This window comes from Diplotaxodon limnothrissa, linkage group LG22, assembly GCF_057381915.1.
Source record: "Diplotaxodon limnothrissa isolate DT_005_m linkage group LG22, D_limnothrissa_male_GT1.1, whole genome shotgun sequence".
In the NCBI taxonomy this organism is placed as follows: Eukaryota; Metazoa; Chordata; class Actinopteri; order Cichliformes; family Cichlidae; genus Diplotaxodon; species Diplotaxodon limnothrissa.
Window position 1 is genome coordinate 5,080,939 of NC_140616.1, and position 70,531 is coordinate 5,151,469.

At 40.8% G+C, this 70,531-nt stretch overlaps 2 protein-coding genes and 1 long non-coding RNA gene across 6 annotated transcripts; 2 read left to right on the top strand and 1 right to left on the bottom strand.

The window, feature by feature from the left end:
- Positions 1-13,139: 13,139 nt before the first annotated feature.
- LOC146609251 (uncharacterized) lies at positions 13,140-26,279 on the bottom strand. Of its 2 annotated transcripts, XR_014905061.1 has the most exons (4): positions 25,937-26,279; positions 16,458-16,784; positions 15,373-15,471; positions 13,140-15,238 (listed from the first exon to the last, which is right to left on the bottom strand). It is a non-coding gene; the product is annotated as an uncharacterized LOC146609251 (long non-coding RNA). The 2 variants fall into 2 exon arrangements; XR_014905060.1 differs by lacking the exon at positions 25,937-26,279 and having other exon boundaries at positions 16,458-19,601.
- Positions 15,753-21,944, top strand: LOC146609252 (uncharacterized). 3 transcript variants are annotated; one of them, XM_085346332.1, is made up of 10 exons: positions 15,753-17,222; positions 17,372-17,460; positions 17,817-17,935; positions 18,038-18,454; positions 18,538-18,763; positions 18,943-19,092; positions 19,788-20,005; positions 20,095-20,248; positions 20,330-20,439; positions 21,343-21,944. In XM_085346332.1, exons 1-10 carry the CDS (start codon positions 17,092-17,094, stop codon positions 21,652-21,654), a joined length of 1,926 nt encoding a protein of 641 aa, XP_085202458.1. In that variant the 5' UTR covers positions 15,753-17,091; the 3' UTR covers positions 21,655-21,944. The 3 variants fall into 3 exon arrangements, with proteins under 3 accessions (XP_085202458.1, XP_085202456.1, XP_085202457.1); XM_085346330.1 differs by lacking the exon at positions 15,753-17,222 and having other exon boundaries at positions 17,261-17,460; XM_085346331.1 differs by lacking the exon at positions 15,753-17,222 and having other exon boundaries at positions 17,261-17,460; positions 19,791-20,005.
- Positions 26,280-29,484: 3,205 nt separating the features above from the next.
- LOC146609253 (biotinidase-like) lies at positions 29,485-41,666 on the top strand. The gene is made up of 6 exons (XM_085345804.1): positions 29,485-29,786; positions 38,346-38,495; positions 38,602-38,753; positions 40,378-40,555; positions 40,651-41,175; positions 41,269-41,666. Exons 1-6 carry the CDS (start codon positions 29,499-29,501, stop codon positions 41,536-41,538), a joined length of 1,563 nt encoding a protein of 520 aa, XP_085201930.1. The 5' UTR covers positions 29,485-29,498; the 3' UTR covers positions 41,539-41,666.
- The last annotated feature ends 28,865 nt before the right edge of the window (positions 41,667-70,531 follow it).

The window sequence follows — 70,531 nt, forward strand, 5'->3', positions numbered from 1 at the left end:
GTGACCGCTACCCCGGGTTGAGCCCCCCAAGGAAGATGCCTCCGGGGAACCCCCCGACGCCCTAAGCCTGTCCCTACCCCCTCACCAATCACAACAGTGAAGGCGGGACCAAACTATGACCCCCCACCCCCACTAGGTGATGGAGCTGATAAAAGGGGCCCAGAGCAATTGATCTAATGTGGTGGCAGAGGCTGTGTCAAGACTAATGTAATCTAATAGATAATTTCTATATTGGTTAGAATTAAGATTATTTTTATTTTTCCAGTTCATGAGGACTGTTTTCTTGGCTATGCATAGGGCAGTGAAGATCATATGGGCTATATTCTTTTCTGAAGTGACATTATCTAAGCTGCCCAGTAGACACACTAAGGGGGAAGTTGGAATGTTACATTTCAGACACTTTGATAAGTCTTCACATATCTCGCGCCAAAACTTTTGCACTGGTGGACAGAACCAAAGAGCGTGGATGTAATTGTCTGGTGTGTTGCCTTGACAGTGTGAGCAGTTGTTGGAAGATATAAAGCCCATCTTGAACATCCGATGACCTGTATAGTGCACTCTATGAAGTATTTTGTATTGTATTAATTGCAGACTGGGATTTTTAATTAATTTAAAAGTTTTTAAGCAAATCTGAGACCAGAAGTTTTGGTCTAGGTTGACTGATAAATCTGCTTCCCACTTTGCAGTAGGAAGGGATATTGATTCATCTAATTTAGAAAGTGTTCTGTATATTTTAGATAATAATTTGGGGGATTTAAGAGTAAGAAAATGTGCCGCACTTAGTGGTGTTTGTAATTCAACTTGACTGAGGTTAAATTTCTTTTTTACTATGGATTTAATTTGTTGATATTCTAAAAACCTTGTCTTGTTGATCCCATATTGTTCAACTAGTCTGTCAAATGGAATAAATTCTGTTCCCTCTAGTATATGTTCTAAGTATTTAATTCCTTTACAACTCCATTCTGGGAAATTAATCATATTATTGTTTTGTAATATGTCAGGGTTATTCCAGATAGGTGTACGTTTGCATGGGATTAATGAAGACTCCGTTATTTTTAGAAACTCCCACCATGCTGTTAGAGAAAAGCTGATGTTGATACTTTTAAAGCATTCATGTCTTTTGATGTTTGAGCTAATAAATGGTAGGTCTGAAATCTCTAGATCCTTGCATAGTGCCTGTTCAACATCTAGCCAGGGCTCAACTAAGAAGGTATGTTTTAACCATTCTGAGATGAACTGAAGCCTGTTGGCTAAGAAGTATTGGTGAAAATTAGGCAGATCTAATCCTCCTCTATCCTTGGTTCTTTGTAGCGTTTTTAAGCTAATACGCGGGGGTTTATCTTTCCAAAGGAATTTGGAAATATATGAATCCAGAGATCTGAACCAATCTTGTGATGGTTTGTTAGGGATCATCAAAAATAAGTAATTTATTTTTGGCAAGATCATCATTTTTATAGTGGCGACCCTTCCCATGAGTGATATGGGTAAAGATTTCCATCTAGTCAGATCGCCTTCTACTTTCTTTAGAAGTGGGATGTGGTTTAGTTTAGTTAAGTCTGAAAGCTTAGGAGAGACATTAATACCTAAATATTTAATATTTCCGGATTGCAGTGGGGCAGAGGAAGAATTATGGAAGGAGCAGTTAATGGGGAGAACTGTAGATTTTGGCCAGTTAATTGAATAATCTGAAACTCTTGAAAACCAGTTTATTAAAGTAATTACCTCAGAGAGGTTGGTTTGTGTGTTTTGCAGAAAAAGCAACACATCATCCGCATAGAGACTGATTTTATGTTCTATGTTCTTACATTTTATGCCCTTAATTGTTGTAGCCTGTCTAAATGCTGCTGCTAGAGGTTCGATAAAAATTGCAAAAAGTGAAGGGGAGAGTGGGCATCCCTGTCTGGTGCCCCTCAGGAGACAGAAGCTGGAGGATGTCTGGTCATTTGTTCTGATACGAGCCGTTGGGGAATTGTATAATATTCTTATCCAGTTTATGAAAGAGTTTCCAAAACCAAATTTGTGTAAAGTTGCGAATAAAAATTTCCAATTAACTCTGTCAAATGCTTTTTCTGCATCTAGAGATAATATTATGGTTTCGATGTTTTTATCGTATGAGTAGTCTATTAAATTAAGTAATCTACGAGTGTTTGTTGAGGAGTGCCGACCTTTTATGAAACCAGTTTGGTCAGGATGAATTAAGAGGGGGGTCATTTTCTCTAATCTCTTTGAGAGAGCTTTGCAGATTATTTTAAGGTCTACATTTAAAAGAGAAATTGGACGATAGCTTGAGGGAAATAAAGGGTCTTTGCCTGGTTTTAGCAGGAGACTAATGTTGGCAGAATTCATATTTGGTGGTAGTCTGCCCTTTTCCTCGATTTCCTGCAACATGCTGTGGAATACTGGTGCCAAAATTGTCCAGAATTCTTTGTAGAATTCTGCAGGGAAGCCGTCTGGACCTGGAGCCTTATTATTGGGCATACTTATCAGGGCTTCCTGGAGTTCACTTGGCGTCAGTGGCGAATCCAGTTCCGTTGCTTGACTGTCTAGTAATTTTGGAAGAGTTACGTTGTCAAGAAACAGATCAATTTCATTTTTAGATGGGTTTATTTGTGGTGAGTATAAAGTTTCATAGAAATCCCTAAAAATGTTGTTTATTCTTCCAGGATCATATATTGTGTTCCCCGATAAATCTTTAGCAGCACATATAGTTATTTTTTCTTTATTTATTTTTAGCTGGTTAGCTAGAAATCGACCTGATTTGTTACTGTGTTCAAAATTCTGCAAGCGAAGTCTTTGTATAAGGAATTGTGTTTTTTTATTAATAGTTTCATTTAATTCTAGTTTTGTTTTGCATATTTTGTTCAATGTTTCCTGATCTTGGTGGGACGCGTAGGCTTCTTCTAGTGATTTGATGTTTTTTTCTAATTCCTGAATATTTTTGTTTTCTTCTTTCTTTTTGTGTGATGAGAAAGAAATTATTTTACCTCTCATCACAGCTTTCCCTGCTTCCCATAGAACAGAAGCAGATATTCCGGGAGTGTCATTAAAGTCTAAATATGAAGTCCATTCCTTTTTAAAGTATTTAATAAAGTCTTCATCTTTAAGTAGTGATATATTAAATCTCCAGTTTTTACTTGGCGTAGTATTATTCTTGTGTATTAGTGTTAAAGATACAGGAGCATGATTGCTGACAGCTATAGGATGAATCTCAGTGTCTGAAATGTCACACAGCAGTGAGCTGCTGACCAAAAAATAATCCAGACGAGAGTAAGAGTGATGAACATGCGAGAAAAAAGTATATTCCTTACTGGTGGGGTGAAGAGAGCGCCATGCATCGCAAAGACCAAAGTCATTCATATACTGTTTGATTATATTTGTGGACTGCCAATTACGCTGAGTTCCTGTTGTGTTGAGCCTATCCATTTCTTCATTTAGTCCAAGGTTGAGGTCACCGCCAAGAATGAGTGTGCAATCAAGGTGTTCAGAGAGTGCACTAAAAAAACCGTGGAAGAATGAGGGTTCATCAACATTTGGACCATATATACTAACAATACATAGTTTTTTGTTCAATATCCCACACTGTCCTGATGGCATCTAGCTTGTCTCACTGCCGTCGAGCTGGTCTGTCGTCTCGGTTATCATAACGGATAATCCTGGAAATGTTGTGGAAGTTTTCCAGAGACATTGATGCACGGAAAGGTTCTTGCCGGTTTCTGCATCCCACAGGGATTCTGTGGATTCCCCTTTGGACCTGAAAACTCCTGCAAGGATAAGAACCCCAAAGTAGGCCTTTGGGGTTCTTAGATGAATTTGGTCCATCTCCTTCCACCTCTCTCCAAAAACACACCTTCCTTCTGGATTACTGCAATCCAGAATAATTTTCTGGATGGAATCTGGGATGAAAAGCTCAAATGAAGACTTGATGTCCTGCACATGAGTAACTGTCAGCCGTGTTGGCCCTGGCTTATCACAGTAACAGCTCTGCAGGGTGGCTTATTTCTTGGGCAAGAAGACCATTCAATTTCACCAGTTATTGACATCCATATTTCTTCACTTGCTGTCTGGTGGGCTTGTTCTGGTCCTGGAGCTGGCTGCAGATGGGGTACTCGTCTTTGTTTTGTTACTAAATGGTGCTCAACCTCTTCCTCTTCTTCAAAGTCACTGTCAGACTCTGAATTTTCAGAAATGTGAAATATTCTGAAACCTCTTTGTCAACATCATCATCCGAAGCCCCTCTTCCAAAATCAATTGGATGGCCCTCGCAGCAGATAATCTTTTGCCATCTTGATCAGTTGTGATAAGGAACCACACTGGCAAAGTCTTATTTATAGTATTATGCCCCTAATTTGCAGGTGGGACAGGGTATGAGAAAATAAAATTTGGATCCCTCAAGAAAGAGGGTAAAATGTGTGGGAATGTAAGGGCAGACGGTGTTGATAGTTGAATTTTCAACAATGTTGCAACTTTGTGCGCGAGCAGGAGGGGAAGAAAACACTATCAGCAGCACCAGAAAGGAGGAAGACAGAGTGTGGGAACACAGGACCTGCACTTTCAACACTTTTATTAGACCTGGGTCCAGTGGACCCGAACACCTTGTATGTAATGTAAATGCGTGGGGGGAGGTACAGTATGAGGTCATTGAAAATTAGTTCGGATTTATGTTCTTCACAGAAAATAAGCCAAAGCCAATGAATTTCAGGTTGAAAAAATAATTAATTGTTTAATTTTTCTTTTGAGGAAAACTGAAAACGGGTCTCACAGACCCGAACACCATACAAGGGTTAAAATACAAAATATGAGTAACTGTATTCCGTTACAGTTACTGTTTAAAAGGGTTGCATTCAGAATACTGTTACTTTGTGAAATAAATGGATTACACAGCGGTCTTTACCTGTTTCATATTGTAACGACCTTGGGTTAGTGGAGCTAAACTGGCTAAACTGCTCACTAGCTAAAACGGCTAGCGGGGTGCTAGCAGCTATCGCTAAACTTCACAGCAAATGGAGAGCGCTCGTGCCTCATACACCGCACGACCCCCCAAATGATCCAGCAGGAGGCAGTAGTGGTTCACACCAGCCATTTATTTACCATCTTTTTCTACAACAATGTAACGCTGCTGACACCGAACCCCTATCACGCTACCACCACATAGAGTCGCGGTGTCAGCCAACCATGCCAATTCAACACACTCCACAGATCACACATCAACTTCACTGTGGCTTACATTAACATAACACTAACACAACATGCGAATCAAACACATAGAAACTAGCAGAACGATAGAAAACACAGACAACACAATACCCAGAATGCACCTGGCTAACAACCCCAGCCAGGTCATTACACAGCCCCCTCCCAAAAAGGTTTAGTGTCCCTACAACCTTAACTGTCCACTCTGTAGTCCAGCAAATGTCCGGGCCGGCGTCGAGTACGCTTCGGCCTTGACTGGGAATCCATGTCGCCCCCATTCGGGCCGGGTGTAGGGGGCAAGGAGTCCCCAGGCTGCACACCAGCCTGTGGGTTGGGGGCAAGCGGATGGTATGGCGCCAGCCGGTCCTTGTGTAGCACCACCCGCCTTCCCCGCCCCGGCATCCGGACTCTGAAGACCACCTCCGACAGCTGTTCCAGGATCTCGCCCGGGCCTTGCCAGTGGCTCATGAGCTTGGGGGTCAGCCCCCACTTCCTCTGGGGGCAGAACACCCAGACCCGATCTCCGGCCCCCAGCATAGGACCGTGCGCACGGGTATCATACGCCCGTTTCTGGCGGGCCCCGGCTCCCTCCAATGTCCGTCTTGCCAGTTGATGCACCGTGTGCAACCGCTCCCTGAGCCGCCGGAAGTAGTCCATCTCTGGTCCACCAGCAATCTCCGGCTCAGGGGGCGCTCCGAACACAAAGTCCACCGGGGTTCGGAGCTCCCTTCCGAACATCAATGCTGCAGGAGTACACTGACTTGACTCCTGCACTGCTGTTCGATACGCCCACAAAACAAGGGGCAGGTGTTGGTCCCAGTCCCTCTGATGTTGGCTGGTCAGGATGGCCAGCTGGGTGGCCAGCGTGCGGTTGAACCGCTCAACCACACCATCGCTCTGAGGATGGAGGGGGGTGGTCCTCGTTTTTCTCACCCCCAGCCTCCGACACACTTCTCCCAGCACCTGGCTCTCAAAGTTCCTCCCTTGGTCGCTATGGAGCTCCTCCGGTACACCAAACCGTGTGAACATCTCATCCACCAGAGTCCGCGCCGTCGTCACCGCACTCTGATCCGGCACCGTGTACGCCTCTGGCCACTTTGAGAAATAATCCATCGCGACCAGCCGTCGCAACGTCTTGCCATTCCCAAAATGGCCAGTACCTGCAGCCCCATGGACCCAGCGGAGGACCTCAGGCCGCAAGGCCCGGGGAACCAGGAGCTGGAGTATGTCGCCTCCCCCGTCTGGCGCTCGCCACCGCCGGTAGATTACACCGCCATGGAGCTCCAGGCTGTTCCACTGGGAGTACAGCGACTTTGTCTCGGGCCCTTGGGAAGACACGGCGGACCAGTCTGGCTGTGTCCCTGCCTCCATCCAGTCCCTCACCATCCCCAGCGCTGGATCGCTCACCTGGTGCTGCTGTAGCTCCGCCGCGGTGAAAGGTTCCTGCCCTTCATCCACACCCTCAGGTTCTGCTGCTGCCGATGTCGGACCCCGGTCCAGCTCCTCCAGGCGCCTGCCATGGACTATCCGAGGGTTCAATGACGCCATTAGCTGCCATCTCTTTTATCAGTCCCTCGGCAGCTTGGCGTTTGGCGAGGGGCAGGCGGTGGGGCCGCAGCCGGATTGGAGCAGCTGCTCCAGTGTCTATAGTGTGTTGCACCAGGCCCGTCCTTGTGCAGTCTTCTTCCCTGGCGGCAAGTGTCCATAAACTCTGCCAAGAGGCTCTGCAACTGCCGCTGCTGTGTCGCACTGAGGTGCACCCCACTTCGCCGCCCAAGCTCCTCTACTGCCGCGACAGTCTCAGGTGACGGGGAGACTGCCGAGCTAGGCGGCGACTCTGGCTGCGGGATGTTGTCCCTGCTTACGTCCACCCCCTGGGTCCTCTTCCGCACCCTTGCCGCCCTCGGCCCCTGGCTGTGGCATGGAGCTGCGGGGTGCGAGGGCTTTGGGGGTGCTGGTGGGGTGGGGGTCTGTCCCTGGCTACCGCGGCCCACTTGGAGCTGCACGGTCTCAGCACCAAGGTGGATGGCAACTCCCGGCACATCGACCCGTGCCCCCCAGTGGGCCAGCAAGTCCAGTCCAACAATGCACTCGTCTGTTATGTCGGCAAGCCAGAACTCATGGTTCACACTGTTCGTTCCCACCACCACCTGCAGAGTCTTTTTCCCCGGCATCACAGTCTTTTCTCCTGTGACAGTGTACAACGCTGTGTGAGTAGGGGTCCAGTCTTTCGGCAATGAGCCACCCGTCTCCGGGAGCACCCCCCTTCGCAGCAAGCAGATGGTGGACCCCGTGTCTACCAGGGCCCGGCAAGACCGTCCATCAACTATACAGTCCAGGTACAGTCCACGGGTGGACCCACAGCGGCCCACCACGGGATGAGTGTCATGGAGAGGGTTTAACGATTGGGGTGGGGGTTCCCTCACTGTCCCACCCCGTGGCCGTTTCCCGTCGGTGATGTCGCTCGGCTCCGAGGACTAGGTGCGGGACAGTTCCGGGCGAGGTGACCGGGTTCCCCGCACCGATAACAGCAGTCCGTCCGGCGCCTCCGACGGGGAACTGCCTCTGATTGGGCTCGTCTGGCCTCCTCCTCCTCATCCGACTGGGACGCGTTCATCTCTCGCTCGACCATCCTGGCCGATCGTCGGGTCACTGGCTCGCCCCACAGCACCTCCTCAGCCCGCTCAGCCTCCCTCAATGCCTCCTCCAGGTCTCGGGGGGATGACAGCCGGACATGCTGTCGCAACCTCTCCGGTGTGAGGCCCCTCAGGAAGGCGTGGAGACCCAGCTCCTCTCGCGCCGCTCCTGGGAATGTCGGATAGCCCCGTCGGGCATAGAGGCGGACGTCCGCAGCAAAGGACCCCAGGCTCTCTCCCTCGCGTCGGCAAGCCAGCTCCTCCCTGCTCTGTTCGGCTGGTGGTCTCTGTCCAAACCGTCTGCCGAGCGCCGTGGTCAAAGCCCGGAGGTCGCGCTGCTCCTCTGGGGGCAGGTCCAGCAGAACCTGGAGCGCTGGGCCCTCCAGTGCAAGCGCCAGGTGGGTGGCAGTCTCTTCTCGACCCCACCCGTTGTGAGTGGCAGCCAGCGTGACTTGGGCCAGGTACGGCTCCAGCTGCGTCGCCCCAGTGTAGTGCTGTAGCTTAGCAGCCGTCCTGCCAGGAAGCTGTGGTGTGGCCCCATGAATCCCCTCCCGTCACAGGGAGAGCAGGGGGTGGCTGTTCCAGGGCGCGCTGTGGCCCTCTGGCCGCCCCAGCTCGGATCTTCTCCGCTGGGTCTCGGCAGCCATGCTTTCCAGAAGCGAGCTGTTGTCTCGGATTATACGCTCTAATTCGCCTATGGTTGGCTCCATAGTGTCTGCTAGACACTCATGAATCCCACTTCTGACACCAATTGTAACGACCGTGGGTTAGTGGAGCTAAACTGGCTAAACTGCTCACTAGCTAAAACGGCTAGCGGGGTGCTAGCAGCTATCGCCAAACTTCACAGCGAATGGAGAGCGCTCGTGCCTCATACACCGCACGACCCCGAGCGACTCGGCAACAGACTGATAATCCCCAAATGATCCAGCAGGAGGCAGTAGTGGTTCACACCAGCCATTTATTTACCATCTTTTTCTACAACAACGTAACGCTGCTGACACCGAACCCCTATCACGCTACCACCACATAGAGTCGCGGTGTCAGCCAACCATGCCAATTCAACCCACTCCACAGAACACACATCAACTTCACTGTGGCTTACATTAACATAACACTAACACAACATGCGAATCAAACACATAGGAACTAGCAGAACGATAGAAAACACAGACAACACAATACCCAGAATGCACCTGGCTAACAACCCCAGCCAGGTCATTACAATATGTTAGGCTATGCCCTCTCTATTTTTGGTAATTCCACGCCGGTGGAAACCCAAACAAAACACGCATTAAGAGGCTCTAATGCCTGTGTCTAAATCTCGCGGCCCATGTCACCTCTACTTGCGGCCTGCATAATGACGTGAGGAAATATTTTTAAAAATTCAATATTCAAAAAATGATTTAATATGAAGGCAATAGGCAGAGTGTTACAGGCATAGCCATAAAGAATGTAGCCTCAGGGGCAGTGTAGTCCGTGCATCATGGACAGGGAGAAACGCTGGTTTGAGTGGGGAGTCAAGGAGGCCATTTACATGAAAAGGGAAAGACCATCTCTGAATCATGGAGGGGCCCTACGGGTACATCTTTCACCATCATCTGCATAATTTGCATATTAATGATCAATAAACTGACCACACAGCCCATTGTTCGCCAGTGGTGCTAGTTTCAGTCATTATGCAAATGTACTGTTTAAAAGGTTGGAGAAAACTGCAGTCAGCTGAGACCAAAAAAGTCACTTGAATGAGTGATGAAATGCTTCTCCCACAGAAAACGTCACATGCAGATGAACAGAATCAATATTTCTGGAGATTGATTCCTTACCTGGATGACTGAGCATCCATCAAGACAGTTTGTATAATTCTAATGAGCTTGATAGTCAGTGCTGGTGTAATGACCTTTATTCTTCACTGCAGCCTGAACTCTCTTATGTAAGCTTTATTATGATGGTGATGATGATGATGATGATTATTATTTTTATTATTATTGATTATTGTTGTTGCTTTTGTTGTTGTTGGTTTTTTTGGTTTTTTTTTTTTTTTTTTGCCTGTCCCATTTGGTTCCTTAGCTGTCAGAATTGTTATCTGAAGACCAACAAGGATACCCATTGGATTTACTTTGCCAAACGGATCATCACAGCCTTGCCGTATTGGTCCATTTGATCAACCTTTGTTGTTATTGTTTATTTTATTTTATTTTCAGTTGTTACAGACGGGACAGACATGACTGAGGGATAGGAAAGGGAGAAAGAAAGATGAAGGAAAAGAAAAACAGAAGGGAAGAGGGCCATTGAGAAAGGGCACTTAAAAAGAGAAAGAGAAAAAAAAATCTCCTGGATCACCTGTTGAGAGAAAAAGAAGAGAAAACAAGCCAAAAAAAAAAAAAAAAAAAACAGAGCAACATACTAAACACAACACTAGCCAAGTGTAAACAGCAGTAAATACTAAATATTGAATGTTGTTGTGTAGCAAGCAGGACCGACAGCGCATAATGTGCTTGGAAATAGCAGCCAATAAAGGTGTAGTTTATGTCTATGAACAGTGAACACCCGTGTGCACACCTGTGTGGATCAGCGCGCTTGTATTCAAATGGTTTCCACATGTAATGGTCTGCTAGAGGATGTAGAGAGCCATAGCCCCGTCCCCCAGGGCATGAAGCAGGCATGGAGGAGATCCAGCCTCCAGACATCCAGAGGCCCCAGAGTGCGAGAGCCCAAGGAGGACCACCGGAGGGGCATCCGTGCCACCCTCCTGGTAAGAGCTGAGGAGAGCCCCAGATGAGGGGTCACCCAGTAGTCACGGAGCAGAAGCCAGAGGGGGCTGCAGTGGTGTGCCCGCCGGCTCTGCCGGCAGCCAACTGTGCCAGAGAGAACCGAGCCATAGGCCCAGAGGCCCGAGGGCCCCCTTTGCCCCGGAAGAGGCCTGACCGAGCAACAGGCACCAGGCCCCGCCAAGTAGTCACCGGGAGTGAGCTGGTACATACCTGAGCACCCAGCCCCGGACACCAAGAACCACCAGCGCACCGACCCCTGAGGGCATCAGTTACCGGCAGGGAGTGTGGTGAGGCGAGATAGGCCTTTGGAGGGCCCGGGAGTTCCCAGAGAGGTGGAGTGTAAGACCCGACCTGACATATAAACACAGAAAAGCACACACAGGCACAAACATGCATTCCCACCCTCATGCACACATATACAAATACTCAGCACTCACCCAACGTATGGATAGACATACATGGACACTGTACACACAATCACACTCTCCAAACAAACTCTATACCCCAGGTCCAGGTACCCTCACCCCTGGAGGGGGAAACGGCACCTAGACCCAGGAGATGTTACCCTTTCCCCCGGGGTGGAGGCAAGCAGACCGCCCCAGGCTCCGCAGCAGCAGGGAGGCCCCGCATCCCAGATCCCAATCGGACGGCCAACACCTCCTCCCAGCACCCCCGCCCCGATGGCCAGCAGACAACAGGGGTGTGTGAAGACCCTAAACCTCCCTCCTCTCGCTCATGTGTAGTGTTGCTGCGTGTTGTTCTAAGGTGCCTTTAAAACACGGGAGAGCATGGTGCTGCTGCCAGAGAGCAGCAGGTGTTAGCACGGCCCCTCCCAAGAACTCTCAATGTCATGGATTTAAAATTGAGAGGTGGGCCCCGGCGCCAGAGATGGGGTTGATGTTGTTGTTATTAAAAAGTGGTTCTCCCATTAGCACTACCAAAAAAAAAACCCCGCAAAAGACTTCCAAATCAGACAGTCTCACATATCGCGTAGCCTTTTCAAAGTAATCTCACATGATATATCATGAAGTGATATCCTGTCCAGACTAGAGATGGCACGATACCACTTTTTTATGTCCGATACCGATATCATAAATTTGGATATCTGCCGATACCGATATGAATCCGATATAGTGTTTTTTAATCAACAAAACTGTTTTTTAAAATATCTTGCTGCATTTTGCAAGTCTGTAAGTTCATACCCAAGTTTAAAACAACAACTATACTAAAGCTATTCTGTTATACCTATACACAAAAAAAAATTTTCATAGTTCAGCAATACTGATCAATCTAATAAACTTAAACCTACACCATCCTCCCTATTCTGGTATTTTAAAGAGTACTTAGCATAAATATTAAGCAACCTAACTAATAGGGTTCCAACTCCCAGCAACAACAAAAATAAATAAATAAAAAATAGGGAACCACCCCTCACGCGCCACCTCATGATGCTTAATCGACGTAATCAACCTTATAGCCATCATAATGGCGCCGCGTATGGATGCCCTGGTGCTTCAGTGCGTTACTTCTGTCTTGTTTTTGTGCATAACTTCTGTGTCTGGGCACTCCTCTGGATATTCTTACACCAGAGAAGAGCTTCTTAACCACAGGACTACAACACCTGTGGATTTACTTCCAATATTTGTCGCATCTGCGGCAGATTTACTGCAGACTCTGATCAGGAAAGTGAGACGCCGAAAGAGAGGTAAGCGAGCTGGCGCACTCGTGCGTCTGAGGAGACGTGGACTGCGAACTGCTCTTCCTGGGATCTTCCTTTCCAATGTACGCTCACTCAGGAATAAGACAGACGAACTGGCCCTGATGAGAAGCATGAACAGAGACTTTGCCTCCTCCTGTGTCTTATGTTTTACGGAATCGTGGCTCTGTGAGGACATCCCGGACAGCGTGCTAAAGCTGGAGGGTTTTCATCTGCTGCGCGCGGACCGGCAGGCCTCTCTCTCTGGTAAGACCAAAGGTGGAGGTGTCTGCTTCTACATTAATACACTGCAAATTATCTGGTGCTTGCCATGATTTAAAATCCAATTTTTAGACAGGCCAGATTATTTGCCTTGTTTTAAAAAAGATTTACTTGTTTCTAAGTCTGGATTTTAGATAATAAACTTAAATTGAGAATAACCATATAATTGTGTCTATATTAGTACAGAAATCCAGAAATGGGAAGAATAACTCTTAAAATAGCCTACATTAGGTCTCTCACCAGATGTCTCTCAAAATATCACTTGTTTCAAGATAGAGTGACAAACTCAATTTGCTTGATTTAGGAAATTCACACAAGGCACCTGTTGAAAATATGATTTATTCAAAATCATGTCTGACTTCAAAGTTGTACATATAAAGGAAAAAAATTAACCACAATTTATGATACAAATCACATTTCAAAGACAGCTGTTTGTCACAGCATGCCAGCATTATGTGGTACAACATTGACATTGGTTTAGGGAACATTTAATGACTGTCAACTGATATCATCACAAACTACACTAAGCCAATACTTGGTGCAACCCTAATCTTAAGGGTGATTTCTATGGGAAATAATATCAGAAAGACTGTATTTGATTGGCACAAACACACTGTCCCTAAAACTAATAGAAAAGTATGAAGTATAATCTATGAGCTCATGGGCTAATTCTGTAGCTTGAGCAACAATGGGCACAGTTACTTCATATGCCAATAAGTCTTCATTTAAATTCAAAGTTTCATAGCGTTGGTACTCAAAAGCAATAAAAGATGAGTCAATCAAAAAGATATCCTTTATCAGTCCAAACACAGGGAAAGTGCCATCCACGTCTGCAATAATCATGGACTTCCCAGCAATGTATTTATTGCCATTTAGAACATACCATTTCACTGAGACAACAGACTGCATGACATCTATTCCAAAAAATTCTTTAATTTTTTTCCTAACATATTCATTATTTTTAGCTGATACTGGCCCGGATTCCTTTTCTTTCGCAAAAATAGGATGTTCAGTGCCTATTTCATTTTGACAACACTCAAGAAATTGATTGTGGTTTGCAAGGGATTTACAAACATTTTTAAAATTTTACTTAGAAGCCCACTGTTTAAAATAGGAGTGCTTTGCCTCAAAGCGCATGCACATACTCCTTATTAAAGGTCCAAGGGATAAGATTTGACTGGGAAGATGCAACATATAATGTTGCTTAGGTATTATATTGGCTTCGGGAAAAAGTTGCTTGAACTGATACAGGTGTTCTTCAATCATACTTCTCAGTTGCAATACAGTTTGTAAAGAAATAATGGGAGCAAGAACTATTTGAATTATCATAATTAACTTTCTAATAAATACAACATACTCACTCTCCACACCATACAAAAGAAAAAGTAATATTTTTAAAAGAATTAGCATCTGTCCACAAGACTGTTTCAATTTGTTGTCGTTAGCCGCTAAAGTGCCAAAGCTAATAGGACATGGTTTATCCCGTATTTCAAGAGGTGAGTAAGGAAAATTTTGAATGTCTGAATTAAACTTGTCTAATTCCAATTGTCCTGAGAGAATTAGGTGTTTTAATACAAATTTAACTTCCATTCAAAAAAAACATGCATTATGTCCTGTGGAGTTTGTTTGATCAGGTCAAATGCAGGAACATCAACTAGTCTGCTTCTTCTATTGATTCCATAAGTAGTTTTGAGGGACGCTTTCAATAAATCTGTGCTTGCTTTATCTATTTCAAAACACTGCCTGATATGTTTCTCCAGAGTTCTTTGAACAAACTTCTTCTCCTCAAAAACACTTTGCATATCATCAAAGTTGCATTCACAGTGTCTACATTTGCTATAAGCAAAACCAATCCCTTCTTTAAAGCCAGCAATCTCATGCTGGGCTAGCGTGTCTCCGCAAATGGCTATAACAGCACCAAACAATTCAATTTCACCATTTGACATTTTAATCCTTACACCATTGTAAAGCAGTGATAGATCTTGAAGTATTCTTTTCAGTACAACATCAATACCCCACTGAGAAATGTCATTTGCTTTAGCAATAGCAAGAAGTCGTATTGCAGCTAACTTTGACCTAAATTTTGGATCAATATTTCCTAAAGTATAATAAAACATGACCAATTTGTTTGCAGAAGCATGGGACCCTAAGGGGTTACATATTTCAATTTCATCTGTGTACAGTATTAATTGCAATGCATTTGGCCTCTGAGAAAACAAGGGGTGAGATGTAAAGAGGGACCCGTCTCTAAAATCATAGAAGAATCCCTCTCTGCTTCTTTGTGGTGCAGTGTTCAACATGGTAAAGATTCTCTCATTAGTCATTAACTGCTTTAGACTTTCAATTAATGGTACATAGTAAAAACTTTTGTTCCTTAAAGACATGACCCTTGAAAGACCTTGCTTTACCCAACATATCTTCTGGGATACTATTACTTCCTCTGCGTTGACTGGACAGAACATTTCCCCTATGGCTCTACACTGTCCATATGCAATGGTGGAGAAAGGATCCATGAATTTATCAAATGTAGCCAAAGCCTCATCTTGAAGCTGAGTGGTTCCCTCGGCATTATCTTCAAACACTGTCTTCATTCTTTCCTTGAGCGTATCCAAAAGAACAGCCTGATACTGTTGCACTCCTGAGATGATATGTTTGACCGTTCTCTGTGAAAACATTTGAAATAAAAGTAACTTATTCTGCATTTATATAAAATAATAATAATTCTGAATTCCATTATGAACAAGTAAGACATTGATTGCCTTATGTAATGTATTGATCCATTAAGACTATAACATACCTGTGATAAGTGGCACTGTTCTTGAACACAGATAGCAAAAGCTGCAGCAGATCTGGTAATATCATGTCTGGTAAAGGATGTTGTAGCAACAGCTTCTTCCTTTAGAGCAGAAAAACAAAGTTACTCCAAATTCCTGGCCAATTATAGAAATTCTTACATAACAGGTATAATCAGTTACACCTAATGATTGGTCCATTAAAAAACAAAGTGCATGACAGTGACTAGTGTTACAGTTGTGAATATTCAATATAATATAAGATAATATAATATTCATTCTTTGGAATAAAGAAAAAAGAAATGGAAAAGAAATCAAAGACAAAGAAACAATAAAAAAGGGGTTGTCCATTTTTTTGATGAGGCTAGGGATTGGATTCATGAGAATGAGATTTTATCTTTTTAAATAATGAATTTTTGTTTGCACTTAGATATTAGTTTCTTTACATGTTTGTTGTATTTATTAAATTATTTATGTATTTTTAAATCACGTAATTTAGATTTGCACTCAGAATTTATGTTAGTATTAGTATATGGATATATTTTATTGTATGCATTTATTAATTTATTTAATTTTCAAGAAAATCATTCTTATCCATGTTTTGGCAGTATTTCTGGCCAACAGATTTTTTTTACAGTGCTTCCAAATACTCTGTGTCTTACCTGAAACCGTATTCACCACTTATAATTCCTACGAGATACCCAAATTGCTGCCACATTGAAAGATTTAAGCGCGCTGAGAGTGTCTTTGATGCAAACTTCACCAGGAGACATGCCAGCCGCAGAGTGTGTGCCTTCTCCGGCTGCAGCATAGCCTGTACTATCTACACTGAACTGCTATTCTGTTTATTTATTTTTTATTTCATCCTGCAGGATGAAATTGTGATTTAAAATCCAACCATAGTGGAAATCGCTTGTAACAGTTTGAAGAACAATATCTAGCGGTATAATATCGCGAGATCTCGTTAAATTTCTCTTGACTAAAAATGGAGAAAAGGATTAAAAGTAATATAGGACCAAATACGAGGAGTTAGACATAGCTAAATTTGTCATCAGAAGCCACACTACATTTTATTTAGTTTAACACTTACCGTGATCGGGCTGTCAACAACCTGAGGCTCCTGCACTTCAGCCAAAGATCCACCAGTTGATATTTCCACGGTGCTGGTTGTTGTTGCAGTACTACAGTTGGTAAAGACTGAAACACCAAAATTTTCCGATCCTAAAGAGTGGGATGTTGGGGGGATCCTCCATCCTCTTGGTGGGCTTCCATTCGTCAAATACAGAGGGTGCGTCCGTTTAATGTGGCGAAAGAATGAGTTAAAAACTCTGAAATCTTGTTCACAGCCATCTATTCCACAGTAAACCCAAAAATCCTGCCTTCGACCATGAGCTGCATTTATGTGGCTAAGGAGCACCTTCAGAGTTAAAGAAACAAAGATAAAACAGATCATACATCTCCAGAGCGCCATGGTGAACTGTTTTCGCGCTGTAGCAATGCAGCTTTACTTTACCGCTCTCCACTGAAGGCCACAGATGAGAGTGTGGGACCATGGGAAACGTAGGCAATTTTAAAAATATATGTATCCTTAATTATCCAATTTTTCAGGTTTAAATTACATCAGTTATATTTATTTTTAGGCAATAAGTGTTTAAGACTGAATTTATATTTTTATTTTCTTTTTTTTTTTACTTAAAAAAAATTGAATATAAATAATTTTCTGCATGCGCATTCTCAGTTCCTGTCGTGACGTTACTTTCACGCGGGACAAACTCTTTTCCCCTGCTTTGTTAACCATCAGGACCGTTAGGAAGATCAAAATTATTTATCTAAACAAAGTGAACAGTAATTTAAGGTTGGTAACATTAAGTTGATTTGAAAAATACTATGGTACAACGGTGTTATTAAGATAAAGTCGTGTTTTGTGAGGGCTGCTAGTTAGCAATCTAGCTAATGTGTTAATTTTAGCTAAATGATCTTATTTAAGCTGTAGGATATTTCCAGGCACTGTGAGTGGAGGCTTTGGAACGAACTAGAGAACTGCTGTCACGGCATGGACAAGTTTGATGATGCCATACTGTCTGTGTTGCAGGGTAAGTCTTATTTTTCAGTTATTTTGGTACGTTAGCTAAGCAGCCTTAGCATCTGTTAGCATCATTTCTGAAACTTGGAGCTAGGATTGCACTCTACTCTGACCTTTATCCACATTATAGCCTTGAGCTGTCGTTGCCTAAATAGACTTGGAACATCATTCTTGAAGACACCCAAAAATAGTTTTATTGCATTCCCAAATATTTGATAAACTGTTTTAAGTTTGACATTTTATCCTGTTAATATTACTTATTGCTAAAATACATTTATTGACAAAAAATGACCTCGACATGTAATAAGCCACGCCCAGGAAAAGAGAAATAAATATCCCTTTTGAAGTTGTTTTTCTCTTTTACAGCTGCGAATATTGATGAGGAAACTTTGAGAAGCTTTACCCGGGATGACCTAAAGGATCTTTTTCCGGGCCATGAAAATTTCTTCCGTAGAAAGAAGATTTGGGATTTTATCAGCCAAAAGGTAAATACATATTATACCACTAAGAAGATGATTACGGTCCATATTGTCTAGCATTAATTTTCCTAATTGTGTATTTTTGTTTATATCACACAACTGTTATAGTTTAAGAGTACTGACCAAGATGCCAACACTTTCCATCGAAGCGAGAGTAACCCCTTCGGCTTTGATGTGTCACAATGTCAGCCTCAAACTTCCACTCCCATTTCCTACACTGCTGACAAAAAAATGAAAATGCCAGACCCACCAGAGTATGTGGTGTATACAGATTCAGAGTTGGACATGGTGCGCAGTCAGTACTTTGCATTGCTCCACAGTGGAAAGGAAAAGGACTGCAGGATGTCGAAGGAGCTCTGTTGCAGACTTGTAAGGAACACAGTCACCAGCATGGTTGCAATCCTCCGTGCTAGTCCCATGGGGAAAGAAGTAACATACCCCTCCAAACTCGAAATGAGAGCAATGTCACAGAAGATTGTCGACTATTACCCCATGTTACGTGATGCTGACACACACATGCCATACGTAAGTCATTCTTTACCCACTACAATATCTAAAATTGAGTGAGATAATAAAAGGATGTACAAATATATATTATTTTACCACAGCTGACCATCTACACCAAACTGTACAAACGACTCCAAAATATGAAGTCTCCAAGGAAGAGGCAGGGCTCCATGCCACAACGAGGCAGGCCCAGGAAGACTCTTTTCAGCTCAGATGACACAGACAATGGGACTGAAGGTGACCTAAGTGGTGAAGCAAGTGGTTCAAGTGACTATACCATACTTCTTGAGAGCAATGATGACCTCAGCGAGGATAACTCAAATGCAGGTGTGTACTTTGGTCTGCTGTACTAATGACTTTTGGACATCTAAAACTTCAAAGAGACCACCTGCCCTCAGTTTTCTGTTCAGAGTGCATCACAAGATTTATACAGTGTTGAGTATTTTCCTTAACTTTCTAGCTATTCCCTGTTATTACATTCTGTTCATCTTCTGTTTTTTCCTCAGAGAAAGAATCCCAATTGCCGCTACCCTCCACTGTACCAACTACGTCAAACAATACTACGCTGGCTTTACCACTATTATCCAAGTCAGCCTCATGCTCTGCACCCAGGTCTGATATAGGTCCTTCAACTGCACCTCCAGATGATGTTGTTGGTAAGTCCACCATCACCCTTATCTACCTCTCAGTCTGACTGTGGTTCCTCTTACAGCTCTTTCCAAAATATGGTTGCAGCAATGAACCCCGTTCTAAGTGTTTATTCCAAAAATCATAGTGGTTTGGCATTAACTCGAGTTGGTGTGTAAAATCAACATATGATAGATCCCTCATTCCAGTTTGCCAGTTAGCCATAGTAAGTATTTTACCACTTTGTGTTGTAATGGGTGTTACTCAGTGCTGATTATTTACACATGTAAATCCTCATGCTGGTCACATCTATCATGCCTTATCACAGTGTTTCTGTCATAGATCAAATTACCTAAAAGATTTTTATCCATCAGCTCATAATCACTGTTCACACTGATGTGAACGATATACACAGTAAACAACCTTTACCTTATTTTCACCACAGTTTTATTCACGGGCATCTTAAACTGTCGTTTTAATATTTGATTCTGTTCAAACTAACAATTAACATAAATCCATGATCATTATAAGAAAAGGACACAAAGGGAAATGATCAGGACATATAGGGTCAGTTCATTACTCAAACATATTTAACCTAAACATTAATTCTCATAAATATTATACTTAAAAACAACCATGCAACCTTACTAGAAATGACTGATTAGAAAAATCTGAATTTAGTCTAGTTACACCATGTCTTACAATTGCTCTTTGCTTTCCCTAGCAGACCATGACAGCCTGAAGATGCAGGCAAGACATTACAAAACCTTGAGCAACATGTACAGGAAACCCAATGCAAAACCCAACCAAAGTGACGTCGCTCAAATTTTGGACCTGGAGTTTGAGGCCAGACGAGCTTTTATTGACGCAGATGTTACAAGGGAAGAAGACAGGCCTAGAAAAATATTTGAAGCATACCCGTGCTTCAAAGACATACGAAATGTAAGTTCAACTACCTTCAGTTAAATTCCTTGCTTTTCTCTGGATAGGTTTAGTTAGTTCTTGACTAACTGAGCACAACTTTGTCATAGGCGATGGATGAACTGCGTCGCATCATTGGTGGCTCCAACTGCAAATACATAGATCAAATGAAGGGTCGATGGGCAGAGTTTTGTTCGAAGGTGCAGTTCTATGGCATTTGGAAGAAGGTCCTGAAACCTCCTCTCCCCTTGGATGTACGTGGAGGTAAGTGGCCTTTTCATACATTAAATCCACACATCAGATATGTTCGGATTGCTTTGTTGAGATACTTTTCTCCGTTCACAGTGGATTTTACTGTCACTCTCTTCAATGCACTTCCATCTCTTTTTCCTTCAAAAACTACACCACCAAAGCGGCTGGGAAGTGCCAGTGAGGCTCTCCTTCATATCCTCAAGGTGCGAACAGCTGCAATACCAGCCACTGTAACTTGTACTCCATTTACTTGTATTGTTATTATTAATATTATTATTTTGCTTTTCCTGCTTAATAAGAGTGGGTTGAAGTTCAATTCAGCAGGGATTAAATTACTCCTTATTCAGGATTTCTTAATTGTTATTCAAAACCTACTCCAGAGAGGCAGCACAGAGCAAAAGCACATTGCAGTTAGGATACAAGTAGAAGCAGTAAAATGATATATTTAAAAAGGCCTTCAAAAACTAGAATATGTAACAAAGTTAAAAGAAATAGTTTTAAAAAACAAATGAGAAAAAAAGCACAAATAGACATGATAAAAATGCTGCAAACTAGAGAAAATTCATGCTCAGAATTAATACACAGCAAAATCTCCAGTGTTAAATTAACACCTTTGACAGTGTTATATGTTTAAAAGTAACCTAGTCAGTTTTGAAGATTAACAAAGACTAACACTGAGCAGTGCTGATTTTCTAACACTGGAAAATAAATCAAAATGTTAGAAATATTCCAGTGTTAGAAAATCAGCACTGCTCAGTGTTAGCCATTGTTAATCTTCAAAACTGACTAGGTTACTTTTAAACATATAACACTGTCAAAGTGTTAATTTAACACTCAACAGTGTTGTATTTAACACTCAGAGGAGTGGACCCATATAGACACTCTCCAGTGTTAATTTAACACTGGAGATTTTGCTGTGTACATTTCCAAAATTTCATATTTATGTAAGTCAGATATTTTACATTTATTTCTTCTATTCCAACAGTAAATCAGTTGGAGCATTCTAAACTCTTGATATTGCTTTTTGTGTCTTAAGCTGTTTGGATGCACAGCAACCCTTTCATTGAAAATCTTGAAGAATTTGTCCTTTTTTTGTGCTTTTCTAGCCGGGTGAAGATGCAATGCTATACCTGGAGAAGCGGCCTCTCTCCTCCCCAGTGCTGCTTTTTGATGGAACAACCAGCATTGTTGCTGTAGGAAACATACCAGTGACCACTCTCTCCTTGGAGGATTTCTGGGAAGGAATGTTGGTGTTGATGGCATATTACTACACCTTGCACTTAACATACCCAAAATGTGTTGCAACGGTCCTCTCTGTCATACAAACTGAGGTAATAACTGATGCCATCCATGATCAAGATGCCACTAGTGCATATAAGAAAGCAATAGCTGAGTGGAAGTTGTTCTTTGAAAAATAGGTGAATACCAAGCAGGATTTTATCAGGTCATTTGCAGTTTGTTTAGTTTTGTAGTACGTTTGTACAACTTTGTTCCTAATTTGCCTAGCAATGTCCTGAGAAACGGCTGTACTTATAATGCTTTACAAATGAAAGTTGTTGTTTTTTTTTCTTAGTGACACTTTACCTGAGGCATGTAAAGTTTTAAGTCAGTAATGCCATTATTTACAACATTGTGAGACTATGTGACTGTCACAAAAGTTTAAGGCCAAAAATGTAATTTCTTTTCTCTGTTTAGGCCTTTTAAAGGGTTGATTTAGACTTTTAGGGATTGTGCAGCAGCCCTATATTGTTTAAAAAAAGAATTTTGTTCTCATGAGAGAAATAAATGTTGACATATATCACTCCTGTCCTGGTTGTGATTTCAGTAGAAGCCAAGGAGTATTCTAGGAAAAAGGTCTGTTTTAAGGTTTTTTTGCCTGGATTTAATATTGATTCAGCTCTATTTTAAGATAAGCCAACCTGAATCAAGAAACAAATTAATCATACTTCACTAATATTGAGTAGTTTTTCATAGTATTAGAACTATTTTTCTCGTTGCAGTGCATTCATTTGCTGCAAGTAAGAATTCAAAACATAAAAAAAGACTGTAATTTAGCATATTTAACTTACTTTTGGGACTTGATATAAAGTAATTTTATCTTAAATTGAGCTTTTTAAAGCTTATTTTAACCCTCTTCAATTCTCAAATGTGTTCTTTTATTTCTGGATTAAAAAATCTTATTTCAAGATTTCTTATTAAGTAAAATAAACTTGCTGCATGGACAGATAATTTCACTTGTTTTCAGTGCTTTTTGTGTCAAATGTAGTATTTTTTTCCTAAATATAGACTAGCCATTTTTGCAGTGTAGTGGCTGGTGCACAGACGTAACAGTGATTGCTCAGCACTGCTCTTCCTCTCTGGAATACCTTTTTATTCACTGCAAACCGTTTTATTCTCCGCGGGAGTTTGCTTCATTCATCCTGGCCGCTGTTTACAATCCGCCAGATGCGGATGCGCAGGCAGCTCAGTGTGCACTCGCGGAGCAGATACTGCACATGGAGCGGACATTCCCGGACTCTCTCATCATTGCTCTTGGGGACTTTAACAAAGCCAATCTGAGCCATGAGCTTCCCAAATACAAGCAGTATATTAAATGCCCGACCAGAGAGGAGAGGACATTAGACCACTGTTACAGCACGATCAGCGGGGCCTATCGTGCGGTGCCCCGCGCTTCACTCGGACTTTCTGACCACGTCATGATCCACCTGATCCCCCCGTACAGACAGAGGCTGAAGCTCTCCAAACCTGTCGTGAGGACCAAAAAACTGTGGAGCAACGAGGCTGTGGAGGAGCTTCGCACGTGTTTGGAGTCTACAGACTGGGACACAATGAAGGCTGCTTCTAACAGCTTGGACGAGTTTACGGACACTGTCACCTCCTATATCCACTTCTGTGAGGACAGCATTGTGCCATCACGCACCAGGGTGAGTTATAACAATGACAAACCCTGGTTTACTCCTAAACTCAAAAAGCTGTGGCTGGAAAAGAGAAAGGCGTTCAGAAGTGGAGACAGGGACTGCTACAGAGAGGCCAAGTACAGGTTCACTAAGTGGACATTGCTAAACATCAGCACTCTGAGAAGATGCAGCAGCAGATCTCAGAGAATGACTCGGCCTCTGTGTGGAAAGGTTTTAGGAATATCACCAACTACAAGCCTAAAACCCCCCACTCCACTGATGACTTGCTCTTGGCCAACACCCTCAACGACTTTTACTGCCGTTTTGACGAGCCATCAGGCAGCCTTCACACCTCCAACGGCCCCAACAATAGAGACACTTTGGACACTCATTCCCCCACCTCTCCCCCCTCCATAGAGCCATCACCACCTTCAAACACTTCACCTACAACACCCCCCTCCTCACCCCACACAAAAGAGGATTTCACACCACCTCCTCCCACCACAACTCTTCATATTCATGAAGCAGATGTGAGGAAGCAGTTTAAGAGTCTGAATGCTCGAAAAGCTCCCGGCCCAGACGGTGTGTCTCCTGCCACCCTCAGACACTGTGCAAATGAGCTGGCCCCAGTGTTTTCTGGCATTTTCAACTCTTCACTGCAGACATGTCATGTGCCTGCCTGCTTCAAGTCCTCTACCATAATCCCTGTCCCCAAGAAACCTAGGATCACTGGACTAAATGACTACAGACCCGTGGCTCTGACATCTGTGGTCATGAAGTCATTTGAGCGCCTAGTTCTCTCCTATCTCAAGACCCTCACGGCCCCCCTCCTGGATCCCCTGCAGTTTGCATACAGAGCCAACAGGTCTGTAGATGACGCCATCAACATGGCCCTACACTTCATCCTGCAGCATCTGGACTCCCCAGGAACCTACGCCAGGATCCTGTTTGTGGACTTCAGCTCTGCCTTCAACACCATCCTTCCAGACCATCTCCGAGGCAAGCTTTCCCAGATGAATGTGCCTGATCCCATCTGCCGGTGGATCACTAACTTCCTGACGGACAGGAAGCAGCACGTGAGGCTGGGAAAGAATGTCTCGGACTCCCGGACCATCAGCACCGGCTCCCCTCAGGGCTGTGTTCTTTCTCCTCTGCTCTTCTCCCTGTACACCAACTGCTGCACCTCCACCCACCAGTCTGTCAAGCTAATCAAGTTTGCAGATGACACCACCGTTATTGGACTCATCTCGGACGGGGATGAGTCTGCCTACAGGAGGGAGGTTGAACGTCTGGTGTCCTGGTGCAGCCACAACAACCTGGTGCTGAATGCCCAGAAGACAGTGGAGATTATTGTGGACTTCAGGAAGCACACAGCTCCACTCCCCCCATCATCCTGTCTGACACCCCCATCACCTCTGTGGACTCATTCCGCTTCCTGGGTACCACCATCACCCAGGACCTGAAGTGGGAGCCCACCATCACCTCCGTCATTAAGAAAGCCCAGCAGAGGATGTACTTCCTGAGGCAGCTGAAGAAATTCAACCTGCCAACACGGACGATGATGCAATTCTACACTGCAATCATCGAGTCCATCCTCACCTCCTCCATCACCGTTTGGTACGCTGGAGCCACTATCAGGGACAAACAGAGACTGCAGCGTGTTGTGCGCTCTGCTGAGAAGGTGATTGGCTGCAGACTCCCAGCTCTGCAGGACCTGTACACCTCCAGGACACTGGGGCGTGCAGCTCGGATCTCAGCTGACCCTTCTCACCCCGGACACAGTCTGTTTGACCTGCTCCCCTCAGGCAGGAGGCTCCGGTCCATTCGCACCAGAACCTCTCGCCATAAGAACAGTTTCTTCCCCTCTGCTGTCGGACACATGAACAATAACCGTATGACTGTTCCCACCCCTGGCACATGACCCTACACTGTGTTCACTGCATCATTCCATGTTTGGCACTGATCACCACCTGCACTCATGTATATATCATGTATATATCTATCTACTTAGCACTTTTAATTCTTATTCTTATTTTTATTTTTCTATGACAGTATGTTTGCACTGAAGCACCGCAGCAATTTCCTAATGTTGTAAACCTGCTCAACATTTGGCAATAAAACCCTTTCTGATTCTGATTCTTAATTTGATGCAGTGTGAAAAAAAAATGCACAGAAATCAATTATTTTTCAAGAAATATTAAATAGATTCAACATCTTTCTTCAACAAAATTGCAGACTGCACAGATGGTACCTTCCCAAAGTAAAAAGTACTATAGGTTACTAGGGTATATATATTAGACTTAATAGTCACTATATACAGTAATTAACTTCTATTCATTTTACATCAAATTAAAACTTTGGGTGTCAGATAATTATTTATTAAAAGCTCGACATTTTAAATGAGAATAAGAAAGAAAAGTATGTCTTTGTGCCCCTTTTTCCCTGTTCATGCCCTATCGGCCCCCTGGCTAAACTTTGCTAGCCCTGCACAGTTACCAGTTGCCCCTGCACAGTTACCAGCCGTCAGCTACGTAGAAAAAGATCCTGGTCTAGAAAGTAATATTAAATAAATTCTAACAACAGCTTATCAAGCTTAAACGTTCTGCTGTTGTTCAGCCGCTGGTTTCCTCTTTCTAGTGCAAAGTGGGCCAAAAACAAACAAGAGAGACGGACTCGCGACAGAAAAGCCGATCAGCTGATCATTAAGCAGTTTCACGATTGAAGTAGCAGCTGGAGAGCGAGAGGCAGTCGCTTGTTAAGCTTAACATGGGAATGCTTTACAAACATTCAGAGATGGACTTACACACTTGCTTTACTTCTCTCGGGGATAACTTTGTCGGAGATGAAATGCCAGGTTGCTAGAGAAGCTCCAAATGCTATCCAGACCACCGACAGGTCCCGCATGCCACAGCCGCTCTATCATGTGATGCATACTGCTCCGACGTGCTAACGTTCTGAGGTGAGTTACGGCGTGTTGCAAGTTTTGTGAGGTGCTTTCGTGATATTTAATGGATCGGATTACATTTTTTATTTTTCTCCGATATCCGATCCAGTAATTTAGGTCAGTATCGGACCGATACGTAATATCAGATCGGTCCATCTCTAGTCCAGACCATCCTGGACCCATGAACTCTCACACTTAAGCAATCCTGCTACACAAACAGGTGATGTTTGTTAGTGTGGACACTGAAACTGGGCCCTAGTCTCTTTTTAAACCTGCTGATTGGCCCTTTTCACAGAAGCTGTTTGAATGTGTCCTTGCATGGCAAACACAAAGATAATTATTAACATTTATTGATGCCCTGCTGTACTGAGATGAACTGGCTCACTGGTATGTTTGATAAACATAGAGAGGCAAAACAATTTTTCATTTACACCTGTGTTTAAAATGGCTTTTGTTAAAAGAAGGGAGCAGTATGATGAGAGCTGCACACTTCCTTAAATATTCCAATATGAGCAGACGTCAAGATGAGGATTATTTACTAAATTAGTCTGGTGAATAAGTCCACATGTGAGTTCAGTCCACATTTTGCATTTACATGTACTTTGACAGTTACATAATGGTCCCCATTACTATAGCCACATTGCACATTTATAAAAGGAAATTGTTACATTAATGTGCAATTTTATTTTACATTACATTTTACATTTATTTTACAGCAGTGGGGAGGGAGATAGCTCGCAGATACCTGGGCGAACTAAGGCCTGTCGCAGGCAGTGGCAGGAAAGGTTTCTTGAGTGTGCTTCAGGAGGAACTGCAGGGGAACCAGGGCACATCACATGATGTACACAGTAATGCTACACAGCCCTATGCAGCTCAAAATGCTAACACACCTAATAATGATCAAAATGAGTCTGCAGAGCCCACACATGTTCATAGTGCATCTGCTAGTTTACCAACGAGCCCAGTCCACATCAGTGAGGATGTTTTTAACCCCCTACCAGATCCAGAAATTGATTGTGGAGCATGTCATCCGAAGTGAGTCCACCACTTCACCATCCCCACAAATAAGGTTGCGCACCTTCTCTGGGCGGATCCCAAGGCCAAACGGTGAGGTGGACTACGAAACATGGCGCACCCAAGTTGATCTTCTCTTTAACGATCCTTCCTTGAATGATGCTCACAAGGTGAGAAGGATTCTTGAGAGCTTGCTGAGTCCAGCAGCTGATGTTGTGAAGCCTCTTGGCATCTCTTCACCACCAAGTGTCAACATCACTCAACTTGACTCTGCTTTTGGTGTTGTGGAGGATGGAGAGGAGTTGTTTGCGGCATTTCTCGGCTCTAACCAAGATAGTGGAGAGAAGCCATCAGCATACTTGAACAGGCTCCATAGCCTCCTCACAAGAGCAATTTCTAGTGGGGGAGCCTCAGCTGAAAATTCCAATGATCATTTGCTCAGACAGTTTTGTAGGGGCTGTTGGGATCAGAGCATCATCATCGGCTTACAGTTAGAGTGCAAAAAGGGAAATCCACTAACATTTCCCGAATTCCTCCTCATGCTGAGAACTGAGGAAGACCGCCGTTCCACAAAGCTAGATAGGATGAAAAAGCATTTAGGTGCTTTGAAAGCTAACATGTATGCCCACCATGTTTTTGATATGCCCTCTTATGACTGTGAGCCTGTCCCATGGTTACTGCATTTGAAGGTATCCCTACATTGAGAATGAGCAAAGGGAACTGATCCAAAGAAAATATATATAAAGCAAACTTTGTTTCACAAACCTGTGGTCGTGCGTGTTATGTGGGTTGGAAGTCTTATTGCTCTTACAGAGTTGCTACCGCCAATCTCCTTCCCAAACCTAGATTTGGATATTGTAGACATTGCACTTGGGCGAGCAGTATAGATCATCTCTTATAGATAGAGGGACACACGTCCAGGTTACATGAAGTAAAGTTTTTAATTGTTTTTAGGTGCCGCTGTTACACCGTTACTTTTATTTTGTACTAAAAATTAAACCCTTTTTAACTGACTGTGCGCCTACGGCTCTGTCCTATTTTAAATAGGTACCTACCACGGGTCACAATTAGAGAACAAATTACCCATAATCATCTGTAATATTATCTACAGCTGCTTTTAGTACCATTGATATTCTATTAGACTCTTTTTCTCCAATTGATCTTTCTGAGTTAACTTCAATAATTACTTTCTCCAAACCATCAACGTGTCTTTTGGGCAGTGTTGGGGAGTAATGGAATATCTGTACCGACGTTACGTATTTAAAATACAAAATATGAGTAACATTCAAAAAAAATAAATGTGAGTATATTTTTTCTAATATTTCCATATTTTCTAGTTGAACAATTATTTTATGTAACAGTCAGTATTATATCTGGTTAAGTAAACCAAAATGATCTAGGTTCATATACTGTTAATCTTTATAGCCGAACTTTTGTTCAACTATAACGTACTGTCATTTTCATTTTTAATGAAAAGTGCAAAAATGACATAAATGACAATATAATTAAATTTAAAAAAATGTTATTTCATGGTTCCTTTGCGGCAGTTCATCATTTTTTATCTGTCATCCTCACCTATCACCTATCTTTCTGTGGGCGTTTTTCAGAACCAATTACCCAGAGTTTATCCTCACATACTTGCTAGTTTCTGTTTGACAGGTACGCTCAGGAGTCCAAACTTCCAAAGAAGAAGGCGAGTTCACAGTGGGACAGCTACTTGGTGACATAAGCTTGGGTTCACTGTGTGCTTTAGTGCTTTTTTCCATTATGATTAATGTTTACAGTGAAAACAGCACCTGAACAATCTAATCAACTTTCGTTCTTTTTAAAATTTATATAAATTTTTAGAAGCACCCTGAGACGATATGGAGCTATAAAAGGTTGATGTGGAGTTATTTTGAAAGATCATAAATACTGGTGGTAAATCACTGTATACAAGTATATTTGTTATAAATGACTAAATAATTAACAGACCATTCATCTCTTAAAACATTATATATGTATATTTTTGAAGATAGAACAAATTAGATCTTCTTTTGATTTAGTTAATTTTTAAGTCTTTTTTTTTTTTTTTATAACATTTAATATATATATATATATATATATATATATATATATATATATATATATATATATATAACATATAACAGACAGCTGGGGAATAAAGAAAATAGTCATTTAAATGCTTTAATGTCCTATCTCTTCTTGATATCTAAAGCTATCCTAAGGCTATTTAATGCTGCTAACTACATTATCCCATGATACTTTGTTCTTAAAGTATGTGTTATTGTGATTTTAATGAACATGTTTCAAAAGAGGATGTTTGCGGAAAACCCCACTGTTTGGCAATAGGAGCCTTTTGCCATTTTTTAACTACAAAATTTAGATGACTCAGCAGGCTTCATGGATGACGTCTGACCTCCTAGCTATTATTTATAGTCCAGCCTTGAGTACATCTGTCATGTCTCACAGGAAGGAAAGAAGAGAAAAGATGTTGTTGGTCGTTACCATTTCTTTCAGTATTTCTTTGGCATCAGTCATTGCTGCTGACTCATTTTACATTGCCGCTGTGTACGAGCACAAAATAATCCTGAACCCGGACCCAAGTGTGTCTTTGTCCCGCCATGATGCTCTGCAGCACATGAAAAAAAACCTAGATATCTACGAGGAGCAGGCAGCCCTGGCAGCCCAGAAGGTATGTACACGTTTAAATGTGTTTTATGTCCTTAGTTTTATGCCCATTGATTTGTACTTCTTCATAATTCTGTTTGGTATTGTTATTGTTACAATTATTGTCCTTACGATGAACAATAAAAAATTTAATTAACGTGACTACAAAACAAAATTAAGACAAACTATAATCTATTAATGTCCTTATAATGTATTGGGTAGACCAAGGGCAGTTGTAACATTCTTTCTAACTTTTTGAATTAGAATTTGAATTGAATCTTTATTTTGAACATGTTAAAAAAGTACAATCACAAAGAAATAAGACAGAGACAAACAAACAAAGCAAAACAAAAGGAAAAGAATGCAAGCACAACTACAAAAAACAAACAAACAACAAAAACAAAAACTTTCATGTTCAAAAAGGAGCAGGAAGAAGCATATGCTTATTTAATCCTACCCCCTTTCAACTATCCAGTAATCAACAGACTACAGAAATACCTCATTACAATTACATTATATGTTACATGTATTATTATTAATATTTTTTTTCATTTATGTATAAATTAACTGGAGTTACAACACACAACCTACAGATATATATACCCATACCAACACACCCGCATACACATAAACACACATTGGCATTATGAAAATATTGGACAAGAACACCCTATCAGAGCTCTACCTTATCCCTGTACCCTGCAAAAACCATACCCTTGAACCGCTTTTTAAACTGACTCATGCTTGGATATTGCTTCATTTCTTTACTGTTCCACAGCTTCACTTCACAAACAGAGATGCAAAAACTTTTTAATGTTGTACGGATACAAGGATGTTTTAAATTTAATTCCCCCCTCTAATTGTATCCCCGTTCCCTTTTAGAAAACATTTTTAGAATATGGCCAGGAAGTAGATTGTTTATTGCTTTATACATTATTTGTGCTGTCAAAAAATGAACCACATTTGTGAATTTTAGTATTTTTGATTTTAGGAATAGTGGATTTGTATGATCTCTGTAACAAGTTATATGGATTATCCTTATGGCTCTTTTTTGTAATATAAAGATTGATGATAGCGAACATTTATAAGTATTGCCCCTTCTTGAAATTTTGATATCTATATGACTTATATGCGACTTCCAGCTTAATGTATCATCTACTATCACACCAAGAAACTTGTGCTCAAGAAATCTTTCAATTTCCACGCCATCTTTATGAATCTGCACTTGTGCATTTCTTAGGGAATTCCTAAATAAGACTATTTTATTATTATTTAGATTTGGCATTTAATTTTGCACATTTCTGATGTAATTGTATCCAGCAGCTCCTTTAGATTCCCCCCAGAACAAAAAATATTTGTGTCATCTGCAAATAATACTAATTTTAATATATCAGATGCCATACAAATATTATTTACATAAATAATAAATAACTTTGGAAGCACCTTGCGAAGCACCACAAGCAATGGCCAAGCATGATGAGGAATAGACACCCAGCTTCACAAATTGTTTCCTGTCACTTAAATAATTTTTCACCGACCCAGTGCAGTACAACCCCCCTGATCCCCTACCATTCCAGTTTATTAATTAATATGTCATGATTGATTGTGTCGAATGCTTTCTTGAGATCCAGAAAAAGTCCAGCTGCATACCATTTCTGATCTATAGCATTTGTAATATCCTCGATTAATGCCAGTGATGTTGACCTTTTTGAACTGAATCCATACTAACTGTCAGAGAGTAATTTATATTTATTTAAGAATCTAGTCATTTATTAAACATGTTTTCTAGGATTTTGGAGAATTGCGGTAGTAAAGAAACAGGCCTGTAATTTGTGAAGTGGTGTCTATCCCCAGTTTTATACAGTGGCACAACTTTAGCTATTTTCATTTTGTTCGGCACTTTTTCAGTGATAAGTTGCAGATGTATGTTAGAGGTCCTACGATTCCTTCTATGACCTTCTTGACAATTTTCATGTCAATATCATTACAGTCAGTAGATGTTTTATATTTACACATGTTTACAATACACATACAATTTTCTTCCACTGCTGTGAGTCTGCTGCCCTCAGGTGAATGTATGGCTATTCACCCTATGCAGCGAGCTTAACATAAGAGGAGATGGTTCCAGGAACGACAGGACACATCGCTTTGTCTTTGTGTCTTTAACTGAAGACCGTTTTTTCCTCTTTTAATTTGTAAGACTGTGAACATACAGTAAAATAATACGTAGCATCAGTATCAACATATTTTGTAAACAAAACAGAAGTTAGCAACATAGCTTTCCTTATGCTTTACATTCACCATTAACATCTTTCCTTATACGTTCAAATAACCTTTTAAGTAACATGAAAGTAACAATCTTACAGAAAATGAAGTTAGACATTGCTTACTTACAGATTATGGCTCAACAAACTCCCCAACGATGTAAACTGGGCTTAAAGTTGTGCAGCTTGTTTTCTGCTCCATGCATTTTCTCACACTGCCCGCGTGAACTTTGCCTGCTGCTTACAACACATCACCAAAGGGGGCAGTGTAGCGCACACCAAACAACCAAAGAAGAAGCCACAAACTGAAGGGGTAATACTGCCCACTATTGGGAAACCTGAGAAATGCGCCAGCCAAAGAAACCCAACAAAGTAACAACCGAGGGGCAGAATAGTGAGGAACATTGAGTTAGGGTTCCTATCAATCAGGCATTCACTACAGTCTACAGATGACAGTGACTCAGGAATTTGTTCTGCCAGATTTTGTCCATATTTACAAAATAATGATTAAAGCTGTTGACCACATCAGCAGTGTTTCCCATAATATTGCCATTCTCAATAAAATATTGAGGATAACTTTGTTGTCCAGAATTATTTTTAATGATACTGTTTAAAACATCCCATATTCCCTTCATATTATGTTTATTGCTGATCAATGTTTTACTATAATACTCCTTTCTACATACGCGTATAATATTGGACAACTTATTTTTGTATTTTTAATTTTTCTTTTCAGCATCTTTTGTTCTTTGTTTTAGGAATTCCCTATAAAGTGTATTTTTCTTTTGACATGCATGTTGTAAACCCTTAGTGATCCATGGTCCATCTGAATATTTCTGTTGTATTTTATTGTTGGGCAGTTATTATCATACAATTCCATGAATATTCTTAAAAATGTGCCATATGCAATATCAATATCACTTTCTTTGTAAACATTATCCCAGTTCTGATGTAATAGATCTTTCTTAAGTGCATTCATAGTTTCTTCTGTCCTTACACGTCTGTATCTCAGGTGTTCCTCACACTGATTTCTCTTGTAATTAGTGTCATAAACTGCAAAAACTGGTAAGTGATCACTGATGTCATTAATTAATAATCCAATCACAATGTTGTTTTCCATATTATTAGATTAGATTAGATGAAACTTTATTAATCCCTCGGGTGAGTTCCTCCAGGAAATGCAGTTTAGACATTAGTGAAAATATTGTCGATTGAGGTGACACAATGAGGTGTAATTCTGCTAGGCCTGGTTATTTTAGGATGTAAACTCAAACTCTACATAGTGTTTAGAAATTCTGCGGTCACTTTATGCTTTTTCAGATTCAACAAGTCAATGTTAAAATCACCACAGATAAACATAACTTTTTGATTTGTTTTAGAGAATACTTGTCATGGTCCTGAGTCTGACGACTCAGTGTTTTGTGTTTCCTTATATTATTCTACGTTCTTGTTTATTCTGTTATGTCTTTTGTTAAGGTTTGCCATTTTTTAGGTTTCTGTTCTGTGCCTGCCTGCTCCCACTTCTCTGTGTTCCCTCTGTCTGTCCATGGTGTCACAGTGTGTGCTCGTGAATCTGTCTGTTAAGTTCAGTGTCTTGTCTGGTTCTCTGTGTCTGTGAGTTTCCCGTTTTATTCTGAAGGTCTCTGTCTCATTTGAGTGTTCTCAGCCTTACGTCTGTGTCTCGTCAGCCCTGATTTCTCCCAGGTGTGTTCCCCTCCTGTGTCCCATCCCATGATTACTCCTGTGAGTATTTAAACCCTGTGTGTTCTCCTCCTGTTGCTGGGTTGTCTGTGTGGTTCCCCTGCAGCGCCCTTTGTGTCGCTAGGTTTCAGGTTTGTTTTATTTTTAGTTTTCCCAGTTTAGGTTTTCATAGTAGGTTTCAAGATTTCAGGTTCTTTGTTTAGTTTTCCCAGTTTAGGTTTTGTCAGTTCTGTTCTCGCCACCCTTGCCTTTTGTTGTATGTCATCCTCATCAATAAAAGCCCACCCACATCAGTAGGGCCTGCATCTTGGGTCCTTTAATAATTCCCACACAGTTTGCCATGCTAACTGTGACATACTTCTTCTATGAAGTCATTAAATACTTGAATACTAGAGCCAGGTGGCTATATACAGCTAATTATTACATTTTTCTCTTTTTCCTTATAAATTTCAATTGTTATACGTTCTAATAAATTATCAATTGCAGTTGTCATACTTTCCACCACCTTGTAATTTAAGTTTTTATCCACATACACAACTACTCCACTTTTGTTCCCTCTATTTACAAAGTTCAGTTCATATCCCTCCAGTCCCAAGTCCAGTCCTTTATCAGCATTGATCCATGTTTCAGAAATGGCAATAATTCCAAATGGATTTGTTGGCTGATTTACATATTCCTTTATATTGTTGAAGTTGGCATACAGACTTCTGCTATTAAAATGGATTATTGATCATTTGTTTGGTGTGTTTAAACTGTTCATCAGTGAAGTAGCAGTAGTTATTGCTGATGTTGTAGAAGAAATTATTTTCTGGGTCTATATCCTTTTCTAAGTCTAGAACATTATGGTCTGTGTATTGCAATGTTCTCAGTTCCAGATTATCATAAACAGAATTCCAATGAGTTATATTGATATTCTTGCTGGTTGCAGATGAAGTTCTTTTAGACTGTGCCATGTGTTGTGTTTTGTGTCACGTCACATGTGTATTCATACCTCAAGTGTAAGTTGAACCTCAGTATTTGTCCAGGTCCTCAATGTTTCTGATGACCAACACTTTGGCTTGTTCTGGTGAGTTTAATGAATACTTTACAGTTTGTGATCCATTTTTTATAATTTTTGTCTGTTTCTTAACTAAAGTGCTTTCCTGGCCATGTCCGCATTTTGTTTTGTCAGATGTTCATTCATGAAGACATCGAATCCTTTCAGTTTCTTTCCTTGATTTATCAGTGCTGTTTGGTGTTTTCTGTTAGCAAATCTCATAATGATGGCTGGTTTGTCACTGTAATATCTTCGGGTAGAGGGTGGCAAGCCTCGATGTTGTTGTAGTCCACTTCCACGACTTTGGACCGTAAAAAGGTAACCACTCGATGTTCCGTGGAGTTGACGTCATCCTCTCCTGGCCCTCCTACGCTTTCAGTGGTGACAGCCTGGGGGTATGACTGGGGTTTGATGCGAAGCCCCGTGATGATGACATCGTTCATCCGGGTGTACTGCTCCAAATCTGCCACTCTGTTCACCAGCCGCCGATCCTTCTTGGCGTTCTGGATGTGGGGAGGCTTAACTTCCTTGACCAGGTCCAGGATGGCTTTCTGCTGCAGTTTGACAGCAGAAATCTCCTCTCTCATAAACTCCAGCGACTTCTTAATATTGTCACCTTCCTGAGCTGTTTTGGGCTCATGTTGACAGATGCTCTCGTAGTGTTACCCTGACGACCCGCTAGCTAGTTTGCCACTAGCGACCTTCGTCTAAAATATTCCAGGGAGCGATGATTTAAATTAAGCAGTGATAACCAAGGTTGGTACTGATATTCCACTGGTTCAGGTCCGAAATCGAAGCTCCGGAAACTATGAAAAAAAAAAAAAAAAAAAAAACCTAGTTCAAAAATAGTTCAAAAAGCAGTGTGTGCATGCACCACAGGATGTTGTTGTCTCGTCACAGGAGACAATGAGTAGTCTTTATAACTCAAAGACTACTCTAAATACACTAGTCATTTTTTGACAAAAACACATTTATGCGCATTAACTAGTTAACATGGTTGCTATATTTTCACTGATGAAGAAAAACTACAATATTATTCCCTTTTTTGTCTAATTTTCAAGAAGGCAACTGTTCCAGTGGTAACTAGATTTTAATTTTATGGATTGAATTAAAAGCACATTTTACTCAAATACATTGATGATCTGATGAGATAGGGTCTAGGGCCTGATTACTGCCACACCTGTTCTCAATCAATAAATAATTTGAATATGACCTGTCTGACAAAGTGGAGTAGACCAAAAGATCGTCCAGTTACTTGGTACCTTGGTTATCTGAGTGAGGGGCCTTAGACCTCATATTCCATAGGTAACTCCCCCCCCCCTTGTTGTGGCATGTTCATACTAAGACATTCCTGGTAGCCCGGCCACACCCCACAGCTTACATATAAAACAGCTGTGCAAACGTGACACCAGTGACGGTTTGATCAGAATGCGTCTCTTAGCAGCCTGAAGGTGGAGAGATGGTCTCTCACTCAGAGAACCAAGGTTGAATAGTAACCGGACGTTCTCTGTCATATTGAGATTATCTCTTCACTCCATTACATATTCCATATGTATGGAGAAGAGATGGCACAATACCACTTTTTTTATGTCCGATACCGATATCATAAATTTGGATATCTGCCGAATCCGATATAGTGTGTTTTTTAATCAATAAAACTGTTTTTTTTAATATCTTGCTGCATTTTGTATAAGTTCATACTCAAGTTTAAAAAAACAACAACACTAAAGCTATTCTGTTATACCTGTATGTAAAAAATATACTGCACCCAAAATATTTCATAGTTCAGCAAAACTGATCAATCTAATAAACTTAAACCTGCACCGTCCTCCCTATTCTGGTATTTTAAAGAGTACTTAGCAGAAATATTAAGCAACCTAACTAATACAGTAATGGACTTCTATATATTTTACATAAGATTAAAACTTTGGGTGTAACATTCAGATAATTAATTATTAAAAGCTAGACATTTTAAATGAGAATAAGAAAGAAAAGTATGTCTTTGTGACCCCTTTTCCCTGTTCCCCCCTTCCCTGCTCTATCGGCCCCCTTGGCTAAACTTTGCTAGATCCGCCCCTGCACAGTTACCAGCCGTCAGCTGTGTAGAAAAGGATCCTGGTCTAGAAAGTAATATTAAATAAATTCTAACAACAGCTTATCAAGGTTAAACGTGCTGCTGTTGTTCAGCCACTGGTTTCCTCTTTCTAGTGAAAAGTGAGCCAAAAACAAAGAAGAGAGACGGACTCGCGACAGAAAAGCCGATCAGCTGATCATTGATCAGTTTCGTGATTGAAGCAGCAGCAGGAGAGAGAGAGAGAAGAGGCAGACGCTCCATATATCGGTTGTTAAACTTAACGTGGGAATGCTTTATAAACATTCAGAGATGAACTTACACACTTGCTTTACTTCTCTCTGGGATCACTTCCTCGGAGATGAAATGCCGGTTTGGTAGCGAGGCTCCAAATGCTCAACCAGACAACAGGTCTAGCACGCCACAGCCACTCTATCAGGTGATGCATACTACTCCGACATGCTACGGTTATGAGCCGAGTTACGCCATGTCGCAAGTTTTGTGAGGTGCTTTTTTGATATTTAATGGATCGGATTACATTTTTTATTTCTCCCCGATATCCGATCCAGTAATTTACGTCAGTATCGGACCGATACCGATACATAATATCGGATCGGTCCATCTCTAGTACGGAGTAACTCTTTAAGACACCCAGCAAGGAGACAGTGCAACCAAATCCTAGAGTGAAGTATACCAATGAACTATTTACAAATGTACATGCCACACCGATCAAGGCCTCGCCAGTTGCAAGGGTGAGCTGGGGGGGTGGAGGCATCAGTCTGACAGATACAAGGCTGGCCTGAGCGAGTCCCGCAGACCAAAGGACTGCAACTGAACAGCGGCTCATGGTCAACCCCAGCACTCACCCGGACCATAACACCAAGAGCCGGCTCTGCAGGCTGGAGAACTCTCACTTGCCAGCTGACGTATCAGACACAGCAAGTGAGACTGGCACGTAAACAATCTACTCCAACCCGAGAGAATGGAGGCTCATCTGGCAAGATGTGATCTTGAGGAAGGTCTGCCATCAGATATCCTGGTGCTGCGTGAAGTCTATGACAGACATTTAGCCAAAAGCCTTCTTATAGCAAGACTTGCACCTGAATCCAATACCTTTGCCGCAACTCAAAAACCATGTGGTTACATCCACCATGCCCTGATTTTTGATAAACATGTTGAAGCAAAAGGTCAGATGTGACTAAAAAAATTTGACGTTAACTAAAACTGCCACAGTGTTAATTCAAATTGCCATCAAAATTTGCTACAAATATTTTAACCCTTGAGGTTTCATTTCTGATATACCTTAATACAGAGGTATTATCAGTCCAAATTTACTCCTGTAACTGCAAACTGTCCATTCTTCTTCAACAGTGGACAAGTTAGACAAGAATGGACAGTTTGGCTGAGTGATCTTTGTCAGGCTCAAGTCCATGAGTCCACGAGTTTCTCATGAAACGGTCACAGATTAATAAGTCCAACTTTTTCTCTATGCTGTCTCTATTTCACTCTCAGGGTGCTCAGATCCTGGTGTTTCCAGAAGATGGTATTCATGGATTTAGCTTCACTCGATCATCCATTGCTGGCTACCTGGAAACCATTCCTGACCCTCAGACAGAAAGCTGGAACCCATGCACGGAGCCCGAAAGATACAACAGCACTGAGGTTCACAGTCATATATTTAAATTTGGTGATGCCTAGTATTCACTACTCTCACAACATGCCACTGTATCTGAATCACATCATATTTAATTACTTTTGTGACTCAAAGGTTCTCCAGAGATTGAGCTGTATGGCTCGTCATAACAACATCTACCTGGTGGCCAACATGCCCGACCTACAACCCTGTCCAATGAACACCAGCTCCTCCTCATCCTGTCCTCCTGATGGACACTGGCAGTTCAACACAAATGTTGCTTTCAGGTACTTTTATATCTTTAATATGGAAATCGAGGTGTGGTCCCTGGCTCAGCTGCAGGGGAGGAGTGGGACAGTTAGCTCAAGGGGGCAGTGCCAAGGAGGCTGGAGGGACAGGTGGTGGCAGTCTGACTAATGAGGCTTCTCCCTTTGTATGTGTGTGTGTGTGTGTGTGTATGTGTATATATATATATATATATATATATATATATATATATATATATATATATATATATATATATATATATATATATATATATATATATATATATATATATATATATATATATATACACACACACACACACACATTGAAGCCGGAGACCAGAGGAGATGTGTGTGCTGACAACCAACTGGAAAGTTGTGCAGCAGGGTGCCGTAACGTACTGCCACATGTGTATAGCCTCAATAAACAGTACCAAGCATAAAATATCACAGTGTGTCTCAGGTTCATCTACCTGAAATAGGGAAATATGTTTGCTCATGTCAAAATAAATGGACAGTCTCAAATTTTTATGATAGTTTTAATGGAATGAGACAGAATTGCAAGCAAAAATCCAGAAACAAACAAATTACATAAAAGTAGGAAACTGAAAACCATCCTGGAAGCATATGGTTTCCAACTCTGTGGTTGACTGCGTGGTGTTTGAGATTGGGGAACCATCCATCGTGATGCGAATGTAACAATCTGTGGTGATGACACGAGAGCTGAGCATAAAAGTGAAGCTGTTGATTTATCAGTTAATCTAGGTTCCTACCCTCACATATGGTCACAGATCTGTATGAAGAACAAGGTGACAAGAACAAGGAACAAGAACAGTGAAGATTAGTTTCCTTCAAAACTCTCCTCTTTTAGCAACATGTTCTCTCTCCCAAAATGTAATATTTTACGCTAAGTGACAAATCCTCAACATGTTACGCTTCCAGGCACCCAGCACGTCCCTAAATGATGAGATCGGAATAATGAGGAAACATGAGAACCGTTTGGAATCAATCTGCACATTTTCATTCATTTTACTTAAATCACTTCAGAAAACGCTATTTTACGTCATTAAAGTGCTGGATGAGGTTTGGGATAAGGTTATGGTTAGGGTCAGGGGTAAGGTTAGGGTTAGAGCTGGAAAACATGGCTGGAACATGTATTACCACGAGACCGTAATTCTACTTGATTTCACCCATAACCATAACAACAACACCGCTGGATGTGACAAATTGTCAGGATGCTACAACTCTGTAGTGAGAATGGGCTGCCTTTAGAGATAGATTTAGGAGCGTATTCATTTGAGATGGATTTGTACAGCAGTTGCTTCTCCACATCGAAAGGAGCCAGTTGCAGTGGTTCAGGATGCCTCCTGGGCGCCTTCTGGGTGAGGTATTTTGGGCATGTCCTACTGGCAAAAGGCCCCAGTGTAGACCCAGGACTCACTGAAAAGGTTATATCACTCGCTCTGGAATGACTTGGTATCCTACCAGATAAGTTGGAAGGCGAAGTCTGTGCTTCTCTGCTCACACTGCTACCCCTGTGATCAGAACTCAGATAATTGGTGAAAAAAAAAAAAGCGCACCGGCTGCATTGACTGCATCAGTAGAAAAGAGCAGTCAGTGATCTAATCTGCCTTCTTTTATACAGATCAGATGGCCTTCTAATTGCACGTTACCACAAACAAAACCTTTACCGTGAAGATTCCTTTGACACACCTCCAGAAATTGAAATCATAACATTTGATACACCTTTTGCTGGGAAGTTTGGCCTCTTCACATGCTTTGACATCCTCTTACATGATCCTGCAGTGCTGCTGCTGGAGAGGGTATAAAATATAATCACATTCACACTCAGAATATATATCCAACTTTGCTGAAATTGACTTTGATATCCATGGTTTCTTTGTTGTGCATTTTTTAGGGTGTGCGTCAGTTCATCTTTCCAACAGCCTGGTTTAATGCGCTCCCCCTGCTGGATTCTGTTCAGTTTCAACACGCATTCAGTCTGGGTGCCAATGTCACATTATTAGCTGCCAACCTTCGCATTGACCGATACAATGTGAAAGGAAGTGGCATTTACACCCCTTTTTTTACCACCTACCACCACGCCTGGAAAGGAGATCCAGAAGAAGGCAGGCTGCTGGTGGCCAGAGTGCCAGTTTTGGAGCCACTGGCAGGAAACCAAAGTACAGCCAAAGAGGAGGAGGCAGGTGGTGTTCAGCCCACATCATCAGTAGCTCCCTCCTACCCCACTTTTGTCTCCAAGATGAACAAAGACCCATTTACCTTTGTCCTCTTAAATGAAACAGAGGGCAATGTTAAAGTGTGCAACGGCACTTTCTGCTGCCACCTGCAGTACAGGTGGTTACTGAAAGACCATAAAGAGCTCTATGCACTCGGCACATTTGCAGGAAACCACAATAGCGTTAGCAAATATGCACTGCAGGTAGGAATGAAATAAATTTTCAATATTTATAAACTGTTAGAAACTGATTATGACTCTGCTCACTTTTATTTGCCACATGTCAAATATCTGCAGGTTTGTGCAATTGTTCGTTGTGCAGGGTTGGATCAAAGCACTTGTGGACAGGTAGTGGAAGAAGCAGAGTCTAAAATGGACTTCCTGTTGGAGGGGAACTTTGACACCAAATACGTGTACCCATCCATTCTGACAAGTCGAATGTCCGTGGAGCAGCCCGAGAGTCTGGAGAGAGCTACAAACTGGAGAGTGACCATGAAGCACTCAAACATGAAGGGTGGTTTAGTCACCGCTTGCCTGTATGGACGAAAATACCAGGAGGACAAATAGTGAGCTATGAAGGAATCAGGAAAATAAAATTCACTGTTAGTGTAAAGAGCTTATCCAACCTTCAGTGATTATACATTTGGTTTGTCTATTAAAATAAACCAAAATATAAGTCTTGAATAATTTGTTATTTAATCTTTATAATACAAACATTGCACCAAGTAGCATTCATCTCTGTGTGACAGTTGCATATTCCTCGAAGGCAATATTTAATTGTTTATATCTCATGTACACACATGAACCCAAATCCACAGTATCAGCCACCTTCTCCTGTACACAGCATCAACATTAAAACGTTAAAGCAACAGCATTACATATATACAATCACAGCAACCATTCCGTGGGCTGCTCATTCAGTTCATCAGTTCTATAATATAATGATTCGACATGCACTCAGTGATTCAATCTCAAACTGAAATAAATATGTAGGTTTCAATATTGACTTTCTCTCTTAGGAAACAAAACATTGTTCCTTATTATGAATGCAATGATACAAGTGTCAAAGGTTAAAGAACTCAGAATAAAATCTCAAGTACAGTAGAGAAAACACTTCACCAGGTGGGCCCCATAAGATTGTCCCTCATTTTTTCACATCTTAAAAAGAAAAATTACTCTTCACCAGATGCTCCTCTAGTAAATGTGAATCAAAATTTATGAAAATATTTAAAGGAACTTAATTTAAAAATAAAAACTTACTTTCAGTTTAAAAAGACATTGGCCATGTTACAGACTGAACAGTGACGCTTTTGGAAAATGCTGTTTTCAATCTCTATGTTTTACTGCATTATTATATTAGTGCATCTTTTTTGGGGTGTGTAACTGAAGGAAACTGAACTGACTAGTCGATTCTATTCTTTATAGAAATGAAGCAGCAGGGAGTACAAGGACATAAAACTGCTTGGGCTAGCATATGTATACTACATACCATATAGAAAGAAAAGATACAAATTAGCTGTCCCATCAACACAAGTTAACAGGTTTTGCAATGAACTAATGAACATGAAAGTGCCTCACAGGTTATAATATTTCCTGTGTATTCTAATAGCCATCCAAAAAGATCAACATTCATTAATTTTCTCTTTAATATACAGAGATGACTGGCAATCTAATTTAAAAAATAAAATAAAATAAACCTGGTTCTAGACTGGCACATATGAGGGATATTTAACCCGATTCTTTGATCCCCATGATCAGTGGTAGTCCTAGCTGAAAGAAACTCGGGTCGGGTTTCTCCGAGGCGTGGGCGTCTATGTCTTTACCCTATAAGATTCAAAATTATTCTTAAATAACACTCAGCAATATATTCTCCAGTAACACTCAGATATGCCGTCAGCGGGTTAGTTACGATGTCGGGAGCAGCTGGGAGAACAAAACGACACAGAGACTGTCCGGGTTGCTTTCCCAAAATCAACTCAAAGGTTTATTCTTTGTGCAGGGTTTTTATAGACAGAAAGGTTCGTGTGTCAACAAGTTTCAAGTTAGAACCATATAAGGAAGGTCCCCCCCCGCTCTGAAAGGGGCCTTCTACAATCGTATCTCAACATACCTTTGACAGGTCCGTTAAACACTTAGACAGTTAGAATCCTTTGTTCTACAATTGCAGTAAGATGCACTCTCAAAGCCTATAAATCTTATACAGAAATTTGCTACATCCTGAGTTCTCACACAATCCAGATGGTCTTTACATAAACATCCTCTGCAAGGGAGTGACAAGTAAAAGAGTGATTTGTTGGTGTTTTCCTTCCAACCTTAGTATCTACTTTCACAGTTGACACAGCAAGAGGAGATGAGGTTCAAACAAAGGGCATTGCAGAAACAGGGTCCTTTGTATAATATCATCAAAAGAATACCCAGTACATGCTCCCATAATACTAAAACATCTAACACTAGCCTGTTTGGCGCCCTGGGCGAACACATCCTCTGACCCCCCACCACCACCACCACCACCACACACACACACACACACACACACACACACACACACACACACACACACACACACACACACACACACACACATTAAGGATTGTCCATTGACATAAAACTGTTGTCGGAACCATACTGAATTTCACCAGAGAAACATAGGTTGTATCCCAATTCAGGGTCTGCAGCCTTAAAGTACGCAGCCTCAGCGGTCCTCAAGGGCCGCGTACTCAAAGACCGATGAGGCCGGAAGTGCGAGGCTTGTGAAATGGGACAGTCTAGCCTCCATCGCGCTGCCCAGGTTGCCTAGCAACCACGATAGCTGGAAACGTGTGGTTGACAGAAATGAAGGAGAACATATTTCGTTCATTTGTTTGTTTGTTTCTACACGATCTTTGTGTGATTTAATAAGTATCTGAGGCTGAGACCACAGGACTGTAAAACATGATTGTTGGGCTTCATTTCTGTACTGAACAGTCATTTAAGATTAGCTAGTAAATAACAATTAGTTAATGTTGTTCATGAGACTAAAGTCAGTGTAAATATGATATGGCCAATATTATAGTTATTATATTAATCATTATTAGTATTACAGCAGTGAGTTTGAACTCTCAAATCAAATCGTTTCTATTGTCACATCACATGTGCAGGTACACTGGTACAGCACATGTGAGTGAAATTCATGTGAGTGAACTCTGTGTCAAATACTGAGCTTCAGTAAATATTCAAGTTGCAGTTATATATATGTCCTATCACCTTAAATCTTCACTCATAGACAAGTATCTTTGACAGTGTATATATAGATGTATTATATATGAGACAAATGTTGTTCCTTCAGTATGTTGGCATTACTAAATTTGGCTCAATGCTTACATATATGTATAAAAAGAAAATGTACGAGCTGTGATAATTGTTTCTGATAGAATGAAGAGTAGACTGATATATTGAATATTCCTTTATTGGGTGAGAAAATCAGACCATGTCATAACTGCTTCAAGTCATACAGAATAGATAACAGAGCCTTAAACAGGCTGACTTCTGCTAAATGGGTCAAACTGGGCAGAAAGTATACAAACACATAACATCCTTATAGACAGTGTTGGTCAAGTTACTTGAAAAAAGTAATCAGTAACTAATTACTGATTACTTCCCCAAAATAGTAATCCCGTTACTTTACTGATTACTTATTTTCAAAAGTAATTAATTTCTTAGTTACTTTTTAAAAACACGATTTACAACCTGAATAGGTGATAAAGCGATAGATCTTTCAGCCCAATTCTACTTTTTCTACATAATCCATCATAGAAAATGTAATCAAAAGGAAAAGTCCCTTTTTAAAACTTGTTTTATTAGTTTTAATCTTTTAACTTTATGCATCAATCAAAAATTTAATTATATGCAACATTCTCTGACTGGAAGAAATTTGTTTAGTATTTAAACCTATTTTCTGCACATTCCAGCACACAAAATAATTTTTTGTGTGTGTTTACACTCAGTCTTTCAAATAGATGCAAATAAAACACAGCAGAAAATAAATAAAGTCAAAGACTAGCGGTCCTGTTGCTCTATTTTCACCTGTAAAGCAGGAGTGGGTAGGCGGAGGTTTACCCTGGTGCAGGTGAGCCGCAGCGGTCAGTGGAAGAATCCGCGAGTTTCTCTGTGAATTTCCCATTACGTCGTTGCACACTCAGTGCTTGCTTGGAAGTTTAGGGGTTTTTTTCGCTGTACAAAGAAGTTTTCTTCCCACGCACAACGGACACTAATGTTTTTGTCACTTTTTATGGAATCAAACTCAAAATAAGGTCAGTACTTCCACACATTAAACGCTGCACACTCATACTCTCTCCCGCACTCGATATATGATCCATTGTTGATCTGCAGACAGCTGTTGTCACGAAGGTCTCACTCGCTTACGTCACTGTCATGAGACATTCTCTCAAAAAAAATTCACCGTTTTAGTAACGCGGTAACGCAGCATTCCTACGGTAAAGTAACGGTAATCTAATTACCGTTTTTGCAATAGTAATCCCTTACTTTACTTGTTACTTGAAAAAGTAATCGGATTACAGTAACGTGTTACTGCCCATCTCTGCTTATAGAATATGATGTAACACTTGTTAGATTATAATATTATTTTATGCCATGCTATACCCCTAATTAAAGATTGTGAATTATTATGTAGTTTTAGTTTGCATTATTCTCCTGAATTAGAAGAAGCTGATAACTATTGCATTAGTTAAACTGATGTGCATTATATTAAACTGTTGATTTATTGTGAATGAATGATATTGTTTTATGATGCATTATACTGCTGAGTTATAAGAAATACTGTTTGCAGAAAGTCATCGCCTTATTTGTCTGATTAAAAGAGAACAGAACATGCTGGAGTTTTCTGTCCCAGCTCAGCAGGAGCAGATAAACGGGGAGCCAAGGTCGTAGCTTAGGTGCTGTGTGAGAGAAAGCATGTGAATGTTTAGGTTTTATGATAAGGTGGAGACACCAGAGGCTATAAAAGTTTGAGCAATGCTCCACCATTTTGAGATTTTGAGGCTGTCTGCATCAGTGTCCATCTCCCACGCGTGTGATCATTAAAACCATCGTTTGACTCAACCCGACCGGACCAGTGTTGTTATTGTGGTTTTTCTCTTGTCTCCATCCCCAATATTTTTGAACCTTAACATTTTGGGGGCTCGTCCTGTGGTGTTGGGGTGGAATTTAAAAGTTTGGACGGTCTGAGGTTGTCGAACGGACAGGCACGAGCCAGTGGTCTGACGTGAGTGGGCATAAGCCGGCTTATCTAAAGGTAAGGCACTACCTGTTGAATTATTTCCAAAGTGTGCCAAATTGGATATGACTAAATTAAAGTCTACTCACTGAAATTACTGGTAGAGGGTCTGTTTTGATTTTGATGAGGATCCGCGTGTGTTATGCAGTTAAAGTCGGCTAAGAGTCTTTAATGAAGTTGAAAAAGTATGAAATGCTGGGTTCGAGTCCCAAGGAAATGAAAGAAATGCTGGGTTAGAGTCCCAAGGAATTGAGATAAAGGCTCAAGTAGTTTGGTAGGGAATTGGTCATTTTGCTGGTTAGAGTCCAGATTGGTTATAGAGTGGACCTGTGTGGTCAGTTTGTGGGTTCGAGTCCCCATTGACCTCTAGGTGGCACCTGGCTTAGTCATACTCTTGCTTTAGGGCGTTGACTGTTGTTTCAAATTGTTATAAATTATTATAGAACGGCGGTTAGAGTCCGCTAAGAAGCACATAGCCCGGAGGTTACGCTCCCTCCTGGCCGTGGACGCGCGGCTTTGACCTGTCGTCGAACAGGGATAGTTCAGTTTGGCTTAGCTGTGGGGTACAGGGCATCCCGAGAATAAGCTAGGAGTTAGAGTCTCCTCACCGTTTGGAACGGTGTGATGTGCTTTTTTGGATACTGTTAAATTGAGTTAGGGACCTTAGGAATTAGGCCAGATACAGTTAGAGTCTGATACTGGTTGATTGATTACAAAAAAGTTACCTTTCTTCGGTTGGACCCGTTATGGTTAAATTTGTCGAAATTTGTTAGGCGCTGAATCTGTCAGGCCTGTCAGTGATTATAAATATAAGACGTCTTTGTAATATAAAATAAAAGAGTTTTGTCTGAGCTTTGTGTGACCCTGTGTGTGACGACAGCGCACTGCAGCGCTGCGAGCTATTTTTAGACTGTGTGTGAACATGCAAATGAGCGGTGACGCGCACAGAGGACTTTGCTTCCTGTTTAGCGTGTTATTGAGTTTTATAATTTTGATTTGCAAACAATGATACATGCCTGTAATTAAAACGCTGATTTTTCTGATTATAATATTACAAATAAGGTTTTGAATGACTAGGGTGTGAATGATGTTGGGTTTTAAAACTGAAACTCAGAGAGGAGTGTGTTGGGAGACTGGCATGTAGTCCGCAGTGCAAAGGTGGGCGTCTTGCCTGCTGGTCTATTTAACAGTGATGAAAATGATATTAAATAAATCTCTCAGTGTGTTGATACAGGTGGCTACGGGCCTGGACCAACTGCCCCCACAAGCACAGCGGCCGAAGCAAATTATAGTAATGGAAACCAAACTCAGCAAGAATCAGCAGCTGTGGAAAAGACAGCAGCTAGCAGAGAATTAAAGGAGAAATTAAGAGAAGTTTTTAATTCATAAAATTGGGGCCAACGGACTTGTGCAGGTTGGGAAGGCGTCCGGAGCATCACAACAAAAGGTGAAACAAAAACACACACAAGCAGAGAAATGTGAGAGAGAGGCACGTGCTAGAGAAATGCCTCGTTTGAGAAAAAAACGTCAAATTAGCCCATTTACAAACGCACACACACGCAATGAAGAAACAGCTTACACCCATGAACACGTGAAGATTTTCCAGCAAGTAAAGCAGTGAAACTTAACATATACCTGCCGTTAAATAATAAAGTTTATCCACTACTAACAAATAAATTCTCTGGGTTGCAGGACAACAACTTAACTTAAAAAAAAAAAAAAAAAGACACGACAAATTTAGTGGTTAATAAAAGTCAAATTGTGACATTTCTGCTGATTGAGTAATACAAGTGATTACTAAATGAAAGAAAATTCAAATTTTTGTGCTTTTAAACATGATCTTAAGAATTTTAACATGTACCTGTATTGTCCTGTCAGCTTAGTGGGTCATGAGTGGATTATATGGAGAGAAAAAACAAAAAAAGGGGGAGAGAAGGCTGACACAGGGCCTGGTCCCGTTGTTTCTCCCCTCTCTGAATAATGCAGCCAAAATAACATCATTTTCCTGTTCGTTTGTTTTTGTTTTGTGTTCGTTTTGTTTTTTCTCTTTATGTTTGATTACAGGCTGCTTTGTTGGCCCGGGAAGCCGAGGCTGACCCTGGACTCCTGCTCTCCCCCCTACCATCTTTGCTCTCTCCTTTACCATCTTTGATGTGACCCTGACCAAATGCTAAAGCAGCTGGACCCACAACAACAACCTGAAAATGTCAACAGTGCTGCAAGAAAACGATCTCATGCAGCAGAGACGGAGAGCGTTAAATCCAAGGCCCGTTTCACTACACGGGGAGATTTCCGTCAGCGTCTTTTCTTTCTGAGAAGACTGAGAAAGGCCCGGCTCCCACCACCGATTCTGACCACCTTCTATAGAGGAACTATCGAGAGCATCCTGAGCAGCTGTATCACTGTCTGGTTCGGGAACAGCACCATGCCGGACAGACAAGCTCTACAGAGGGTTGTGAAATCAGCTGAGCGCACCATCCGCTCCGAGCACCCTGACCTGCACGCAATCTACAGCAGGCGGTGCTGGACCAAGACCAGGAAGATCGTGAAGGACCTCAGCCATCCCAACAACAGACTGTTCTCTCTGTTGCTGTGTACGTGACAAATAAACATTTGGATTTGGAAAACGAGGCACTCGCAAAGCCACCAGCATTGTGCCTGATCGGACACACCCCTCTCACACACTCTTTACATTCTTGCCATATGGAAAAAGACAGCTTCAGCTGACAGAGCTGTGATGAGACGCCCGTTAAGCCCAGATGAAAAGAGAGGCCGAGCAAAACCATGCTGACCTTAACCACTCTGCATTAAAACTGTGCAGGACAGTGACGGACCAACAATGACCATCGGGCAGCAAAAAGGGCGTGCCAGAAACAGGAGGAGTAACTGAGGTCAGGAGGCACCTCAGAATGGACAAAACACCAGGAGAAAATAAGCTGAAGGCACAGGTGTCGGGGCTCGGCCAGGAGCTGACCTCTGAGAAGAGCCGAACAGCAAAGCCGCAAAAGGCCGTGGAGCAAAGCAAGGAAAACATCGATGGACTTCAATCTGAAGTGGACGGAAAAGATTGTGAGGTTTCTGCCCTCAGTAAGAGCTCAAGGCATCAGAGCAGAAAACTGAGCGTGGCTCAGGAGGAGCTGGCTGATTATCGAAACCATCAGACTTGGAGTCCCAGACACACGACTTGAAATCAGGCTCAGGACCTCAGCAAGGAGATGAGAATAAAGCAGAACGAGCAGCAGTGACAGCAGCTGAACTTTGACCTGAACAAAATCTTGAATTGGCTGGGAGAAACAGAGGAAGAGCTGGAGCAGCAGCGTAGACTGGAGCTTGACACTGACATCCAGACGATTGAGCTGCGTATCAAAACCCTGAAGGAGCTACAGAAGCAAAAGGGTCAAGCTAAGGAGGAGGGCAGGACCCCAGGGCACGCTTCAGGCCGTGGTTTACCCAGAACACCAGAACAGGAAAGTGATGAACACAAACACCCACACAAACACACCCATCCACATGCACTGACTCAGAATGAAGAGAAACACACATATGCACAGATACACTCGTTGATTGAGTGAGAAATGACACACACACGTGCAAAAGGAAAAAATAAAAAAAAAACGAAATGCTGATTCAATTCACTGAAGAGTGATCCACACACACACACATTTACAAGCTTGTGCAATAAAGAGTGATACACACACGCTGATGCAATGAAGAATGCTTTACTAACAAATGCTGCACACGAACATCCAAATATGGAGTCGGGTACAACAATAAGAACTCATTGATTGTTTATTGGTTAAAATGTATTTCATGCCACACAGAGGGCATCTGTGTAGATGTAGGGGACAAGGTCTAAAGTAGTTTGGTTGTGAAAACAATGTCTGTGCGTGATGTCTGTTTATGGCTTAAGGCCTCCACTGAATTGTGTACTGTGCTTCACACAGCCTGATAAGGAGCAGTGGTACAGAGTGAAAATGATGAGTGAACGGTGTGAGTTTGATTTCGGAGAGAATATGAAATGGTTGTGTTGATTTGACTCAGTTGTTTAAGTTTCTGCCAAAGCAAAACATTTGTGTGTAACCAGTGTCTACTATTGAATTAAGTTGATCCAACATGTATTTGTCAGTGAAAAAAAAAAAAGAAAAGGAGTTACGGTGCCTGTATGCCTACACAATATAGTGTGTGAAGTTTTAGTTGATTTTTGGGTTTTGTTTGACACTAGGTTGATTCTATCAGTGAGGTTTGGATTGTTCTCTTTCTCTAAGAGAGAGAAAGATGGTTTGAACTTTGGACATGTTTCCAATGGGCCCCAGTATCTGTTATTATATGAGTGTTTTATTGTTTACGTTTGTTTTTTCTTTTGTTACAGTGCACTGAGATAAGAACATCAGAGAGGTGTGATCCACCGGTGGTGACATTTTGGTATTTTGTGAGTTCCTGATTTAACAAATCAGCTCTTTAATCCAGGCCTGAGAGATTGAACTTTAAAGCGCTATAAAATATTCTTATTGAAAACAGTCGCAAAGTATTTTTTCTCCATGATTATAATGGGCTTGGGAGAAAATTCACTTATATGGGACACTGATCCTGAAGCCTAAAAGGATTGCAGCGAGTCAATCCAGTCCAAAGAAGGAAAAACAAACAAGGAACTGTTTCCTTTAAAATGATGACGTCATCTTGCTGGTGATGGAGCCTCGAATAGGCTGCGCGTGAGACTCCATTATCAGCAATATCTGGTATGAATGTGTGTGGAGGTATGCATGACTGGACTGTGATGGACTGACGACTAAAAGTTTAACTGACTTGATACTGAGACAAAAACGGTGCCGACTTTAGGATTATTGAATGTCCACAGACAATTCACCCAGCCTGTAAAAGAAGGGTGGATGTTTTGTCTTGCTTTGTTTTGTTTGCAAGAACAGAAGAATGACAGAGACTAAAGAGCTGTAGCTTCACAGCAGTGTGAACTGCAGACTTAACCCTTTGGTTGCTAATTTTGAGTTACTGATGTTTGCATTAAGAAAATTGTGTTTTAGTAGCTGTGTTTCAATTAATTTATCATATTATATGGTTGGGAATGTTAAATGCTAAAGTGAAGAAAAGGTTTGATTCCACTCATGACTGAACATGTTATTATTAACCATAGTGGGTCACTGTAAAAAGTCAATTAATTTTTTAGAGGTAAAGAACAAAAACAAACAAACAAACAAAAAAACCTCCACCGAGGTCTATGAATAACAGGGGAATGATAGACAGCCACACTCAAAATGGAGATATGTAATGATAAACACTGGTCCCCGTCTTTTGGGCGCTTTCTTGAAGTAGTCAACAATTTAAAAGTAAGATAAAATAACAGGGGCATGTGCTGAGGGGTGGTGCTGCACAAGAACAAGAGTAAAATAAAGAAAATATTGTTTTTAGTTTGGAGAAGTGCAAATTAAAATGTACCATTACACTCAGAGGATCAATATGAAGTTTAATATATGTTAATTTTGAATGAAGTACATGACTGGTGACTGTTCTGTCCTGAGCTTTTGTTTTTACAGCACCCGCTTGATCACACCAACAGTTTCTCGCCACCGAAGAGGGGTACTTGCAAAAAATAGAGAATGGGGAGGAATATCATCAAAACTGGAAAAAGGTAATCCCCAAAAGGGGGTGATAACGCCATAACTTTCACCTATGGTCAAATTCTTAAAATTTGACCCTGAACTTAAAAATTCTTCAAACATTTAGAGACAGAGTGGAGGTTTAGATCAACACATGTCATAAACCACATAAGGCTGGAGCATTTGAATAAAAAAAAAGTGAATTGATACACAGCAAAAAAAAAAAAAATGTTGATCATATTAAGTATGTTTATTCAAGGGTGTAGAGAAGATTATTATTATTAAAGACAACAAATGAAATAACGAAAACTAGAAGTGGAAAATTTTGCATTAACGGTAATAAAATCAAAACAAAAAGGAAGACTAACTAAAACTGTAATGAATGTTCACAAAATTAACTAAAATTAACTGGATTTATAGCAAAATCTGTTTAGTTGCATTGATAAGTATTTTCATTTTTTCTTTTTCTTTTTTCTTTTTTCTTTTTAAGATAAATCAAGTGTTGGGACGGTAAAATAAACACATTACAAAAACAAAATTGTTTTTAACTAATTTATTTAAATTTTATAACATGTGCACTACAGTGCACAAGGGGAGTTCATTGATCACGAATGTGAAATTAACAACATTCAAGAGCTATTTAAGAAGATTACATGTTCCACTGAAATTTTTGTAAGCAGGATATTAAAACTGATCTACAGTTTTATGATAACAATATCATAAAACTGTAGATCAGGGATCAAATTAGAAGTCACTGACACTTCACTAGCTGTAAGCCATTGGTTCAGGAACAAGTGATTGCACTGGGCTTTCTATTTCACAAAAGTCAATTTATTTATGATATCTGAGGAAGTACTGTGATTTTTTTTTTTTTTATTTGGAGACACAAAGGAACATTTGGTACTTCCCACATCTCACATATGTTTTACTGTTGCACCCAACCATCTACAACGGAAATGCCTTGGACTCTTAACTATTTCAGGCAAGTGGAGTGAACCATATTTTGCTACACTCTCATCGGACGGGGGCTTCCTTTTATTGATCTTTGGAGAGAGATCTCAATTACTGGTACTATTCAAGCCTTGTTCACATGTTTGTCCCAGGGTTCTCAGCCAAGAGGAGCTTAAACTCCAGATACTGTGAGTTCTTTTCACACATTGAGATCACTGATAACTTTTAGCAATGACGTGATCTTGTAGAAACAATTAGGTGTTATGGATTCAACTATAATTGCGACTCTTATTTTTTACTTTACTGAAAAAGATTTCTGCATTTTACCCATATTTTATTTTTAACTCAAAATCGAAAATTCTAGATTCTCCTACATGTTGGTTTTGCACCAAATAGGATGACAGATTTTAGGTGGCCCTGTGTTTTCCTCTATTACATCTGCCACTGCATCTCGATAATCTTTGTGTGGCTCTTAGTGGGTTCTCACCCTTCCCTACCTGGCTCACATGACTCTTATCTTTTGAAAAATCTATGTTTGAATCTCCCTCAATAATTCTGCTATGAATTCTCTCTGCCTTTGTCAAAAGTTGTCTATTAGGAAACAGTGAAACAAATATAAGTACAAAGTCCCAATGTGTAGAGCACACATTAATAAATTAGTCATGTTCTCTGTGAAACTAAATAAGCCTAATTCTTAAAGACCCCTCAAATTATTTACTAGATGTTTATTTTTTGAATAAAATAAAAATCTGAGTTTAACAAAACATTTTAAAGGTAAATATCAAGCTTACCTTTCTTTCTTCCATAAAATGTGCTTGTGGGCACGCCAGCCATTTTGAAAAGGTAGGAAAAACAATTGACAAGGCCACACCCCCACACATGTGATATAATTTTAAAGGTACTGTTGTCCTCTCTAAGAAACATCAGGACTTAGAGGAGTGACAAGTAGAGTATGAGAGCTACAAGCAAAAACTAAATGTGTACTACATTGCGCAAAAATGAATTACTGGGCCATCAGGGGGTTATGAGGGACATTTATGACACGAAAAATCCCACAAACCTTAAAGTGCACTTGAAAAGCTCACACAAGAAGGTTAACCTAGCTTACCTAGAAGACCTCATCAGGGGGAGCACTCTCCCCCTCCTTGAAGAGCTCCCCCACTCAACCCGCATCCCCCGAAAACAGCTAACCCCAGATAAGGCAGCGTGATGTATCCCGAGATAACAGGACTGGGACATCTAAATAAATGTGTGAAACAATCGCCTTCAAAAAGGTTATTAATCCACTTCAACCAAAATTAGGAACACTCGGTGCGGCAAGAGTTAACAGTTATTAGTCTCAACACCCAAGGATAACCAGAAGAGCATGATTGATATGATGGAACTGAGATTTTGTTACACTTAATTTTTGCAAAACACAACTAAAACTGAACTGAAACTAAGGATTTTTAGAAAATAAAAACTAGACTAAACTAGCAAAACATTGGTAAAAACTAATTACAACTGGTAAAAATTGAAAATCTGGAGTTGAAACTAAATAGAAAATAACAACTAATGAAAATGGCGAAACGTTTAAAACCCTGGTGCAGAGATTGGCAAATCTGACCAGGAAATGTATAAGATGGATTGTCAGGACAGTCAGCGTTAAAGCCACTTTCAGTCCATACTAGGATGGCATTGGACATCTTCGGGGAAGGAGAGGGTTGGTGTGACCGAGGTGTGGTTTGGCTTGTTGCATGTATATTTGAGATCATATGGCTCTGGATGGACCAGTTACCAGGGCATGGAAGGAGGACAGACTCATTAAAGGAGGAGAAGGAATTTCCTGGGATTGGAGATCCTCTGGGTGAGTGGTTGATTAAAAGCATGCATAAAATAGAAGTTATCTGTTGTTATTGATTGGTAATAGATTGATAATTGGCCACATTTACAGCTGTATTGACTTGTTGTGGACGTAGTCGACTTCAGGTTTAAACACTCTAATTAACAGGTTGAAAATAGTGATATTAAAGGAAGAGTATGCAGCGCCACCCTGTCAGACGCCAGTGATGATGGAGCTCACTGATGAATCAGGTGAGCTGGATTCATGGCTGATTCAAAACTAAGATCCCCCTGCTGTGGTTAGTAAGGGGAGAACAGGGGGAAATAAAATTAAGAGTAAAAGAGGCATTTACAAACGTTTATGGGTCAAGTGAAACGGGATAAAAGGGGGTGTTATACTGTTATTTTAATATCAGCATTATTATTGTAGGAGAATCATGCAACAAGCATTGCATCGATGATCGTTTATTGAAGCTTTTGACCTTGTACTAACATCTGTGTTCCTGTGATTGTTATAACCTCTGATGAATCTTTATTTACAGGTGTTAGGATAATGATATAATTTTTCATTGCAGGTGTAACCATGATCATTTTTATACATATTGCAACTTGTTGCTCATTGTAGAGTTGTGCTCAAGTTAATAAGGGTTAAAAGCTACAGTCAGCGCGAATGTCTGACTGATCTATTGAGGGAAAAGGCTTCGAGCATAGAAGGCCGCACGCGCTTACAAAACACTGATATCATGTTATTCTTTGTGATTTTTTCTTCAATTATGTCTTTAAGTTTAGTTTAAGTAGTGGCAGTTAATTAAACGACATTTATTAAAATATTAAATACCTGAGTCAGAACATTACACGCGGATCACCTTAAGAGTCTGGGAAACTTTGTAGCTGCCTAACTTTTTTGAAGGTTCTAGCTCCGTTGATTTGACACATTGGAATGTGTCAAAAAAGGGGGGGAAGTGGAGCTTTAACATCAAACAAGGATTATTTGAACATTTTATAACTTCATTTGTGTCTTTAATACCTTAGGTATGGTAAAGCTTAAGCTAATAGCGGTCCGAGAAGACGGACCTTTTAGAGAATCAGTGAAAAAGTATAAATCATCACTTTCATGTTTAATCATTACTCATTGAAATGAACTGAGTAGCGTTTAGAAGATTTGTTAATTTCTTTGTCTTTTGTTAAAAAGAGGGGTTTCAATAATTTTCAGACATATCTTGCAAATGTGCTTATAACGAGTTGCCACTCGGCCTTTTGAAGGTCAGAAGCTTCGTTCGGCGTGACTGTCCGGACTGATAAAGTGTAGGAAATGCCTTGAGTGCAGAGGGCTAAATGCAAACACGCTTACACACACATAAGATATGATTAGAATAAGTCCCTGGGACATTCTGAATGTTTTAGGCCAATTCTGAGTCACTAGAAGGTCAATAGATAACAACATTAGATTATTAGGGTTAGGAAGAGAGGTGTTTTGGTTTTCTGTCTCTTACAGGGAAAGGAACAGACACCAGACGAGGTCACAGATATGCGAGGATCCTCCGCAGCAGAGACAGACACAGTGACTGCCGAGACATCAACTGGGTCCAAGGGTCATGGCGTTTGGGCTCCAGCTAGTCACCACAAAAGGATGGATCCCATAAACACAGCAATAACCATGAAGGGTTTGGCGGAAATCCGGGAACACCAGACCAACGAAGTTCGAGAGGCTTTTGGGAAAAAAAAAAGGGGGCACCTTCCTGTTCCTTTTTCTGGAGGATACACAGATCGTTGTTTGAAATCGGGGCAGAATAATCCCCTGATCTGTGCCACGACTGAAGGGTTGTCTAACCCCTAAGGTTGAAGAATGAAGAGCAGGGGATCACCCAACTGGACGACACTGGTAGCTGCAGCAATAAAATAAAGGCTAAAAGCTGTGGGAGACCTGGGGAGTGTCATCTGTACCCGCTATTGTTGGAATAATAGTTTTTCTTGCATCTGAACTGCGCAAACACAGAGGTCATCCCACATATGGTTCGCCCCTCAGGGGGACAAAGGACCTCAGGAGTGAGAAGAAATGAACCCGGCCACACTGAATTGAAGGGTGTTGGTGAGGTCATTATTCTAATGACCTCATCAGGGGGAATTGTTAGATTATAATATTATTTTATGCCATGCTATACCCCTAATTAAAGATTGTGAATTATTATGTAATTTTAGTTTGCATTATTCTCCTGAATTAGAAGAAGCTGATAACTATTGCATTAGTTAAACTGATGTGCATTATATTAAACTGTTGATTTATTGTGAATGAATGATATTGTTTTATGATGCATTATACTGCTGAGTTATAAGAAATACTGTTTGCAGAAAGTCATCGCCTTATTTGTCTGATTAAAAGAGAACAGAACATGCTGGAGTTTTCTGCCCCAGCTCAGCAGGAGCAGATAAACGGGGAGCCAAGGTCGTAGCTTAGGTGCTGTGTGAGAGAAAGCATGTGAATGTTTAGGTTTTATGATAAGGTGGAGACACCAGAGGCTATAAAAGTTTGAGCAATGCTCCACCATTTTGAGATTTTGAGGCTGTCTGCATTAGTGTCCATCTCCCACGCGTGTGATCATTAAAACCATCGTTTGACTCAACCCGACCGGACCAGTGTTGTTATTGTGGTTTTTCTCTTGTCTCCATCCCCAATATTTTTGAACCTTAACACACTATAGATCAACTTACCTCAGAATATATAAAGCATATAAACAATTACAGCAATATGATGCAACAAACACAGCAGTACTAATAATCCTAAATACTCAAAGCTTCATAGAACTGAAACAAACATTTATTTTTAGTTCCATTCTGCTGCTGATACATACTTTAGGTTTCTGAATATTAAACTTGTTTCTGCCTTTCATAGTGTGTAACTTGAAGGCCCTGAGTACTTTCTCCTGCACTGAAAACACTGGGATGATAAAATTATTTGAACATTACCTAATGAGACTGATTCAGGACAGACAATTAGTTATTTTAAACTTTTCTAGCAGTCCTTCACAAACAGGAAACAGTCTGTCTATTCTCTCCATCTGTCAGCTGCTGCTGGCTCTTCCTCCTCCTCTTCCTCACACACTACTGAGTTTGTCCTGGTGGATCATCAGGGGTGCAAAGCCTCACAGATGATGTGCAGCAGTGGGTCCCTCAGTCTGTCCTCACTCTGGACACTTGCAGTTGTCACACATGGAAACCAAACGTGTGATAAGCTGCAGGATTCAAACACAAGTGTAACTTATAAATACATGTTCATATTACACAATCAGAGAGAAAGAAACAGAGAGATTGCAGGACAGACAGACAGGTGACAGTCTCAGGTATACACACTGCTACAAAACAGCACAAGAGAAGGAGGATTTAGTGTTTGTGTTATTACGAGTGCTAAACAAGAAGAGTTCCCAGATGGTACAGTGGACACATATGTGACTCCTGTGATTAAAGCATCTTTCTTTCAGCTTAACGAGTGAACCGTCAGCTCGTTCAAACACACATTAAAGTCTGTTTGGCTCGACACCACCGAATAGAGGCAGCAATATAACATAGCTAACATTAACAGTGCAGTGAATCCTGCTTGTACCGTGATATTCAGGACTGCAAACCGAGCAGCATCACTGACTTTCAGCTTGTTGTGTTTGTGGATATATGACTGACTTTAATTATCCATAAAATCATCACATTCTCTGTAAGATTAAGGTCAACTATTGAACGGCGTATATTTTAAAGTAAAGACTTTAAAACCAAGTGAACGCTGAAAGTACAAACATTGCTAATGTCACATAATTTTGCTGACATGTGGCCAACAGTAATGTTTTAATGTTCTTCGTTATTAACCCTTTAAAGCTGGTCGGAGCGGGCACGCTCTGTTTTGCGTAACTATTTTTAAATCCCTGTAGAACCAGTGTTCCAGATTAACTGGCGCTTAGATTAACTGGATTGGGTCGAACAGATGTGTGGCAGACTTGCGTTTCAGGAGCTGCTACCGACAAACCAGCAAAAAAAAAAAAAAAATGCCAAATGTGTCATCTGTGACCAGAGGTGGGTAGTAACGAGTTACATTTACTCCGTTACATTTACTTGAGTAAGTTTTTGAAAAAAAAATTACTTTTAAAGTACCTTTTTTGCACTATACTTTTTACTTTTACTTGAGTACATTTGTAAAGAAGAAAAGGTACTTTTACTCCACTACATTTGCAAAATTCGACTCGTTACTTTTTAAAAAAAAAAATTTGTTTAACACATTAGATAACATGCCGCCAGTGGAGTTTCCGGTAACTTTTTTACCAATGAGATGTGGCCATGCAGTCACATGACCAGTTTGAAACTGTGGTGGGCAGAGCGGCCCAAGCGTTTCAAAGTAGGCACAAGGGTCTCCTCTGCTGCTTTCCTATTGTTCAGGTAAACTGCCAGTTACATTTTTCAGGCAAATTTGGGAAGTGATCTCAGACCTCTGATGCCGTCAGAATTCAGCCAGTAGCTTTCAATAAAAGGTTAAATGTATGAAAATAAGTAAGATGAAATATGAGTTATAGATATATAAAACCTCACTGCTGATGCCGAACGAAACCTGAAGAATATATCACAGTGTCAAAGTTACTAAACATTACTGTTAATGACTTTGCTTGTAAGGTCTCTTCATGGATGAAGTGAATCTGAAAACACTCCCAGTATGATGCTTTAAAAGAAAGATGTCCAATCAAACAGAATTGCCTAGAATATGTAAAATGTTATAATGTTGTTGCTGTTTTTAGGACAAAAACAAGCTGTCTCAGTCACCATGTATTGATCAGCCCGATCAGTTTAAACCTGCTATCAGTCATCTCCTGCTATTCATTATCAGCTGCTTTCTATTTTCATGAACACACTCAGTTTCACTGCTCTCACTTCATCATTTTCCCCCTCCTGGTGTCAGAAAAATGATGAGTTTAAAAAACAGTTGAATGTATCAAAGTAGAGACAGCTCAATGACCCACTCACTCTCCATGGCCTCATTATAAATCACTTTAATGAAAATTCATGTGAGGGTAATACTCCTAACACCTTAATGTGGTGACTTTAATATAAGTACATTCTGAGTTGAAGTATCCCGCATGTGAATAAAAATATTTTTAAAAGCCTCTGAAAATGCGAGAGAAGCTCACAACCTGATGATGCCAGAAAGTTCAAACATTGATTTATAGTTGGTGTGAAGGAGCATCTTAATTCAAACAGAAAAGTGTTATTGGTGTGATGACTAATGAAGACAGGAAACCACAGAAACACAAAACCTTGTAATATGTAATGCTGAAGTTAAAGGTTATTTTGATCAGTGTTCTTTAGGGTTATTTAAAAGTATTTCCTTGGACATTAAAAGCAGTTTATAGAGTTAACCTGTAGGAAGACTCCATGTCCCTCAGGTTCGAATTAATCATCCCCTTTTGGGCTGCAAATGTACTGCACAAGGGCCACAGTAATAACAGAAATTCAGTTTGACTTCACCTCACACTGTCCTCATACATTTCCTGCACTGCCCTCACATACTTCTCTGCCACTCTTCACATCCTCATATTGTTTCTCTCTTGGCACAACAGAGTCATGTATAGAGTTACTTAGATAGTTTGGCCTACATAAACATAAACATAGACAAACAGAGCTGAAAAAAATTGAAGTTGGGCCTGTTCATACAATACAAACATCCAACTGAGTACTAATTTACAGGAAATGTACAGCAACCTGTGCACCAGTGGTCTATAAGACATTATCACGTTACATGTGGAGAAGTTTAATCAGTAGTATTTATAAAGTATAAAAACATTAAGCTGTGGAAGATATAAAATACAGCCAGAGTCAAACGGTCATTTTGAAGAGTGGGTGGCAGGGAATATGGAGAATATCATATGACACAAGTCACTCAAGAAAAGTGTGACTCACACAGAGAAGTGAAAACTGCTACAGAAACCCAGGGTCACGAGTAACTGTTAACTCATGTTCACAAGTAAACTACATAGTAGTCGTGTTTAAATGCTCACTGGTTGCATTTATCTAAATGTGCAGTGGAAGGTAAATTAAGTTTATAGATATAAATCCAGATTTATTCAAAAGGAGTAAAATGATAACTTTTTTCCTTAAAATAATAACTAATAATAACTTTTTTTAAATCTAGAAACACATAAAGTCATGACACTCATTCTAGATGCACAGTAGCACCTTTGGATATTTTGCTTTTGATCTGTCTTTTAAGGCTTTATGTCTGTTTTTATGGTATTTTAAGCATTTTAAATCACTTATAATATTTCTGTTTCTAAACTATATTGTTTTTTTTTTTAATTTAGCTTTCAATTATGAGAGATAATAAATCTCATATCCATCACATCCAATGACAATAGCAAGTGTCTATTCTCTCTTGAGTGCAGGTATTTGAGTGTGAGTCCTCTTGTACTCCTGGTTTAACTGTCTGGTGCATTTAAAGGGTTAAAGCTGAATCCACTTCTTCCCACTTTCTACTCATATCTGTTTCCACTGTTTTGCTTTGTTTTTAGAAGTTTTTATTTCTTTCGCCTCGCTGTCCCTCGTATTATTCCCTTCATAAACTTTGGTAAGTGACAGCTTTCAGTGGTTCTCTGTTCTCATCTCTCTCTGATGATTTAATTGGATTAGGCTCCTGTGGTGGGGCGTGGTCTGCGGTGCCATGCAGGGAGGGCGGACGCACCTGCACGGCATCCTTAATCACGCCCGCCTAGTTAAAAACACGGGGACTCAGGGGTTTGGGTGTGTTGTGGTGTGACAAATATTGAATAAAATGGCTCAAACCTATGATCCCTGGACCCGCCGTGTCTCAGTCACACCACAGCTCCTTAAAAGGCTTTTTACAGCTCTTTAGTAATATAAAAAAGACTCTTGACAAAGTACACAATGAGCTTGAAATAAGGAGGTGTTTGCATAAAAAGAAGTCCTCTGACAAATCAGCACGTGGCATGTGAAGCCTACTCTAACCCTACTGCTGAAATAAATGTTACTTAAAACATTTATTTCACTGTATTGCGTCTTTTTATTTTTATCTTATACTTATACTTTTATTTAGTGTCACCTGCTACTGGATGCAGTCAAATCATGTTAGATATGTTATGATATGACAGATATGATATCTTTATCTTTATGATATCTACCAGATTATTTACTGTTTTTAGTCAATGAACCCAAATCTACATCGTCAATCCAAGATGGCGCCAGTGTGCACGGCATGCTGTCTGGTATTATACTTTCTCTGTGCTGCCATGATGTCTTTGCGCTACTTATCTATGATCAAACTCTTTGAATCTTTGGCCGTTGAATCACAAAACACCTGATTTGAAATGGAAACCAGAGAATTTTCCTCCGCTTCCAACAGACATTTCTGACTACATACGCCGCCTGCCATTTACCCTTCCATACAGGAAACACTTAACTAGATGGGGTAAACGGGATTATATCCATGTTTGCATCAAGGCTTACCTAAATTCACATGAAGTGATTAATCATCATGCACTTATGGATATTCTACCTTCTTCCCCTGCTCTCTGGGACCATTCTAGCTTCAGATTGTTCTGTCATGACCAGATTTGCCCTGGTGGACTTCATGCTCACTTGGACCTACCGTTTGAGCTTCCACCTATTCAGAGTTGGGTGCGGTCCTTCACGCGTCGTGGACACGCGTTGAGGTGCGAATTTGCACGCGTCAAGTTAGAGGCGTCTGGCATGTTTTTGGTCGCGTCTATCGCGTTCGGTGTGAACACACGGTTATGGTATGACCGTGTTTTAATTGTTGACAATTTCAACATCCATGTTTGTTGTGAGGATGGTCCACTAGTTAAGGACTTCCTTGCTCTTATTGACACTTTTAATCTCATTCACATGCTTGATCTGGTACTGTCTTATGGTCTGGATGTTTGCATCACAGATATCAAGGACTCTGGAATTTCAGATCATTTCCCAGTTATGTTTTATATTGCAATTGGCAATGTGGGGTTGAACAGTGAGCGTCCTTTGCACCAGATGCGCACGATTAATTTTCAAACCATTGTTCACTTCTCTGCTGTGTTTACTAGACATCCAAATTTACTTTCCCCTGAATTTGAATATCTCTGCCCCACTGCAACCACTGTTTAACTGTCTTCATGATGTCAAAGTCTGGTTATCACGTAATTTTCTCTTCCTGAATGAAAATAAAGCCGAAGTTATTGTTTTTGATAATCATACCCTTTGGGCCAGCTAACTGATACTCTTTTTTCCTCTTGCTAGCCTTTGCTCCCACACTGTAAGAAACCTCTGAGTATTTTTGGATAGCTTTTTTAAATTAGAAAAGCAAGTGTCCACAGTGGTTAAAACCAGTTTTTTATCAGTTATGTCAGATATCCAAAGTGAAGCCCTATCTTCCTCTGAAAGACCTTGAAAAACATATTAATGCATTTATCACCACTAGACTGGACTACTGCAACTTTCTCTACTTGGGCCTCCAACACTCTTCTCTCTGTCGTTTGCAGTTAGTTCAAAATGCTGCTGCACGCCTTCTAACTGGTACTAGATAATATGATCACATTATTCCACTTTTAGCTAACTTGCATTCGCTCCCTGTCAAATATATATTTTAAAATTCCCTTGCTCACTTTAAAAACTTTTAAGCAACTTGGCACCTAGCTATCTAACTGAACTCCTCTACTTGTAAACCTCCCAAAGAGCACTAAGATCTTCTAATCAGATGCTCTTAGTACAACCAAGGTCTTGACTGAAGTCCAGAGGTGCTTGTGCCTTTAACACTGCAGCACCAGACTCTGAAATAACCTTCCTGTTGATATTTGTTCTTCAAGTCTATTTGGTCTTTTAAATCACGTCTTAAAACTCACTTTTTTATTTTGGCTTTTGAATCAAACTAGTTGACTATCATCTGGCTTGCTTTATATGTTTGTCACCTGTGTTGTTTGTTGGTATGTTTTGTTTGTTAATGCTTTGTCTTTATCTTTAATTGGCTTTTTGTCTGACCGTGAAGCACTTTGGTCAACACTGTTGTTGTTAAAATTTTGACTTGCTTTTGATTTTATTCTATTTAATTTTGATTAATTGAAACATCTGAGGCTTTGGGACAGCCAAAATGATATTATTAAGATGACTAAAATGAGTGTCAATGCAGCTGGGATTGATAAACTGAAGATAGATAACTGCACAAGGGCGTAGATTTGGCATGGGCGGAAGGGACATGTCCCCACCAATATCCAGCAATTACTGAATTGTCCCCACCAATAATTTGATTTCTTCCAGTAAAGAAAAACAAACTATTTAGTTTTAGCAGCGGCAGGCCTGCGCTGCGAGGAAGAGAGGAGGATGGCAGCAAAAAGGAAGAACCTGGATATAAGAAATTATTTTTCAAAGAAACCTGTAAGTCACCTAAAGTCAAGCTCTAAAATGTGTCCGTCATAATAACGTTACAGGTTATACTAGGCTTTGGCCCACATCAGTCTAAAATTGTATGTAACCATGAATAACATATTGCCATGTCCACCAGGAGAGACTGGACTGTATAGATATAAAACAAACATGCCAGCAGTTTATCTCAGTTAACGAGGGGAGCAGGCATGTGTTTGGCTCCACATAGTGGACTTTGAGTTGTTGTGTGGGCACCAGTAGTCCATGTAGTAGTCCTAAAAACCCCCACTCCACTGATGACTTGCTCTTGGCCAACACCCTCAACGACTTTTACTGCCGTTTTGACGAGCCATCAGGCAGCCTTCACACCTCCAACGGCCCCAACAATAGAGACACTTTGGACACTCATTCCCCCACCTCTCCCCCCTCCATAGAGCCATCACCACCTTCTAACTGTTCACCTACAACACCCCCCTCCTCACCCCACACAAAAGAGGATTTCACACCACCTCCTCCCACCACCACAACTCTTCATATTCATGAAGCAGATGTGAGGAAGCAGTTTAAGAGTCTGAATGCTCGGAAAGCTCCCGGCCCAGACAGTGTGTCCCCTGCCACCCTCAGACACTGTGCAAACGAGCTGGCCCCAGTGTTTTCTGGCATTTTCAACTCTTCACTGCAGACATGTCATGTGCCTGCCTGCTTCAAGTCCTCTACCATAATCCCTGTCCCCAAGAAACCTAGGATCACTGGACTAAATGACTACAGACCCGTGGCTCTGACATCTGTGGTCATGAAGTCATTTGAGCGCCTGGTTCTCTCCCATCTCAAGACCCTCACGGCCCCCCTCCTGGACCCCCTGCAGTTTGCATACAGAGCCAACAGGTCTGTAGACGACGCCATCAACATGGCCCTACACTTCATCCTGCAGCATCTGGACTCCCCCGGAACCTACGCCAGGATCCTGTTTGTGGACTTCAGCTCTGCCTTCAACACCATCCTTCCAGACCATCTCCGAGGCAAGCTTTCCCAGATGAATGTGCCTGATCCCATCTGCCGGTGGATCACTGACTTCCTGACGGACAGGAAGCAGCATGTGAGGCTGGGAAAGAATGTCCCGGACTCCCGGACCATCAGCACCGGCTCCCCTCAGGGCTGTGTTCTTTCTCCTCTGCTCTTCTCCCTGTATACCAACTGCTGCACCTCCACCCACCAGTCTGTCAAGCTAATCAAGTTTGCAGATGACACCACCGTTATTGGGCTCATCTCGGACGGGGACGAGTCTGCCTACAGGAGGGAGGTTGATCGTCTGGTGTCCTGGTGCAGCCACAACAACCTGGTGCTGAATGCCCAGAAGACAGTGGAGATTATTGTGGACTTCAGGAAGCACACAGCCCCACTCCCCCCCATCATCCTGACTGACACCCCCATCACCTCTGTGGACTCATTCCGCTTCCTGGGTACCACCATCACCCAGGACCTGAAGTGGGAGCCCACCATCACCTCCGTCATCAAGAAAGCCCAGCAGAGGATGTACTTCCTGAGGCAGCTGAAGAAATTCAACCTGCCAACACGGACGATGATGCAGTTCTACACTGCAATCATCGAGTCCATCCTCACCTCCTCCATCACCGTGTGGTACGCTGGAGCCACTATCAGGGACAAACAGAGACTGCAGCGTGTTGTGCGCTCTGCTGAGAAGGTGATTGGCTGCAGACTCCCATCTCTGCAGGACCTGTACACCTCCAGGACATTGCGGCGTGCAGCTCGGATCTCAGCTGACCCTTCTCACCCTGGACACAGTCTGTTTGACCTGCTCCCCTCAGGCAGGAGGCTCCGGTCCATTCGCACCAGAACCTCTCGCCATAAGAACAGTTTTTTCCCCTCTGCAGTTGGACACATGAACAATAACCATATGACTGTCCCCGCCACTAACACATGACCCTACGCTGTGTCACTGCATCATTCCATGTTTGGCACTGATCACCACCTGCACTCATGTATATATCATGTATGTATCTATCTACTTAGCACTTTTAATTCTTATTCTCATGTATATAGCTCATGTATATCTCATGCACATATCTTTCTACGGAGCACTTTTAATTCTTATTCTTATTTTTATATTTTTATAACACTATGTTTGCACTGAAGCACCGCAGCAATTTCCTAATGTTGTAAACCTGCTCAACATTTGGCAATAAACCCCTTTCTGATTCTGATTCTGATGTATGTTGCTGTAACAGTAGTTCATGTTTACAATAAAAAATCCCAGCTCACTGATTTGATCGGGGCAATAGTGCCTAAAATGTTGCATAATTTTGCTGAGAGATCTTTTACTTTGCAATAATCTTAGATGAGTAGTTTTATGGACAAAAACCACCTGGTCATTCAATGTTCCCTTCGTGCTAATGTATAAGAGATGTTGGTGTATTATAACTGAAGTAATGTTGTTAAGTCCTTAAAGTCATATTCTTTTATTGTCATGACTGTATTTGAAGCTATTTTTATGTTTGTATGATACCTGATTTATATGGAATATGGCTGAAGTAAACTAAAGTCTAAAATACTTAGTCAGTAATTTAACATTATATAATTCACATATAAAACTATGAATTGTAATTTTAAATGGTTTAAAAGCATGTAGAATAGCATATGTAGGCAAGTATATTTCTCCTTTTTCTATCAAGAAGCAAAAACAAAAAGGAAAAAAAAAGAAACAGGGTGGTTGAATCATCCATCCCCACCAATGCCAAAACCAAATCTACGTCCTTGTAACTGCATGTCATTTATATTAGCTATGGTCCATTTTACTATGTTCTGGCTGAAACCAGTGGACCAGGGACTTGAGACTTAAAAACCACAGTTATAATGGAGAATTGAAGAACATGCTGTTTAACAGGTGATTGTGATTATAGTGAGTAGATTAATTCTACCACTACTCCTACGGTTACGTGCTAAAATATCATCTTCTTTTTAAATTAAACAGGGATTCTACAACAAACCTCTGTTCAGATATACAGAACAATATTTTTCTTTCTGGGTATTCTTTATGTGTGGTTGGAACCAAGAACGACCAGGACGAAAACCGCATTGTTCCTCCTGTATCCGAGGTTCGACTAGCGGACAAACTCTCCTTTCCAGCACCCTGGCATAGACTTTCCCAGGGAGGCTGAGTTACATATTTATGTAAATGTTTTCATTTATATAAAACATGAATTAAAATCTGGTAATAGGAGGTGGTTAATTTGTGTATATAGCCAACAGCCTGTGCGTAAATTCTAACAGAATTTCTGTTATTATTGTGGCTGTCTGCTCTTGCCACACAATCAGTGGTGGTAAGATTTCTCCACAAAGACCTTCATAGATGCAATACGTGCATCCCACCTCTTTCTATCTCTGCAAAGCTCGCCTTTTTACTGCTTCTCTTCACTTAAGGTTAAAGTGGGGTAGTTTAATGGACAGTCAGAATAAAGGTGGAGGAGAAAGGGAGAGAAAAAAATGAAGCTAAATGCTTAAAAATAATTTTGTGTCATGTCAGTCAGGAACAGCTGCAAAAACACAGTCTGCTTGTGTTGATATAGTTTCTTTGGCTTCATTTTTTGATATAAAGAGTAATATAAAGAGCAATTTGAAGCTTTCAGCTCAGTCTGTATCTGATAAAAAAAATCTGGACTGATTGTGTTTGGCCCTGAGCACATCTAGACACAAAAGTTTAATTATTTGTCATTGGAATCTGGAAAACTTTCATCCCAGACAGATATAGTGGACACATTTCAGCTGCAGGGGAGAAAACCTTCAAGTGCTGCTGATAGCTGTGATTTTTAAACATTTAAATCACTAAAGATCAAAATCTGGAAATTTTTCCATAACTAATCTTTAATGAACTTTCCCTGAAGAGCTCAGCTGCTGAGCAGAAATTCCTTTCAGTGCATGCTGTATACTTTTTGGTGCTTTGCTTCTGCACTCAGCACCTAGCACATAGTTTGTTGGTCCGTTGTGCCTACATCTAAATGCGACCTTATGCTCAGAAACCTTACCTTAGTTTCAGAAAAAATAGTGTAAGTATTGTTTAAGATGAAAAGAAATGGCTGCAAAAAGAGATCTAATTGAGAATGTTTTCATTTCATCATCATGATAATAAACCTTAATCTGCTAAAGTTTCTCAAATGTGCCACAACTGGTCATTGGCATGAGCCAATACAATCAACACTCAGTATTGTACAAAAGCTTTCTAAAATCATGCATAGAGGAAAGGTGCTAACAATTGCTCTGAGTGGTCCTGCAAAGTTTGATAGCTTTTCACATATTGTTCCTCTCACAATAAAAATGCATAATTAATTTGAAGCAATATTTACAGTAACAACACTTTTGAAAAAAAAGGAAACAGAGATCTACAGATACTTTAAAATCCTTTTTTCACTCCTTTGTAGTGATGCTGGTATCCCCAGAGCAGGAATACCACTGGCTTGTATTAAAAATTTCAGAAGTTCAGAAGTTCGAGCAGTGGGAATTAGGCTGTAATTTGGAACCTTTTCAGTTTCACCCTCAGAGTTTTCTGTTGTTGGAGGTGTTTGGATTCTTCATCTGGAGAAGAAACAAGGGGGGAGGGAGGTCTGGGCTTCTCTGCTTAGGCTGCTGCCCCCAAGACCCAGCCCTAAGCGGAAGAAGATTGATGGATGGATGTACCTACATTATTTAGGCAATATTTTTAGTGAGTTATTTGATCATTTGTTTTTGGGAAGCTCCAGCCTGTTGATCATTTTGTTTTTCATTCTTATGTCTGTATTTCACTGTTCCCACTTGCACACAGTGCATAATCTCCCTGTAAAACTCAGTAACTTGATTTTACTTTCTGAGCAACTGATATTCTGTTCACTGTAACAGGAGATGTTTCATTTTCTCTTCATTTGTCTCGACAGGGAAGCAGTGAAGATTGGAATTTGGAGAGTGCTGTTGTTTCTGAATAGGTAGTAACAACCACTCAGCCAAGCAGCATACACACAGTAAATATGGCATTTAATTCAAAGTGCTCCAGGATCAGCAGAGCGGATAGCTGTCATGAGCTGAACATGGAGTGTATGGATAACATAGATGCAGTTTTTACATCTGTCAAGTGAAGCAAATGTGAAAAGGCCTGCTTTGTTTTTAATGGGCAACAGGGGGAAGACTCATCTGATCATTGGCCGAATCCAATAGTTCCATTTATATGTGAACTCAGTAAACGGTTTCCTGGAGAGTTTATGGTCCCAGTCACTACTTTCAAGTTTTACAGCATAAGGTTCGTTGTTCCTTGTATTTAACAAGGTCAGTACTGTATGAATGCACTCTGTTCTCAGCACTTCTTCATCATCTTTAAACACACTGAGATGGCCAAAATCCTCAGGTTGAGGATTTAGGGATTTAAACAAGATTAGATAAAATAAAATAAGATATGGCTCTCTATGGCTACATAGTATGACCTGTTCTTTAAACATGTTAGCTTTCTGTAGAGGTCACCTACCACCTTAGCTGGCAGAAGACTTTACATGTATTTTTTAACTGTCTATGAATCATTCACCTTGAGCACACACCATGTCTGAAGTTTATCTGTAGATCAGTGTCTTTTATTAAAGGAAGAAAGACTTTTCCTCCTTCACTGCATTGCTGCATCTATAACACAAATGTATTTAATTTATCTATAACTAAAAATTTATTTCATAAGAACACCTTTCCATTAAAATAAAGAATATACAATTTGATATTCAGTATTTAAAAATAATTTAAAATGAATTTAAGCTTTTTCCTGGGGTGTCCATTTACTACATGTTAACATTATTGTTGCTTCAGTGAAAAATTTACTTACACAATCCAAATGTACAATCATTCGGACAGGGATTAAAACAAGTAGTAGTGTTATGTGAAATTCAGTAAATAAGGTTAGAACCGACGTTTATAACTGAATTCATTTTTATTTTTTATTTTTGAATTGATTTTTTTTTCCCCCACTAATGAATTAATGTATTTCATACCTGAATTTACTGCTGTTATGAAAGGTTTTATTTTGAAGTACTTTGGCTTTTTTTTTTTTTTTTTTTTTTTTTGCTTTATTCTGAATCTCTAATCTGTTTTCAGGGTTCCAGGTTGCTATCTGTGATTTTTCTCCTTTTAAATAAAGAACAAGTTCATCCTGTTCCTCCTTGGAATTTGTCTTGACAGGAAAACATTGATTATTAGAAAATGCTGACCCAGAACTAGTATCACATAGCCATATAGCTGATGTTTTCTAAATGGCTGTAACAACAAAGTGAGGTTGAATAGTATACAAATTGCATATGAGACATCTTAACTAAGTGACAAAGTTGCTGGTTTCCTCGATAAATCTGTGAATAGTCTGGCCATCACTCCAAGTCAGAGATCCTCATACACACCAGACTGTTAATATCTGGCTGTCTGTTGATGCCAAATATTTTGAACAGCTTGACCAATCAGCTACCTAGAAAGCTGAAAATAAGCTGTGTGTGAAAACTGGATG

Coding starts and splice junctions, on each gene's coding strand:
- LOC146609252 (XM_085346332.1), top strand. CDS start 17,092: ATGCGCATTCTCAGTTCCTGTCGTGACGTTACTTTCACGCGGGACAAA. Junction 17,936..18,037: donor GGGATTTTATCAGCCAAAAG/GTAAATACATAT, acceptor CAACTGTTATAG/TTTAAGAGTACTGACCAAGA. Junction 18,764..18,942: donor CGAGGATAACTCAAATGCAG/GTGTGTACTTTG, acceptor TTTTTTCCTCAG/AGAAAGAATCCCAATTGCCG.
- LOC146609253 (XM_085345804.1), top strand. CDS start 29,499: ATGACGTCTGACCTCCTAGCTATTATTTATAGTCCAGCCTTGAGTACA. Junction 29,787..38,345: donor CAGCCCTGGCAGCCCAGAAG/GTATGTACACGT, acceptor TTTCACTCTCAG/GGTGCTCAGATCCTGGTGTT. Junction 38,754..40,377: donor AACACAAATGTTGCTTTCAG/GTACTTTTATAT, acceptor TCTTTTATACAG/ATCAGATGGCCTTCTAATTG.